Source organism: Haliaeetus leucocephalus, unplaced genomic scaffold (assembly GCF_000737465.1).
Source record: "Haliaeetus leucocephalus isolate CR32 unplaced genomic scaffold, Haliaeetus_leucocephalus-4.0 Scaffold277, whole genome shotgun sequence".
NCBI classification, from domain to species: Eukaryota; Metazoa; Chordata; class Aves; order Accipitriformes; family Accipitridae; genus Haliaeetus; species Haliaeetus leucocephalus.
Window position 1 is genome coordinate 75,117 of NW_010972713.1, and position 72,089 is coordinate 147,205.

The following is a 72,089-nucleotide window of genomic DNA, read 5'->3' on the forward strand; positions in this document are numbered from 1 at the left end:
GTTAGGCTTGGAGCTTTTTTGGTTTTGGGGGGGACAGGCTGAGGCGAGAAGGACGAGATATGAGCATGTGTACCAGTGACTCTTAAGTTGCCATCCTTTTGGTGTCATTCACTCTGTTGTTACAGATATTTAAAGCCTTATTACGTAAATCTATTACTCAGTATTTACTGAGACTTCAGCTAATTTTGGAGTTGAATGTAAGGAGACACAAGCCAGTATACCTGGACCCTTCTTCTACCGGAGCTTGCACTGGCTGCCACGCACCTCCAACCTCCCAGCACAACCCTTGAGTCCATTGCTTAACCTCCAGCCATGAAATATGAGATGTGACCTTTATAGGGCAGAGCCCTTCCAGCACTTGAGGAGGACTTCAGCGCTCAGCTCTGTCGCAGGTGTGTGGGATGATCTGACATCGCAGCACAATTTGTGTCCCAGCTGGTGGGAAACCCTCTCCCTTCAGATACCGCCCTGCATCCCTGTTCACATGTGACTGAATGGTGTATTTTGATAGGAAGCATGCCATTTACCTTCAGTTTCCACTGAGGATGGAGAAATAGGAAGCAAATGTATAAACTGCCGTGTGTGTGGGAAAGGGTAGTGCTTTATTGACTCTTGCTCCTGCGGTCGGTCTGACAACGTGCACGTTGAAGTATGATTTAAGCAACACCGGAGTGAACCGAGTCAGAGGATTGCTCACATGTTGCATGACTTCCTTATAAAAAGTGTTAACCAGCTAAGGTACGACATCAAGCCTGTCATTTCAGGACAGAAATTTCAAGCATGCAAGTAACAGGTGTCCCTGCAAAATGCTGGACGCTTCGGGAAAGACTGCTCTTTAAATATCCAAGTGACCACATTTGTTTTGGTGACAGGTCACTAAGCAACCTGCACTGCACCAGGAAAATACGGTCTCAGCAATGCTTCTCGGTACAGTCGGTCTCTCTGGTGTTGAATCACTGTACCATGAATTAGCACTGACAGGAGCTGTGGGGCTTTATGCACAGCAAAATGCTGGGGGCTGATGCCCAGCTATGGCAATGGTTTCAAGTATTAATTAAAAAGCAGGCATGCAGGCTTAGAGTAAAGTTGTTGTTTTTAAATCATATACAGTATTGTCAGTTTAGCTAGTTAGCGTGAAAATGGATTAATAGTTACAGAAGTCCATATTCAAATGTGGTAATTTGAGCATAAAAATGACTCTTATCTGAACACTGCTAGAAAGCGAATTTTTATTGCAAAAAGTGGAGGCAACCAAACTAGCAAAAAAAGTGTTTGAGGAAGAAAGGGACAGTATCTGTTAGAGGCTGGGTGTATGTGAAATACGATAGTGCACACCTCTATGACTGAAACCCAAATGAACTAGGTGGCCTCACCCAGTTGTTTCTGAGTGAGCTCAGCCTCAGCCTCTGTCATACCTAACCATTGCAGCCAGTCACATGAAATTTAGTTAGTGAAGCAAACAAGTGGGTCATTTGTCAATAAGAATATAAATCTTTTTTTTCAACTTCTTGTAGAGCATTACGGGACATCTACCCTAAAATAAGTATCTCCACAACCACTGCCCAAGACATTAGAGAGGTCTGTCTGTAGGTTGGGGCAGCACATAGAGGATGTAGTTACGGTTTTGCCTGTATCCTACAAATACCTTCATGATCAGTAAAGCTTGTAGCTAGCTAATCAGCAGCGCAGCTCAGTGCCAAATCACGGGAAGAGACACAGAAGCACTCTCCTGCCCTTTGCTCTCCATAGAGGAGCTGCCTCCCTGGGAAACCAGAGGCTGCAGAGTGCTCTGGCATGCTGTAACCCAGACAAGGGCATGCCCTTGCTTTTGTTGATACAAGACTTGTTAATGCATCTAGCAAGCAAACTCGCTGAGAAGTGTAAGGTCTGCACAACACAAATATCTAGCTCTGCTGTGCTGATAGGATTTAGCTACCTCAGGGTATGATCTGGCCTCAGGCTATGTGAATAACAGGAGAGAGGAAACAATAACATTGAAAATTATCCTAGGAAACCAGATGAAAAAGCGTTATGGAGCCACTAAACAGCACTTATGTAGTAAAATGAATTGGCACGAGAGGGAAGGCTGGGTGTTGGGACTGACAGTATGCCCAGTCATGGCCCCATGGTTTTCTTTTGTAACAGGAGGGGCGGCCAGTGTGTAATCCTTCACGCTGAATTTTCTGCTTCACTTCCTCTATGTCACAACCTCAGTGTTGCCATAGCATGTTTTAGCGTGTCTGCATTTGCTAAAATATAAGTTACTTGAGCATGGAGACATTTGAATGGAGACTATTTACTTGATGCTCCCCTCTGCCCCTGATCAGTGGCAAGACATGTGCCCCCAGTGAAGTGTGTGACTGATGTGAAATGAGTGTGATGCTAATCTTGGCCAAAAGCTTGTGAGGAAGCAATGCCTGTTTCGTTTCCAAGGAACACTGGTTTCACAGGAGATATTAATTGGAACTGACATAGCAGTTTATAAGAAAACTCCAGAAGGATTAATTTGTTAGACAGACAACTGTTTATCTTGCATTCACTGCATTTCCATATTGTTTTAAGACCAGTTCCTAAAATGTATTTCTTACAGCTCAGCCCATCTCCCAGCAGCACAGTCACTACTTGGTGAGGGGGACTAACATTCGTGGGACAGTATAAGGGATCAAAGATTAATTTAAACTTCTTCTGACAGTGCAGCTGCTTGGTTATGTCACCTGCCTCTCCCACCTACCACAATGATGGTTTATGGGTCTATACATTTGTTAATACCAAATATCTTCATACTGCCAGCAGCCCACTCAGCTCTAATCTCTGCAGGTCGTGTTGCAGTTCATTTGCCTGGTCACGACTGAACTGATGCTCACAAAATCCTCAGGAGGAAAATAATGCAACCAACTGCAACAAACACAGAACATGTAAATGTTTTTTCTCTGTCCCCTTCTCTTGCCCCTCTCTCTCACCCTTTCAAATTCCATTAGTTTTACAAGCCTTTGGGAACAAGGGTGCAGCATGGCTAGGGAAAGAGCAAATGTCCCTTTTGCTCTGGGACAGGCACATGCTGCTGATGGCACAACAAGCCCCAGAGGACACGTGTGCACCTGTGCATAGTTAATGTTGTCCAGGGAGACCCTAAGAAGCCCTGCTCTGTAATGGGGTGGGAGGTCGGCGTGTCTGTAAAAGGAATTTATTTCCCAAGCCATCTGCTGCTATAGACTGGTGGCCGACCAGCAGCATTGACTGAAATGACTTGGTCTGGATGTCTCCTGCCTGCCACCCGCTCAGCAGACAGGTCTGGTGGACCAGACTGCTCAGCTGGGGCTTTTTTGCGGGGTGGTGTTGTTTGTTTTGGGGAGATGTGGATGGATGAAAGCGCTGACATGCTCCTCTGGCAGCTGACCTGTGGTGGGAGATGCCAAGTGACAGCAGGACCCCCACCTGTGAGTCCCCACCGGTGCCTGCTGACGTGGCTGGTAAGGTGTTGAGGCTTGTCCACTGCCCGGTAATGGAGAGGAACAAAATGCAAACAGAAATGGCACCTTCATAGTGGTGGCAGCTCAGCTGGGAGGATGTGGCCAAGCAATGTGCATATGGGTACTGCAGTATCTGTACAGCACACAGTCTCTTGCCTCTAAAAGTGAAGGTGGGAGCTCGTGGTCCCAGCTGCCCTCCCGGCCATCTCTCACAGGGCTGTGATCTGAAAACTGCTGATTTAGTGCAACACGAAGTGCTGAGGCCATAGGAGGGAACCAGCCACCTTCTGAAAATATCATTTACATTTACAATTATCTTTACTGAAACACCTGAGAGGCGGAGTGGGTTATCTTGCTAGCACCAGGATCCACCAACTTCAGATTTCAGATGCATCTACTTATTTAGTGTGTCTCAGTTTATGCATCCCCAGTTTGGAAGAGTGAAGCCCTCAGTAGGCAGCAGTGGGAACTCAGGTTGTTCAACAGCTGTGCAAATAGAGCCTCAGGCATTGCAAGCTGGGCAGAAGAAAAAAGGAGATCCCTGAGAATGATGCCTTGCAAAAACTTGAAGATATTAGCGGTTAAAAAAATTCTAGGGTTCACTTTGCTTACTCTTGATGTTATTCCTTATTTGATTAATAATCCTTGGGGTCACAGTTCTTCATAAACAGAAATAAAAGTCTTTTAAAATAAATATGGTTCAATGTTTGTTGCAGATGGAATCAAAATAGTGCTGGACTTGTATATTTTAAATTTGACATGATCTTTTCTTGACGATTCCTTGCAAATCTCTTTGCATTTCTTTAGTAGAAGCATTTGTTGGATGTTCTTGCAGGGAATAATGCTGAGCACCGGATGAGAAAACAGGTGATTTCTTCAGCTCGTTAAAGCTTTCTTTGAAAGGAAAAATCCTGCCATTAACGCACTGTCCTGGTTTCAGCTGGGATGTAGTTAACTGTCTTCCTAGTAGCTGGTACAGTGCTATGTTTTGAGTTCAGTATGTGAAGAATGTTGATAACACTGATGTTTTCAGCTGTTGCTCAGTAGTGTTTAGTCTCAAGTCAAGGATTTTTTAGCTTCTCATGCCCAGCCAGGGCACCTGACCCAAACTGGCCAACAGTGTATTCCATACCATGTGACGTCCCATCTAGTTTAGGAACTGCAAAGGGGGGGGGCAGGGATTCGCCGCTGGGGGACTGGCTGGGTGTCAGTCGGCGGGTGGTGAGCAATTGCCCTGCGCATCATTTGTACATTCCAATCCTTAATTACTACTGTTGTCATTTTATTAGTGTTATCATTATCATTATTAGTTTCTTCTTTTCTGTTCTATTAAATCGTTCTTATCTCAACCCAGGAGTTTTACTTCTTTTCCTGATTTTCTCCCCCCTCCCACTGGATGGGGGGGAGTGAGTGAGCGGCTGCGTGGTGCTTAGTTGCTGGCTGGGGGTAAAACACGACATGATGTTCTGCTAAGTGTAGCAAGGGAGCAAAGACTGCTGTGTGAAATGTTACGAAGGCTTGGAAGCACATCTGTATCTGTGTGGCTTTAATAGCTTACGTAGAGGTGCCATCACCTATTTGTAGCAGGTGCTGGACTGTATGGGATAAGACACACCTAGGCAAGACACAACAAAACACTCAACCACTGCAGACCTTGACTGTTTTCCCTAGGTTTGTCCCTCTTCCACTTTCTGCCAAGTGAGCACTGGCATGAGAAAGTTGGTGGCTTTCCCCCGTTCCTTGTTTCCCCACTGCGTGCTCTGTGAGGGGCAGCAGCCGGAGCTCACGTGGGCTGGGGGACCCGGCAGGAAGCATGTGGGCCCTTCGCTGCAGCCGGAGGTTTAGCTTTGAGTGCCCAACTGCAGCCGAGAAGCCAGGCAATTAATTATTCTGCCCTGCTGGGGATGCTTGCTGCTTGCTAGTATGTTGGGTGTCTCGAATCAGCTCTGGACTCCCTCAGCTGCAGCAGCGTCTGCTCCATACCATGTGCCTGTGCCAGGGGAGGCAAGGCTCGGGATGGCAGCGCCTGGGGACTACACTGCAATGCGTTTGCCACCAGCAAGCACCCCTGCAAGGCAGGGCAGGAGCAGCCATGCTCTGCCGTGGGGCAGTCAGGGTGTGGGGGTCTGTGACGGCCTCCCAAAGCAGGCTGAGGTCCCTTTGCACAGTGCCAGATGTGATTGCTCATAGACAGAGGAGGTATTAATATAATTCTATCAGATACCAGTTAAGTGCAGTGTCTCGCTGGGAGGGAAATCTGGTTACTGCTCTTGTGTAACGTGTCTGCAAGGGTGTTACAGAAGGAGAAGCTGAAAGTAAAACAGAAAGGAACTAATGCATATTTGGGGTCAGTCCTTCTGTTTTCGCTGTAACTCTGCGGTGTAGAGGATTTGCCACTTGCGGATTCACTTCTGAGGAATCCAGTTCATTTTCCTAAAGAGTATTCTGGGGAATTACTTGGTTAATTTCTTGTTTAATTGGATAAAACATTGCACCGTAAAACCTTTCCTGAAGCATTTCTTAAACTTTAAGCAAGCTGAGATCTCATAGAAACTAAAGGGTTTGCTTTTCAGGTCAAAATTTTCCACTCTGTCCTCAGGTGGAAATGAGTGGTGTGGACCTGTTTTAACTCGGAGAAAGGTGGCCTTGGTAGCAGCAATCATGGTTTTAGACCAGGCACAGAAACCACCTGATGTATGAAAACAGCTGAAATACCAAGGCATGTTGTTACACTTCTACCAAGAAAGCTTCTGAATACAGCCATTGCAGTGTGAAACAAGAACAGAACACAATACTTGCAAGTATGGCACTTCTTTGTTACCTTTTAGAAATTAATTTAACATCTTGGTTAAAAGAAGACAAAGAAAGAAAGAAAGAAACCAGGAACTCCAAGAGGACTGTTAGCTGGATTTATTTTTTTTTCTATTTAACACCAACTGGCTGTAAACCAGAAGTATTACTTCAAACTAAATTAAGCAATTTCTGTGTTTAGGGGCTTCAAAATGATCAAACTAAATTGAATCTGGGGTCTACATTATTGAAAGATGTTCGTATAAAAATACTGGTTCAGTATGAAAGACTATTATCTATTTCAGAAGAGTTGAGAGTTGGAAACTCTCCAGGAAAACGTATGCTTCTGCTGTATAATGTGTTGAAGAGCAGAATTTCCTTGCTGACACTCAGATCAAGGTGACTGGAGCCCCTGCACAGGCTAGAGACGAGGGGATGCTAAAGGGTGTTGCTGAAGCTACACCATCACTAGGAACTGACCAGTAAGACCCCAGGGTAAGCAGCACTGATGCTGTCAGTGCTGCCTGTGCTACTTCAGCTGCAGTTTGCACTGTTAATTGCTACTTTGCCACAGGATTGACGTGGCTAAAAGTACTCGTAGTTCTAGAAAGGGAGTAGGCATGTTAAACTGACAATTCAAGGAAACGCTGCATGGTCTGCATGCACTTGAGCCCCTAAACTGTTGATTTCCAGAGTGCATGCTAGGGAAAGGATTGCTTTGTACTTGCTTTGTGCTTTATGCTCTTGCCTTAAGCAATTATTGCTGGTTGATGTCTGACTGAAATATGGGACTAGACTGGACTCATGTAGCAAGCTGTTCCTCTGTTTTGCTTCATTTTGTCTTGTACTGCTGAGTGCACACAGTCATCTCTGCAGCTTTGCCTTTTGCATCAAGGATCCTGACACCGCCACCTTTGGGTCCTTCTGCCAGACAGCAGGGGTATGGCAGGGGTCTGGCAGGGTCTGACCCATGTGTCTCTATACAGTGCTTGCTTAAATGCCTAAAACCAGGCTTTTCCCCCCTACATTCCTTTTTGTAAAACCAGGACCAGGAAAATCCCTCTGCTCATCCTCCCTGGGCCTGCACAATTTCTTCCTGCTGCAGCTCTTTGAAAATAGTTTGCAGCTGTCTGGGTTGGCACAGAAATGTGCCGATAACATCTGTGGATAACGAGCCCTGAGAAGAGCAGTTAATGAAGTTCTTGTTTCAGTGGTTGTGCTCAGCAGAAATACAGGCTGGGTGATGACTGGCTTGAGAGCAGCCCTGACGAGAAGGACATGGGGGTGTTGGTTGACGAGAAGCTCAACAGACCCAGCAATGTGCGCTTGCAGCCCAGAAAGCCAACCATATCCTGGGCTGCATCAAAAGAATGATGATTCTTGATCAGCAGGTCGAGGGAGGTGGTTCTCCCCCTCTACTCGGCTCTCATGAGACCCCACCTGGAGTACTGCGTCCAGCTCTGGGGCCCCCAGTATAAGAACGACATGGGCCTGTTGGAGCAAGTCCAGAGGAGGGCCATGAAGATGATCGGGGGGCTGGAACACCTCTCCTATGAAGACAGGCTGAGAGAGTTGGGGTTGTTCAGCCTGGAGAGGCTCCAGGGAGACCTTATAGCAGCCTTTCAGTACTTAAAGGGGGCTTATAAGAAAGATGGGGAGAGACTTTTTGCCAGGGCCTGTAGTGACAGGACAAGGAGTAACGGTTTTAAGCTGAAAGAGCGTGGGTTTAGATTGGACATAAAGAAGAAGCTTTTCACAATAAGGGTGGTGAGACCCTGGAACAGGTTGCCTACAGAAGATGTGGATGCCCCATCCCTGGAAGTGTTCAAGGCCAGGTCGGATGGGGCTTTGAGCAACCTGGGGTAGTGGAAGGTGTCCCTGCCCATGGCAGGGGGGTTGGAACTAGAGGACCTTCAAGGTCCCTTCCAACCCAAAGCACTCTATGATTCCTCTCATCCCTAGAATAGCCAGAGACACGTAGTACATAAGCATGATGTTCATTAACAGTGCTATTTTGGTCCCTTTCCCCTTCTTACCAGCTTTCAACAGCTTGCTGTGTGTATTGCACCTTAGCGTTGGTTTGGTAGCTTACGACAGTGATCTGCAAAGTTGGGGGGCATGCACCCGAGGGGGTGTGCAGGACAACCCACTGGGATGCAGACAGAAAATGGTTTTTGTCCCATTAATAAATAAGATCAAATTAGATTTAAAAAATAGTGCTTATTTCAACTTTACCTCATCCCTTTCTAATTTCTATTTTTGTAAATGTTTTATAATGTGCCTAATATATTAGTACAGTAGTATATGTGTATTATTTATAAATAAATAAATACACCTATATTGGGTGTGCATGCTTAAAAATTTTTTACTGATAGGGGTATGCAATCAAAAAACTGTTGAGGCCACTGGCTTAAGAGACATCTTGGAAAGCTGATGCCTGCAAACTCTTCTGCTCCTTGAAGAGCTGGTCTGGTTTTCCAGTCTGAAGCAGTCTGTCCCACTGGGGCTGTCATCTCCCTGATTGTCATCTACACAGGTACTTCGAGACTGCCTGCTATGTGATGTTTCAGTCCCACCTGAGGTCTACACAAAGGTGGTGTAACCACCGGTTAGGCTAGAATACGTTGGTTGTATGTTGCTGGCGGAGCAGGAAGTCAAACCCGTCAAATTTCTGAGGGGGCCTGCAAAAGCCTGAATGTAAAGATATGTAATCGTTCTGCACAGAAGGACCAAATAAGTTTCAAGTACCAATCTGCTGGCTGGATATTTGCCTGGGAAACCAAAATCTGTGTTAGAAAATGATACTGACAATAAGTGGTAAAACTAATACAGTGCCAGAGCAGGCCTGGTGTACTGTCTTCCGCCACAGGCTTGGGATGGATGCATCCTCTCTTAGTGCTTCCTTTTCATGTTTGTGCAATAAAGATCACCTTTCTTTTACTTGCTGTTCGTGTCGATTTTAAGGCCTTTTTGACAGTAGCTGTAGCATGCTGTGAGGTCAGTGAGATTGACCTCACCCTCCTTACGCTGACGGTGAGCTTGGGTGGAAGGTTTAGATCCTACAGTGGTCCTCCCCTGGCGAGTGCAGCTCAGCACACCTGCAGACATGTAACGAGGTTGGGTTTATACAAAAGGAGGGCAGTAACCAAATTCAGAACGACCTACTTAGATCATGCGTATTGAGTTAGTAGGTACTAACGAAATTCAGTGTAAAGAGCTACAAGGCAGTAAGGAAAGGAAACTGCAGTGACCTGTGGAAGGTCACCTACAGCTGTCCCCTTCTAGACCCAGCGCATTAATGGGGAAAGGTTTGGAAACTGATGTAACTGAAACAGTAAATAAACATTCTGCATGAAATTTCAAATCAATACTGGGGAGGATTATGCCCGCCTTTAAAAATCTGACAGTAAACGTGCTGAATAAAGGGCAAGGGAAAATCATCCTTGCCTGGTTCAATAAAAAAGCTCTCCCCTGCCCCCCATTTCAAGGTGTTCATCTCTGCCAACTGAAGTACCACTGGGAATTGTGAAGGAGGAGTCTGTGAGGAAATGGAGGGGTTTTTAAAATGTTCCCCCTTAGTAACGTGTATATGGGTCTGTATGTGGATTTTTCTGAGTATCATTTGGCCTTATTGAAGGGCCATGTGATTCACTTTGACATGATGGCAGTCACACTAGGACACAGGCAGGTCTTCCTTGGAAGGAAATCCAAAGTTTGGGTTCTGTTCTCAGGACTGTTTCTTCTCCAGCCCTTTCAGAACAGAAACTTGGGTGTCTGTGGGTGTTTCAGGCCTGAACTGTGGCTGGCAAGGGCTGCTGTGAAGAAATGAGCTGAGCTTCAAGTACCAAACTGCATGTTAAGCAGTTTGCAGATGAGGACCTTGATTGATTTTATGACATGAATATGGAGGTGATGGGACCCTGCAGACCAGAGGTGATTTACAGTAATGTGAAACCTGGAATATGCAGGGTCCTGGAGCTGCTAGAAGGTTGGTTGCTGTAAAAACATCCTTACTACAAGACGGAAGTACAAAAACTCAGCAGTAACAGGGTGACATGGATGATCATGAAGGGTTTTTAAGTAGCAGGTAAGATCAACTCACTGTTGATCCAGCTGAATTAGTTTAAAGAGGAAAAAAACCCTACTACTAATATCTTTGTTTCCCAGCTTGAAATCAACAGCTCCTGGGGTGGGAGCTGTTGGGGTAAAGGAGGCTCTTGGCCTTGCACACACCCTTGCACCCTTGGACCAGCAGTACATGCTGCACAGGGTACTGCAGAGTCTGTGGCCTGCTCTAACTATTTAGGACTTCCCAAAGAAAGCCAAAAGCCTCATCAAAATAAATTAAACAATCATTAATAGGTAGGGATTGATTTATAATCAGAAGTTTGCATGTGGCCTCACAGTCTACTCCCAGCCTCTTTGTTATTATCTGTAACATCTAAGCTAACTAGAAAGACCTCTCAAAGTGAAACATGGCTGTCTCCTGGCTACATGCCTTTGCTTCTCTTCAAAGACATTTTTTGCTGAGAAAACAACCAACTGTTCTTTTTATGTAAGCCAGTACTCTGTAGGGCTGTCTTTGAAGGGAGGTCACTATGGGGACTTTTGGTCATTCCTCCCTAATCTCAGGCATCATCATTATTTCTAAAGAGGAGAGGCACAGATAGCAGCAGGCAGCCAGCACATGGCAGCTGTTGTTAGCAATGCAGGCTGCGTAACCTGTTTGCGGGGACTGGGGGTGCAACTTCTGATCTTGACCCTGTTTTGTTTATTTTTCAGCTGTGCATCAACAAGTAGAATGATGAACCTGATAAATGTCAGATGAGTCATTGTGCCCATGGATTTACCATGACCCAAAAGCAGCTCCTTGCCCCCTCATTAGTACCAGGCAGTGCGGCGTGTATATTGTACATCACTGGATGTGGGGGCACAGCTTTGCCCTGCACTGCAACCAGCGCTGCGCCTTACCACGATCTTCTGAGTTATAATTCCATAGCAACTCAAACAGAACAACAGATTTAGGAGAACAGATATGACACTGACTGCAGAGCTATTCAGGATATTTATTTTAATCCTTCCAACTTGGATGGGCTAGATTCTCCCTCCTGTCCCTGTGATGCACACTCTTCTCCATGACTGGACTGCATTTTAAAGGAGGGGGTGTAAATGCTTCTTCCCATGTGATTTGTGCTGAATAACATGTTAATGGTGATGTCTATTCCAGAGTAAACATCAATAGATATTTTTGTTTGTTTGCGTCAATATCTATTGTATAAAGCCATGGGTCTGTAGAAAATGATTCACACAGCTGGTAAATAAGTACTGCTGGTCTGGATTTCTTTCCAACAGGGGATGCAAGAAGAGACTGAAAGCTGAAGAAAACTTCCCAGGAGCACAAAATCCCGCTAAGTTATTGATAGGGAAGCTTCAAAAGGAGTGCAAAGAACATCTGGCAGTTTCTGGTTTACATTTCCTCTTTCCCTAAATAATTGGAGCACTTTAATTAAATTGCAATCTTGGCTGTATTTATCACTGGACTTTTACGGAGCCTTTCATCCTAGGGCCTTAAAGCAAATGATTTAAGTCACAAAACATTCCCGAGAGACGCCCTGTCATTTTACTGATAGGCAAAGAAACAGAACACAAAAATAGTCCACTGGCAAGATGACACAGGAAACTTTTAGCAGAGGGAGGAAGGAAGCCTGGGGTCTCTTGGGGTCTCAGGCAGTGTGCTGTCAGCTGCAGCTTCTTTATGGAAACCAAGTTTGACTCTAAGATACCATATCTGCTTGCTATTACTTCAAAGCACTTTTACAGGAAAAGACGATTTCTAATATTGGAAATAACGACTAAAATATGCATGCACCTTTCCAAGGGGAAAAATACCTTCCTAAGCTTCTGCAAATGCAGTGCTTGTGTGAGGCAAGGTCACTGCACAGTTCTTTCTGCTCTGTTTAAAAATATCTCACAGTATTGCCAGCTCCCAGGATGGGCCTTTTCAGTCCTCAACTTGACATCGCAAATAAACTTGCCTCTAAATGAATAAATAAGTAAATAAAGTCATGTTGACCCTTCTGAATGCCAAAATCTTGCATTTTCCCTGTCTCTCTCATGGAAATTACCGTAATTTTATTTCAGCGGTTTTCAGAGAGCTGTGATCTGTGCAAGACCTGCTCTGACATGGCCCCCAATGAAGCTACCTGCATGAGAAACTGCAAAAATCATCCTAAGCTTCTTCTGATCCTCCCCAAAATGCTGTCTGCACTACCCTTCTCAGGTCCACTGAACTTTCTAATTGCTTCCTTTTATGACTAGCATTTTCCTGCCCCAGGCTTACTTCATGCAGATATACTGCTGCACTTCAAATGTTATGACTGTGCTAGTATTTTGCAAACAGCACATCTATGTTTGATTAAGTTTGGGGTAGAGTTTAATGGAGATGGCACTTAAAGCAGGCTAGTTCTTACCCAAACAGAAACTTTCTCAGAATGGGAGGTCAAGGTCTTCATCAGATCTATCTCCAAAATGCTTTTTTTAATGGAAGGGAAAAAATATGCCCCCTTCCTATCTAGAACTCGATTATAATTTAGATTTTATAAAAAAGCCATTCCTCACCTGCATGCACACTGAAGCATGCTAAGATTAATAATCTATCTAGCATGCAAAATACTGCTGAGCATAGATTTACATCTGCTATTGAGCCTCATGTATCATTTCCTTACTAGCATGAATATACTTGCAGAGACGTGGTCAAGTATAGTTAATACACCCACATGGAAGGGCTATTCCAGCAGGTACTGCAGGGACTTGCTATGCACTTCTGACTAACTTAGCTCTCCCCTATCCACTGCTCCCTCCCTTATGAGCCTGTCGAAACTCATAAAAACATGGATTTAAACTAACCAGAAATAAAAAAAACAGCTGGAAAAATGTCATGCCTTTCTCCTTCAAAGTGCTGTACTTTTGCATACTTGTTGTGGTACCTCAGCTACTTACAAGAGACCTCCCAAGGGATACTACCACTGAGCTACAGCTGGAGAGGTGGTGTGGTCACTGTGACAGTGCTGTCACCTGTAGAGCACTGGTGATGGTGGCAGTTGTACTCCCCCAGCAGAGGGAAGTCTGGGCCCTCGGTGAGGATCAAAGCTTTCTCCAGCCACAGTTAATGATGTTGCCGTGGCATCCTGTACCCAAGAAAGACCTTTAAAAGTCCTCTTTTCACTTCTAAACTCCAACTTTAAAATCAAGGGATGCAAGTCTGAAAGTATGTTTTCTTTCCTCCCCACCTTCCCCCCAAGAACTCGAGTACATTTCTGTACCTGTTATTGCTTTATGGTTGACTTTTCCCTCTGGTTTCTCATCATCTGAAGCCAATTTAGGTTGTACATGTTTCAGTAGTTTTTCCTGGGAGATGGCCAGAGGACAACTGATGTGTTCAAGCAGTAAGAAGGCTTTTGTCTGTGTGACTAACAGGATGCAGAGTGATGGGTGCATGTAGACTTCTTTTCTGTTCATGGTCTGAACAAAGCGATCATCTCAAACGTATGAAATGGGAAAGCTGAGTTGTAGTACACTTGTATTGAGTGTGTATGTGGGTATAATACAGAACATATCTAGACACATGCAGCACATCATTATCTATATGAAAGAAAAAACTTTAGCTTTAGGGAAGTCACTGAACATACAAAAGGTGAACTTAGTCTCGTGTGTGACACCAGTTGTGCTAGGAACTGCAGCTCAGAAAGGTTGTTTACACTGTTGTGAAACTGCCACAGAGAGCATTTTACCTCAGGGAAGAGACTTTTTTCCTACAAAGGGGTTTGTAGGCAATGAGATAAAAAAGAAAAAGCACTAGAAAGGTACATAGTTTGGTCTGTAGTTTCACATAATAGTAAGGCAAGAGGTTTTTCATGGCAAGCAACCGTAAAGGACTTCTATAAAAAAGCCTCACAGCGTGACTGATGAAATGTAGCATTTCTGTTCACAAATTAATGACTATTTGTATGCGTTAGAGAGGGAAAAGCAATGGAATAATAGGATGGAGAAAAGACACTGGTGTTGTTAAGCTGACATCAAACATCCTTCTTTTCTGTTCTCTTTAATTGGCTGAGCCAGTGTCAAAAACCTAAATAATCAAAACTGAGAACAATTTCAGCAATAGGCTTCATATCTGAATCAGTGTAAGTTGCACAGTGCCTGCCCCAGGATTACTTAATGTATCTTGACAAACAGATATTAAAGAGCAGTAAGGACCATGAGTGTGAAATGGCTCTGTCGCCTGTGGGGGACATGGGGGCACTGGCAGTGCCAGCCCATGACTTCCACCTCTGTGCCACTACCTGCTATGGTTAACACTTATCAGTGCTTTATCCCTTTCAAAGTATAGCCAGGGACTTCTGTGAAATCACTTAATTGCTAATGAGGGATAATTTAATGATGGTTCAATTTAAGCCTCAACAGAGCACTTGCATTTCATGTCACAAGCTGCCACCACTGGCTGGTGGCCTCAGCAGAAAGGCTCTTCGCTGAGCAGAGGAGAGCTGACCCAGGCTCGAAGCCTGTCTCCATCAATGCTGCTCAGCACAGAGCTAGGGGGAGCGGGGGTTGACCCTCCTGCATTATTGCTGCTGTCTGACCCTCCTGCGATGGAGCAGGATGTCGCAGTCCCCTCCGGCAAGCTCCCAGCATTGCTCCTCCAAGCGTCTTCTGAGCAGTCACCTCTCCCACAGTGCCCAGCCAGGCAGCCCAGCTCCTCCAGGTATGGATGTGGCAGGGCAGCAGTGGTCAGTCCCGTGGGGCTGGCATCCGCCAGACCCTACCAGTAATGGGCGAGGAGACAAAGCTGCTCTGTTCCCCTCCTGGGAGCCTGCCACGTGCTGCGCGGAGCTGTCGCTGTCAGCTGGGCGCCACAGAGTGTCTGTGAAGCCGGAGAGGGGACGACATGTCCCGGAACGGCATGGGGTGCCCAGCTTGCAGAGTTGGCTCTGAGGACTGACTCTTCTCTCACGCAAGCTGCTAGGTTTAAAACCTCACCGGTGCAGAAGCAAATGCAGAATCAGCTCTCTATTCACACTCACCTTAACAAGGAAGTATCATCCAGAGGGACCCTGACAGGCTTGAGGAGTGGGCCCATGCGAACTTCATGAAGTTCAACAAGGCCAAGTGCAAGGTCCTGCACCTGGGTCGGGGCAATCCCTCATATCAATACAGGCTGGGGGATGAAGCCCAGAAAGCCAACTGCATCTGGGCTGCATCAAAAGAAGCGCAACCAGCAGGTCAGGGGAGGTGGTTCTCCCCCTCTACTCGGCTCTCATGAGACCCCACCTGGAGTACTGTGTCCAGCTCTGGGGGCCCCAGCATAAGAAGGACATGGACCAGTTCGAGCAAGTCCAGAGGAGGGCCACGAAGATGATCAGAGGGCTGGAGCACCTCTCCTATCAGGAAAGGCTGAGAGAGTTGGGGTTGTTCAGCCTGGAGAAGAGGAGGCTCTGGGGAGACCTTATAGCAGCCTTTCAGTACTTAAAGGGGGCTTATAAGAAAGATGGGGAGAGACTTTTTGCCAGGGCCTGTAGTGACAGGACGAGGAGTAACGGTTTTAAGCTGAAAGAGCGTGGGTTTAGATTGGACATAAAGAAGAAGCTTTTCACAATAAGGGTGGTGAGACCCTGGAACAGGTTGCCCACAGAAGATGTGGATGCCCCATCCCTGGAAGTGTTCAAAGTCACGGACAAATCAGCAGGAAGTGTTCAAAGTTGGATGGGGCTTTAAGCAACCTCATCTAGTGGAAGATGTCCCTGCCTATGGCAGGGGGGTTGGACTAGATGGTCTTTAAAAGTCTCTTCCAACCTGAACCATTCTGTGATTCTGTGATTCAGGATGGAGACAGCTGTATGCACTAGTGCCTCCTTGGCTGTATGCAATGCATGGTTTTGAGTTGTATAGGTTGGCTTGTTCTTTTCTCCCACCAGTGCCTAGCACAGCAGCTTCCTTCTGCTGATGCATGTAGCACCCTGTGAACACTACAGATGTCCCCTGTCCAGGTCGCACAAGCCACCCCAGCAGCTCACACCGGCTTTGCTTCAGGTTAATGCTGACTTGTTCATGGCCAGCAGCAGATCTGCACCGATGTCTCACGAGCAAAGTGCACTGACAGGACAGTCTGGGGAAGCCTGGTCTGACACAGCTTGTGCAAAAGCCCAGCCAGCAGCAGAACTCTGCCTGAGCTGCTGATAATCCCATTCCTCTGGTGCTCCTTAATGCAATTTAAAGGATTAAAAACAAATTTACCTTTCAAAAAACAGCAAAAAAGGCACCTTCTCTTAAGATACTCAGTTGCTATGCTAAGACAGCAAAACCAGGTTTTGATGGTTATTTCAGAAAGCAATGAAAGCATCTGTGAGAGCATGTTGACCATTAAGAGCTCAGCTGAACTCCTGGTCAGATTCCGGACAGTGTGTTCTGCTCCCTGGGACATTGGCTGATTGATTGCTGTGGATGATTTCAGCTTTCCCAAGTTGCTAGCTGCCGGTATAGACCATATGCTGCTACAATACTTTTCACTAAAGGTGATAGCCAAGGTCATGTTCTGCATGGAAACACAGCAAGCATGCAGCAAAGACATGACAGCAGCGCACAGTGCTCTTGTTTGCAGCAGCAACCCAGCACTTGCTCGCTTTCCTCCCCTCGGGTCAGCATTTATGAACCTGGGTTTACTGAGAATAAACCAGTTCTCCCTGGGGCAGCTGAGTGCCTAGGGCCCATGTGGGTGGATGTCAGGAGCCTGAGATGCCCCTTCTGCTGGGTAGGTAGTGCTGACATGTAGAGGGAGGGCAGCTAATGCTGCGCTTGTTTACTGCATCCGCACTGCTATTTCCAACTGCATGACTCTGGCTGTGTTCCTGAGGGAGATTAAGGCTGCCCTTCTTTCTGCGAATCCTTAGGTGAGATCATCCACAGCTTTAGTATCTGAGCTTCAGCAGGGCCAAATCCCATCTTGAAAATAGGGTTATGATCAGTGCTGTCATGATGGCTGCCATCTACAGCAAGTGTGCCCACAGATGCGCTGGGGACCCCGGCAGCCAAAACCAGGCTTCTTCCCCAACCGCATTGCAAAGCAGAAGCCTGCACTGGACAGTTGCTTCCTCTCCAGGTGGTCACCAACAGGACCTCTGCCCATGGTCCCTGGAGAGTAAGTCCCAGGAGGACTCATGCAGGTGTGGTAGCTGTGCTCTCTGCCAGCAGCCCCAGCTAAATCACGGATGGCCAAGGCTCCCCAGCGTGGTGGGATCATGCATGCAAAAGGCTTGGTGGGCTCCTTGGTGGTGCTGTCACTGGGATGACACATGACATGGAAGTAGCTGGTGCTGATCCAGCTGGGAAGTTAAATACAAATATAAAAAATTCTAGATACGTTTGTAATCATAGAGGATGACCTTCAGGATGCTTCAGTAAATGGGACTGCAATGCCTAAGGTTGTGTGTGAGTGGCTGTTCAACACATGATGGCCATGTCAGCCCACAGAGCTGCCTGGGTCCGGCTTGGTGCCTTCCAGGGCGCTCAGAGCAGAGCGTCTGCCTGCAGTGCTGGAGGCCTCTCAGCTGAGCACCTGTGGAAAAGGATGCTGTGGAAAGTGCTGCAGCTCTTCTTTGGTTTATATGCCTGTGGAGCAAAAGCATAAAGGCAGCACATGTCTATGCTGTTTCCACCGGGCTTTAATAAGGTGTTTTGTTTGTACTGTCAAAACCATGCTATGCAATGCTCTAAGAAAAGTACCATCCTCCCCTGCTTTCTAATATATGCATTTCTAGAAGTTATAAAGAAGTGGTTATATTATATGTATTTTTGTCTTATTGTATTACACCTTTTTTGTTGTTGTTGTTAGTGAAAAACTCTCAAAACTTGTATTTAGGTCTCTCTTTAGGAATTGAGTAATCAAGATTAAAAGCAGGTACTGTGTCAGCCTAATCCAGCACAATGGCTCTCGAGCCGCTCAGTCATGCATTATGGTGGGAAGAGAGGCTGAAACCAAACTGAAACACACGTCCGTGTTTTCATGTCTTTCCCTAAGTGAAACTTTCCCCTCACAGAATCAAAAATTTAAGAGTATACTTTTGACTGGAAATGCCAGCTTTGGCAGACAGTTTTAGTACCCCACTGTAGCAGACCTCCTGTGCCTTTTGCAAAGGAGCAAAACCAGCATCATTTTGTGTGATTTGAGAAGTACACTTGCTAACCCAGATTGGTTTTGACCTGGATGGCAAGCTCCTGCCTACCTGTCTGGCTTGGTTGCTACCAAGTCAGCTCCTGCGGTTTGGGCAGCTGTGCTAACCCCTTTTCTCTGGGAGGACCTCAGGCACTTAGGTGGAAGCTGGGTCAGCCAAATCTGGGAAAAAAGGATCAAAACTTCTGTCTGAGTAAAAAATGTGGAAACACTGCATTTAAAAATGAAATTTCTCTGTTTAAGAAGTGACTGTCCTGACAATTCTGTTAAAGCAGGGCTGACATGACTTCCCAAATTTGCAGGTTGTTTGAATTTCCCAATCTCTGTTTGCTGAGAATTGACTATGCGGTTTGCCAAGCCGTAGTCACCAGATCCAAATGCAATGCCATCCAGAGCTGGTAAGAGTTGCTTGTGCATATAAAATTTTTATTTTCCTGATGCTTTGCTTTCACATTTCCAGTGGTTCACAGTTTGAGATGTCAAGAAGAGAAGTAGTTTGTGGAGAGTCCTTGAAAGAGGAAATGTACAAGGTGCTCTTTCACAAACATGACTCCTGGGATTTTTTTTTTTAATTGCTTTACATAGACCACACAAAAATAATTTACCATTAATGTTTTATCTATTTGCCTTAGTATAGATAGAAAAACAGTAACATAAACTCTTCACACAGTCTGTATTTGCTTGTTGCTCTGAGTGTTGTTAATAATAATGCTGCTTTTATAAAACTGCAGGACAAGTCTTCTGTCCACCAGGTACGTTCCAGTAATGCTAAAACAGAAAACAATGAAGATTTCAGTGGACTCGCTGCCCCAGCATCTTAACATAATTTAACCAACAGGATATGGCAGGAAGATGCAGCTGGCTTCTTCCAGTGTGTAACATCTTTAAGCCTGCAGCTGATTTTTGTAAACAGTTATTTTCTCAATAATCTCTTACATGAGGAGACTTCCTGTGAATTGTGTAATTTGAGGCAGGAAAAACAGAGTGAGCAAAAATATCACTGGGAGAGCCTAGAGCATGAAAGGAAAACAATAGGTGCTTTTCTTTCCTCTGATTGCTAGCAGTGGTGTGTGTTGAGAACATCCATCATGCAGGTCTGGTCTTCAAAGGCAATAGCTGCAAATTCAATTGCTTCCCCACTGCTGCCTCTGAGCTTAGCGTCTCCCCTCACCACTAGTTCAGCGTAAGGTGTACACAGGAGCTGGGACGGTGATTGGGAAAAGCAACAGTGACAAGTGGCAGGGATGGAGCTGTTAAATTCACACATTTCTAAGCAGTGGAGAAAGAGATGAAAGTGAAAGGTGGGGAAGGTGGAAGAGGAAACAAGGAACAGAAGTGGCAAAGAAAATTGGTTGAGGACTCAATAGCACAGATTGACAAGGTAGGGAGTATGGCACCCCAGTAAGGGGTAAAGTTACAGGGAAATGAGGTGTGTTATGTCCTTAATCTAGAAGATGGTGGGTTTTTTCTGCAAGTACAAATATTCATTTGATACTAGGTGTTAGTGGATAAAGAGGCTTCTCTCTCTTATTCTGACCCAAATCCTGTCATTTCTATAGTGATACATTCTATAATGATGCAGAATATGTATAATGATGATTTGTAGCATCATTACTATATTTCCCAGACCATGAGCATTAGATTTCACAGTACCCTAGTCATATAGTTAAAAATTACCTTTAATCCAGAGTAGAACTACCAGCTGGGAAGCAAAAAGCCCACAGATAAACCCACCAACAGAAGGGATGCAGGGGATGCTCTCCACCCCTCTGCTGGGATGTCCCTGTCAGAAGGGACGAGGATGGGGATAGGCCCCCCCAGCCCCTACCCCACCACAGCACTGTGAGCAGGTATGTTCCCAGGCAATAGAGCAAGTCTCATGTCCCTTAGAAAGACAGGGCAATCGCTTTAAAAGTATATTGGTGCAGAATGGCTGCAGGTTTAGCATCAATCTGTAAATCAGATTTACCAGCTTGCTAAGGGGATGCTGTCTGCCTCCACTCTGAAGCCTCACAGCACTGTGTGGAGCGATGTGCTCTGGAGATGCCTAGCACACCTGTACATGGGACATACTGCAGACAGCCCAGCGTAACAGCATCCAAGGCGGCTTTCTCGGTTCCCGACCCTGTGTCACGTACAGCTGAGGCAGTGATTTTTCTCTTAGGACTTGTATGCCTGCTTCCAGTGAGCAGGTGTCTCCTCTCTGCCTGCAGTCCTCCTCCTACAGGTGTGTGCTGTACAGAATGCAGTGGTTTTGCCCCATATACAACATGGTGGGAGAAGTGACCTGACTGGTTTCATCCTATTTCTACTATTTTGGGGGTTTTTTTGGTTTTCTACTCCTACCCACTTCCTGTATGCTTGCTCCCAGCTTGCTAAACCTTCATACTAGGTGCAAAGAACTTCATATGCTGAGAGGATCCATGTTTCTTCACACTCCTCCTACACAACTTCAAAGATGAACTTGTTATGGGGCATTCCAAATAATAAGAAATCCCCACACTGACTATATGGACAGACTTCTATTTCTGAGCTGTGCTATCAAAATCATTCTAGCTACAGGTCAGCACAAGCAGAGTTGTGCATTTTATTTGACTGGTAAGTTATCCTGTGGCTAAGAGGAAGGCATGCTGCATGTTTTGCCAATAGCATGTTCTAGTTTCCTACTGAGACCTTCATTCAGTAGACAAGCACTAAGACACAAACACTTAAAGACGTGTCCATATCCCCACTTAAAGACATGTCCATATCCCACTTTGGCTTCTCTTACACGCCATTACAGGAAATTCTTTATGTACATAGACAACTTGCACTGCAGTCCAGCTTATAACCACCTCTGAAATGAAGAGATTTAATTGAATCAAAGATAAGCTGGTATAGAAAGGTGTGGGTGAAACAGAAAGAGAAGACACCATACAGATGTTCATGGAACAAGTACATACAGTCAGCAAATGTCTTCTTATGAATGTCACAGTGAGGAACTAAAAAAAGGTTTCATCTCGTTAATGCTGTGGGAAACTCTGCGTGTAGCTCAAGCACTTCAGAAAAGAGTAAGAGGAAGCTATTAGTGCATTGGTCACTTCTAAGAACTGCCTGGGGTTTTTGTCAGTATTAAGCCCCTGCCCATCTCATTTATTTTATACACCCAAGTTTCAGAATGGTGATCTTCTGGTAAGAGTTGTAGATAAGCAACTAGCAGATGCCCTGCACAGAACAAGCTACTTGTTCTGCAGTAGTGCTCAGAGACAGAGAGTGTATCGTCATTTTTCCAGAGAGTCAGTGTGCTTAATTAATATCCCCTAAAGTTGACAGACTCTTGTGGTTGTCTTTTCCTTCCTGCTCAGCCTTTTCTGCCATTCTTTTACATTTCCATAAAGCACAATAATCCCCCAGAACTGCTAAAAAGGAGTCAGCATCCTCTGTCCACAGCTTGCCTCTCTCTGTAGTAAGTCTCTTGGATTTAATCAAATGTGTGATGAGGGGTGATACTGCAGTTCTCATAAATGGATACCGTCTTATGTCACAAGTGTCCTAAGTGACAAAAAGGTAATTTTTATGGAGACTGTCATCAACTTTTATTTTTCTTCCTGAAGAATAGTCTGAATTCCACCTTTCAACCCTGCCCCGCATCAGGAGAGATGCTTGTGCAGTTTGCCCTGACAGTCCAGTCCAGGTGTGCAGCCACATGTAGGTGAGGCAATGAAGGTGGATTCATTGCATTGCAGGGGGTCAAATATTAGCAGCGTGTTTCCCTGATCAGATTCTGTTTCACTGCAGTTTTGGGAACTGTTTTGTGCTGCTCAACATCTCTCTAACTCTACCTGATAATTGCTGGGGGAGCAAGAATGGTTCCCATGCTGCAGCAATGCACAACACAAGCTCAATTAGGCAACCTACTTCCAGCTACAAACCTCTGTTTTGGGGCAAGTTATTTCTGTCATGGTGCCTTTGGCCTGCTTCTGACAGGGGCAGCTGGATTGCCAGCCACATTTTGGAGACAACTGCAGAGAGGACAGAGTCCTGCTTTGGACTTGGAAATCTCTTTTTTGCACCATAGGGAGTGCAGAGAGTTGCCAGGTTCCCTACAAAGGGAAAATTGGTGAGTGAGAAGAAAAATAATTTCTGGTCATTGTTCTGTCTCAGCCATCCCCGTTTTACAAAATCTTCTGATTTAAAATGAGATGCCTCACAATCCAAGCTCTATTTCTTTGTCTCCCAATACAAGGTTCAGGCGAGATGGACCAAGTGTCACAGACTACTTTGATTTTTGTGGAAGCTCATGTCAAACACCAAATACCTGTGGCCCAATTACCCCGCCTCATTCTAGTTTGGGGCTGGGATGTGTGAGTTACCTCTTGTGCTTTTCAGCAGCTGCGTACAGGGTCCTGCATTTTGTTTGAATGGGCCTTGAAAAAAATCCTAACTCTTACAAATAATTTGACCTGCTGCTGGGCTATAGAAATCTATTCTTAGCAGCAAATGGTGCTATGGCAACTGTCCCTGCAATATGACACAGTAGCAAAAATTCTGTCTTCTTTTAATCCGTAACTCCCAAAATACCTTCTGCACATCCCAAGCCACCTGGCTTTCCCCACCCTCTTCAGAGCCAGGGAAGCAGCTCCTTCCCAATTTATTTTTCTAGTTCAGTCTGAGGCAAAGCTATCTTGAGCCAATTTAAGTAGATCTGAAATAATCTATTCAGTCCCAGCTGTCATAACCTATATTGCAGGATATTTCCCTTGCTTTCCTATGACACTTTCCCAGTTGCTCATATGATCTCTTTTCCCCTCAGGACTTGCTAAATAATTCTTTTACATGGGCTCTATCATACACTATATTCCTCTTTGTATATCCTACGAAAGGTGAGTTGTCAACTTGAAATCTTCTGCTTAGACATTTTTTAGTCAATATAACATACTATTTATTCAGAGGTTAACATTTCTATACAAAGCCTCCTCTGACAAGACAAGCTTGTGTTTTATGAATTAATTTATGTCCATTACAATACATACAATACAAAACATTACAAAGACTTTTGGGAGCCCATATGTGTCAGGAGCTTGCTTTGGTTGGGACATATCTATGCCCATGCTAAGGGATGGGCTTTGCCTTAAAGAGCTGAAGACCTGGTATTATACACATGCTCAGAACTAGCTGTTACATGTTCAGATCTGTTAGCAATAGACCTATTAAAAAATCTGAAATGTTTCAACTCTCCTGATCTGCGCTAATTATCTACTAATTTCTCAAGTACACTGTGGGCTCATACATGGCATCCTGCTAGTAACTGGGAGCTGCAAATGCTGTTTGCCTGAGTACTGAGCCACCTACAAGTTTCACAGTCTTTGGTGAGTAATTGAAGGATTTGTGTGTTCAGTACATCCCATATGCCATGAGTGTCTTCAAGTGGCAATACAGTGATAGCAACAACACGGCTATTGAAAAGTTCTGCAGATAACAGCTGAATTCATGATGTAACCTCAATAACTTTAGCATGCTGACAACTACCCTGCAGGTGGAAAAGCAATGCACAAGGCTGTAGGATGTAAAGTGGCTCTTCCTGCTATCCTGCTCGGGCTCTCTTTGTGCTGCTGCCCTGCCAGCATGCCATTTGTGCATGTGTGTGGTACCTATTTGCTGAGGCATGGCTGATAATATCATTTACAGCTCTTCAGCGGGGTCCCACAGGCATTAGAAAAGTAAATTGTCTTTGCTAGAATGTGGGCATGAATAAAAATACTTGCCCTGATTTCTCTGCCATAATATTCATAATTTCTAATATAAGTTACGTTAACCTTCTTCCTCTCATAAAAGGTGTTTTAACCCTTCAGTGAGAAAGAATGGGGTGACAGACTAAGTATAATGTATTGTGTTTTAAAATTAAGCACTGCTCCTTGAATTCTGTCTTACTTAATTTTACTGATCCTGAAAGCATTTTAAGGTGACTATCTTCCTTTTATGAAATGCAGTTTACTGAGACTTTTGTATCCAATGCAAATTTCCCCTATTGGAATGTTAATCCTCTAAAATACATGCTGTTCACATTCTGCGGATTTCTTTCAGCTTTCCGGTCATCATCGCACTATGCAGGAGGATGGACCACTGAACATTAAAGCTTAGCAGGGAAAAGGGAGGGAAGGGCGAGTGGATCACAGTGTAGAGCCCTCCTCTGTCCCAGCTGTGGGGTGAGGGACCTGAGCTTCACCCTCAGCCTCCGGAGTGGAGCAGTTTCACTCTGAGTCAGCACCTGTTAACGGAGGCACAGGTTTCAACTCGATGCTTAAGCCTCGGGTGAACACCCCCAGCCATCCATCTACCCAACCTGCCATGCTGCCATCTGGCAGGGATTGAATCATCCGTGCAGCGAGAAGCATCTCCAGGAGGAAAGAAAGCGACAGCCTAATGCACTCAGAGCAAGAATTTGGACCTTCAGCCCCTAAGGCCAGCAGCCTGTCTGCTAGGGTCTGGGCCAAGGCTCTTCACCCAGACAGCTTTGGGGTTAATCAAGCTATACATTCACTTATCTTTTTTAAAAAAAAAAAAAAGAAAAAGTTACTTCCTGGCAGCAAACGCCCTGCTGCTTTAGCATGTCCCAGGCCCGTGTTTTTGGCAAAGACTCCATGGGCAGGCTGCAGCTCCCATGGATGCAACATGGCCATGCCCTGTGGCTCTCGCTCTGACACCAGCGCTTGTGTCATTGCACAAACTCCCTCGTGCTTCACCTGTATAAATAACTCCTTATCATGCGTGTGCATTTGTGTGGTCAGTCCGAGTTTTCTGAAGTTTCTGGGGGAGAAGCGTAAACCCTGCTGGGATTAACCCTGTCTGGCTGTGCACAGCCCTGCCTTTGTGTGTTTTCCCAGTCCACTCCTCCCCTGCCTCCTCTCAAGCTCTCATCTCTTGTCCCTCTCACACCCACTGGCAGAGATGAGCTGTCACGAAAGTGACTAATTGTGTTAGCTCAGCGGCAGGATGGCGGCTCCCTCCCCTCCTCTCTCCTCTCCTCCCCAGGTGCTTTCTGAAGGAGGGACTCAAGGCTGGAGGCTTTTTGAGGTTTTTTTGGCTGGGCTCGTGCATGCCTACCAGAGACACCGGGAGCCGTCTACCTCTGCACCAGGTGCTGGTGGCTGGCAGCATCCGAGCAACCTGCAGCACCTGGGTGTTGGTAAAGGAGGTGAAAGCCTCGGAGGCAGTCCACATCACTGGCTCCCCGGGATTTATGTTCAGTCCATCCCTTACGCTTTGCATCATGCCTTTTTGTTGTTACCGTCTATTGTGCATTTAGCACGCACTTTTAACTGGGTAATTATTTTATCCTTATGCTAAGCATGCACTCCAGCACCCATCATTAGCAGCACCGTGTGTTCAGTTCATGCTGTACATCTTCGAGTACTATATCTGGATGTCTTTGTCATAAAATACCACAGGTGTCTTGTGGAGGCCTCAGTCCTTTGATGGACTCCAGACATCCTCCTCATTGATCCATTATCTAGTTGTTTACCTGTTGCCCTCTTAATCACCTTATTACATTAATTGCAACATTCCAATAATTAGGTTTCCTGTTTTTCAGGCCTGTATGCTATTATTTCAGCCTGTAACTACACACAGATCAGGAATGAGCACTGCCAGTTTGCATCACATACCAACCAAAGGCAAACAGAGCAAACTTCCTGAGAGAGCAGGGGAGGACATCAATGTCTGCAAGAACATCAGGCACTGTGGGGCAGCGCAGACTTGTAACTTCACCTTCCCTGCACAGACTTCCCCACTGAAGAGAAAATTTGACCCCCAGTTCCACTTTAACCTGCAAGAATTGAGATTTCCCAAGCCATCAGCCATCTGCATCATGAGTACCAGCAGTAGTGGTTTCGTCTCATCTTTAGCATCTTTAGAATTTATTTTCCAAATGCACAAGGATACTCAGTCTTTCTAACACAAGATCTCCCGGAAACATCTTCATCCTTTTTTTTTCCTTCAGTAAATCATGCCATTCATAGTCAGTAGCTCTATACGTGTCTTCCCATAGGAATTATTTGCAATATAATTTTATTCCTATAGAAATGCATTTATTTCCTATAGGAATCATTTGCAATAAACATTTTATTCCGCTGCATTTGCCACATTGAAAAGACTGTCTCAAGCTTAGGCATTTTACTGTCCTTGTGCGAAAATACATGATCTTGTTCAGGTTCTGAAAATATTGAAGGGTCTGCTTGACACTAAATTAAGACTATTTACTTCCAGACCGCCCCCTGCAACCCCACCCTGCCGCCCTGCCATCCTCACTCTCTCCATTACAAGGCTTCCTACACCTTGAGTGTTTATGCCAATGAGGTCAGTGGAGGAATCCTTTCTGACAAATGAAGTCTTACTCATTAAGCAGCAATTTGTTGTTATATTTAGCACTGGTTTCCTCACTGAGCAGACTCAGCAATGTATCCCAGAAAGTACCTGTGGTTTCTGTGGGAGCTTCACATCGGTTGCTTATGAAATTCTACCTGTTGTGCATGTTCTCCACTGGGGACCAAGCTGGAGCAGAGATGTTTCCAGTGAAGCTTTTGCGTCAGCTGGGACTGAAATTATTCCAGCTCTGGCAAATACATAGCAGCATGGTAAGCAGTCTGGGAACTCCAACATAGTTGACACAAGAAAACACCAGCCCCTAAAACTGGCAAAGACACTGCAATGGGGGCAGGAGCCAGGGGATGGGCTCTGCTCAGCAGTAATGAAAACTGCACACACTGCAGGTAATAGTGTGCAATGGTCTGCACAGGACTGCGAGAGCCAAAGACATGGCCAGGACCCTCCAAAGCTAGGCAGTTTAGCTGGGGCTAATCATCAGCCTCTACAGAAAAAAAAATTTTCTGGCCCAGTGTGTGCTAACATCTCAGTGGGATGCTGTGTTTTGCCATAAGAAGGAAGGTATGCACAGCACATTTTGGGGGGTCACAGGGCTGGGGTTAGCATGGAGCAGCAGTGGGTGAAGGAGAGGTAGAAGAGACTGTGCCTGGACATTGAAGTCATTCCTCACAGGAGATGCCAGTTTTGTAGTTACTTCACAGTCTTTAGAAATACTTATTTATTCAGTGCTAACAAGAGTTCAAAAAAATGATTAAAATAATATACCTGCTTTAGTTCTTATTCAGGGAAAATAAAAGATTGGATGGGTTTTTAGGTTGAGTACACTCCCCGTTCTTATCAAATATGCAGCACATTTCCTACTCCCCATGTCTTCTACAGCATTTAGTTCCTTTTAAAATACTCCTCCTGCTGAAGTGCAGAGAGGTGCATCTGATTAATTGTATCATGGTAACATTCCTCAATGGCTACACAAATAGCTACTTCTGCTCCTCCTTCTCATTCTCATTCTCCTCCTTCTCCTTCTCTTACTTCCCCAGCTTAAGTGACATTTATTTTTATGTATTACTGGACTTGAGGCCCAAGTTCCACTGAGGGCTCAGCTGAGAACTAATGCCACATTTGCACTGTTCTGAGAAACTGGGAGTGACAGTTTCGTGTTTGTCCTTTGTTCCACAATGGAAAACACTGTAAATGGTGGGGAGCTACTGGCCATAAACCATGCCTTGCCTGCAATACAAGTCATGTTCCTAAGGCATTTTTTTTTGCCTGGAAAAAGATGATAAAGCAAATCTTCTATGTCAGTAGAAAATTCCATGCATTTCCATTCTTATTAACCAGAGCAACTACTTATCTTTTTCCTGCAGTGCAGCTTGGACACAATATAGTCCCACTGTTGAGAGAAGACTCAATTGGTGGAATGATAGAAAGGTCACAGCAGAAAACAGAAAATTATCACAGCTCCTTGGGAACCAGTTACTAAGTCCTTTTCTAAAAAAAATTTTATACATCAGCACTGAGCACAGAGCAATTCCTTTTTTTCAAAAAGGCATTAATGTACAGAGTACCAGAATAAGCATTTTATTACTGCATTGCTTTTTAGTATAACAATTTTACAGCCTAGATGCACTTCAGAAGCAATTATTAGCTCTTGTAATACGAGCTCTGGATATAATAGAGATAGAAAAAATGTCTCTGTAATTAATGCCAACTTAAAATCTTCTGTATCAAAAGCCTTTTGCCTGCAAGTCTTCTCACATGCAGCTATGTCTGTGAGGCTAATGTGTTTTTCATGGTTTCACATGCCACAGTGCAGGTTTGGCAAACGGGGTGCGTGGCTGCTAGCTTACAGGGCTGAATTCCAGGACCACCGCAGCAGGGGCCAGTGGCTGTTGCATCTCACGTTCCTGCAGCTTGGGTGCTTTGCAAGTCCCAGCAATACTACATGCTTTTCCATCAGGCTCTGGATGCTGCCAAAAAGCCACTGATACCTTTATCCCCAGTAATGCTCTTGACCAGGAAAGCTCTGATTTCAAGTCCTACTCCTGCCCTTCCAGGACAGGAAGGCAGCAAAATTATGTTTTCATCAACATGACATTGTTATCGAACCCTTGTCCAACAGAGCTCTAAAACTGCAATATAATTGCACTTTATATTTTAATCACCATGTAACTACATCCTTTATGTACTTTTACCTTTAGGGAAGAGGCCCTGCCGATGGTGGGATAGAGGGCTGGTGGATGTAAGTTTCTGTGCTTGTCTGGAGACTCTGATGTGTATAGGCACTCTGATTTAAGATATGCTTAGCAAGCCAAGGTAAAGCATATAGGGAAACCTAGGCCCTTTATGGCCAGCTAACCTGGTGTCAAGCAACCTATCTTTATAACAAGCTTGTTAATAAGGATTAGGACTGCTTCTGCAGTAACTAACTTCACAGAGCTAACATGGCTGGAAAAACATGCCCCTTTTGGCCATCGTGGAAAGATGTCTAGGGAAGCTCCCACACACTGCTAAGTTGGACAGCCACACGTATATATACCTGTCACACAAGGTGTGCAAAGAGTCATCAGCTAATTTTGAGGAATTTTACATAGGCATATACAAATTTTCTTTTCAGAAGGGTATAAGTGGCACCGATAACTACAGTTTTTTTCTTACTAAAGCTGTTGATTGGGAAGTTTTTTACACAAAACAGTGCATCAAGTCTCTACTTTTGCAAAAGCACAATGTTATTCTTCAGGCTATTTTATGGCTGAGCATTTCTTGTTAACCAAATTAGTGGTTGCAAGCACAAGGGAGGAATGCAATGGGCCTCTGATGTAACAGAAATCCACTGGAGTTGGACCAATCTGTTTTGATCTATAAAATTCCTACGAGGAAGTTGTAGAAATCACGAAGGTCTCAGAGCTACTTACTGAGGTAAATACTGGGTCACCATATATTTAGCAGTGATAACACAAACTGTAGAAAAATACAGAGTAGGAAAAAAACTTCCTCCAAGTTAGTATAGATGGGGAAATAAGAAAGGGTTTGCCTGAATGTATTCTCAGTTGCTTCTCTTCATACAGATACATCAGTGAATGCTGTGTTGTATTTTCTGTGCTCTAGGAGGTCAGACTGCTCACAGGTCTGTAATTATTTCACTCAGAGTCTTCCCTCTATGGAGGGAGCTGAAAACAACTGCAAGAATCACTTTAAAAAGTTGGACTTTGGGGAGAGAAAAAAAATCTGTCTTCTGCCACCTGGTTGGTGGAATAATCTGGTGTGGCTTACAGGCATCTGCAAGATAACAAGGGGGTACCCTAAAATTAAGTCAACTGGGCATTTACCTCCTATAGCAGTGGGTCATACTGTAGTGATGAGGTAAAATAGGAACAGATGCCTCTTGGAGATTTTCTTGGGGCTTCTTTGATTATTGTACAGTCTTGCTTTTGCCACAGAGCAAAGGTCGAGGCCAGGCACATCCTGAAGGCAAACGAACAGCTCTGACTACCAGAGAATGCTACCCTGCCTGTTTTGTACCAAACAGGTGCAAACCCGAGTTCCATGCATGGAGCAATTCACAGCTGATGTCTCTGTAGATATTTTCTCATAGTGAACAGGGCTCTGAGTTCTTGGGTAGCCCAAGGGTCAAAAGCTTCAGGCACTTCCATTACATGCTCTCATAACTGGGGATGATTTTTAGCTGCTTGCCAGGTTGCCTCCTGGGTGCTTTAGAAAGGCTTTTTTGTTATAAAAAGGTGCCTGCCACACACAGTGTCTAGGCTATGGAGTTTTCTAGTATGATTACCATAGTGCAGCACCATAGCAGAGCTCATCTGACAGGTGGGGGGCTTTTTTTTCAGTGAAGCCTTGTCCTGCTGGCATGCAAGACCTCATGAACCCAGTTGGTGCTAGTACTGCAGCCAGTAATGACAAGGACATAAGAGGTAAATAATAAATGAGCAGAAACATACAGATTTTGCTGAGGGTCATGGTATGAGCAGGCACACCAGGCAGAGCTCACCTAAAATCTCCAGTCAGGAGGTGGCTCACCAAAACCGGGCGACAACCAGTAAGTTCACGCAAAATGTGCAGATCTGGTGTGTCATGGTTCACCTCTTGACACCTGAAGCATTGGTGTGTCTCTGTGTCCTGAATGGGTCACTGCTGGACAGAGAGGAGGTGGTCTGAGCCGAGGGAGGTGTTTCCATACTGTGCTAGTTTTAGCTGAGATAGAGTTGATTTTCTTCATAGTAGCTGGTATGGGGCTACGTTTTGGATTTGTGCTGAGAACAGTGTTGATAACCCAGGGCTGTTGTCGTTACTGCTGAGCAGTGCTCACACAGAGTCCAGGCCTTTTCTGCTTCTCAGCCCACCCCACCAGCGAGCAGGCTGGGGGTGCACAAGAAGTTGGGAGGGGACACGGCCGGGACAGCTGACCCCAACTGACCAAAGGGATATTCCACACCATATGACGTCATGCTCAGCAAATAGAGCTGGGGGAAGAAGAAGGAAGGGAGGAACACTCGGAGCGATGGTGTTTGTCTTCCCAAGTAACTGTTACGCATGATGGAGCCCTGCTTTCCTGGAGATGGCTGAACACCTGCCTGCCAGTGGGAAGTGGTGAATGAATTCCTTGTTTTTCTTTGCTTGCATGTGTGGCTTTTGCTTTTCCTACTAAACTGTCTTTATGTCAACCCATGAGTTTTCTCACTTTTACCCTTCCGATTCTCTCTGCCATCCTACTGGGGGGCAGGATGAGCAAGCGGCTGTGTGGTGCTTGGTTGCCAGCTGGGGTTAAACCATGGTACATACTTGTGGATGGTGTATTTCCATTTCCCTTTTAAATATTTGGCCTTTCTTAACTATATCATGTTGTTAGAATTGCAATGCTCGAACATTTCTTAATTTCTTTCAGATACTTACCAGCTTTTCTGATCTGTACGTAGTGTAGATTTATTCTTCTCTGACTCTCCTTAGTTCCTCTAATTATTGTATAATTTAATTTTTTTGTGACATGGCACTATGCTCTGGTAGAGAGTCCTCCACAGAGCATCCCCATGTGGTTTCTTCCCTCAGAAGCTCTAGCACCTTTTTCTCACTGTTTTGGTACTTCAGCTCTGTTCTTGTTCAATCTCTGTGGTTGGTTGGTTGGTTGTTAATGTTGCCAAGAATGGCAGTGCAGCAATGAAAGCTCTTCCAGCTCTCACATTCTTCTCAGTTGTGACACTTACTCTTTGAGTTTTAAATTTTGTTTTCTTTATCGCATTTCACTGAGCTTATTAAATTCATCCTCTATCACTCTTGTGTCAAAATATGTCCAAAAGCTCATACAATGGAAATGTCTTAATTCTTTCCTTTTGAAGTAGTCATTTCTTTTAAAAAATTAATTCATTAGAGTAATATTTCTGCTTACTGTATCTATGTTAACTACAGCATTCCTCCCTCTTTTTCTGACCGGTGATTTCACTACTTTCTGCACGACCGAAGGCATAGCCTGCAGAAGGCAGTCGGTAATGCTTCCTGTCCCACCATCCACTCTCATGCTCAAAACTGCATCTGAAGACTTACTGTGACAGCAGTCTAACTTTTTGTGCTATTCCCTTAATTTAGTTCTGTAATGAAACTACAGTGAGTAAACATCTCCTATAAATGTCCCTTTGTATCCTGGGCAAAATATTGCAGTCCCTACTGACTTTGCACAGTTTGCACCAGTGTGCAAAGTTTCATCCAAACAGCACTAATGTAAAAGCATCCATTAAGATCTGGAAGATGCCTATTACACAGATTGTCCCCTGAGCACGATGATGACTTGCAAGAAATGGGATGAAATGAGGGTGAAGAGCCCTTCCACCTGGAAAGACTCCTTCTCCAGCTGTTGTGTTCTGATTCAGCCTGGCTGTGATGCTCTTGCTAGATACTTCTCAAGTGTCCCTTAATGCAGATGTTCTGCTTCGTGCAGTTTTGTTTCCTTTTGTCTGCTGACACATTTCTTTCACAAGGTGGGCTGATTTCTAGATGCACCATAGATTAGGGAGCTGCTGAATTTAAACACTGACCTTTAGCTTTCCTACCGCCTCCACTGATGCACAATTTAGTTTCACTCATAGTGAAATTTGCAGAATTACTCTGGATAAGAACAGAAAATATTTCCATCAGTCACGAATCTAGCAAACAGCCTGATTTGTCAGTTTCACTTGATGTATTTTAATAGGAATAAACCTCACTGCAGCCAGTTTGGGAAAAATTTGTCAGCTACGCTTGTTTGTTAAAAGTTACTCCCCAGGAAGTTCTATGAGTTTGAGTTATTAGATACGTTTGCTGAGGTTCACATTATTTCTCATTATGTTAAGGAAAATATAAATGTTAACAATATTAACATAAACTGAATGTTTTTATCTAAATTTCTGTGATTCAGAGCAAAAGACACATTTAGGCTTTAACTAAGTAAGCTTAATGCATGTTACATGGTATAGCCAAAAGAGAGTAAATTAGAGGTGAGGTTAACATTTGACTAAATAGAATAAAGCTCCAGAGATTAGGCAGTACTTTAGTGCTGTGATATTTCTTCTCTGAGAATTTGGGTATGAATGATAACTAGAGGTTCAGCTTTGACTCCAATAATCCTTATTAACAGCTGGCTGCACAAATCTCTAGGATGTGACAGCACAGTAAGTCACTAATGCTTTGTGAATAAGTGTGATGAGTTTATCAGCTTCACTAACTTATTTATTACTAACAATATCTGTGCATCAGAGAAAGTTTGGGAACTCTGTGCAGTTGTTCATCTGCAGTGATGCTTGACTGGTGCTGAAAGCTCACTGCCATTCATTCCTCCCCCACTGTATGGGTTTCAAGCTGGCAGTCCCTGAGCACAAGCCACAGTGAGCCTTAGCCTCTAACTTAACAGCAACCCATGGGTTAAATCAGCTTTAATGAGTGCACCCAGCAAAGAATACAATTAATTCCTACATCTTGAATCTGGAAAACATGTCAATTCATTAGACAAGGCATAAACAAGTTGCTTAAATAGGATCTGTCTGTTAGTGGGGAGAAATCTCCAGCATTATTTCTGTGGCAGAGCAGTCCAGGAAGGATTGCTGAAATTCATTCTGCAGATCTCCTGAGCTGCTCTGATCTCTGTAATTTTTGTATTTATTAACATTTTGGCACCTTCCTCAATGCAAGATTAACCCTAACATTATTCATCCTCTGAATTCTTTATAGTATTGAATCGTTGTTCATCAACTGCTTAAAAATAAGGGTGAGCTATTATATTTAAGTAAATATCTTAATTATATCCAGGAATCACCTGTTGAACTTGTCATGGCTCTGCAGCGCTTTTCATCTTGTAGATCAAATCCTTATGACTGGATCTGACTTCTACCGCACCTTTCTCTGGGCAAATTGCTAACTAACATCACACATTGTCCCCTCAATTCCTTACACATACTGGATATATAAATCTCAAAGTTGCAGAAGCCCTTCTTTTCATGTTGTTTTCATGTTCTTTTCAGCAAATTAAAAGCTGGTTCCCTTCCCACTAGATACATGGCTATGCCACAAAGGCCCACGCTTTTTTGTCCCATGGACTTGATGCTTGCAATGTCTTGCACTTGGAAATGAGCCCACAGTCACTGGATGGTGCACTGTGCATCACACTCCAATTTCAGCTGTTGGGAGCAACATGGGAATATCAGCCTACTGCTTTGATTCCTCATGCTGTTTAAAACTAAAGGCCAAGTCTAGATTTCCAGGGCCTACATGGTTTGGCTTGAGGTGTTGGAGGGGTTGAAATTGGCAATTACAATATCCAGCCTCCTGTGTTTGGATAACAACCTTCTCCTGGTGCCTGGTCTGGAGGCAGGCTTTATTCTTTCATGGAAGAGTATTCCCATAAAACAGCTTCTGAATCCCACTTGCACAGGAGAGCCAAAGTAACTGAGCAGTCTGATGATAACTTGGCTGGTTGTGAGATCGCGTTGCTGTCTTGGGATTTGCCATGTGTATGACCTGGCTGTGGCTGCAGGTCCCCGTGCACTGGGAGAGGACGGAAGAGTGAGTGCATCCAAATCTCCTCAGTGTTGCTTCCCATGTGGCTTCTGTGAAACACATCCCTTCTCTTTGACATGTCTGCCGTGCTTTAGCAGAGCTAGTTAGTTTTTTCTGGCTACCTATTAGCAGGCTAACTGTGCATTAAACTTCAAAAACAACTGGCAGCCTATAAATGCAGTTTATAAATAAATAAATAAATCAAACATATCTTTGTTGCTACTTTAGAATAGTGCTGGGACCACATTAGCCTGCGTGAAGCACAAAAGAGCAAACAATAAAGGGGAAAAGCAAGCCAATGTATGTAGGTGGCTAAATGGAATTAAACATGTGATTATGTGACAGGGGGGTATGGGTGTGATTCACAAATTATGCTGCCATTTTCAAAATGAATGCTGCGGTGAAAGAGACCACGCTATCATTTTAAATGACATAAATGGGGCTTAACCTTGTTTCTATCAATCTTGATTGATTATAACTTTTTAAAGAGTATTTAATTGTTAGGAATGCATTTTGCTCTGTTTTTGAGAGCGCATTGCTGATGAAGCGTGTGATGAGTCACCTAATTGAACAGGGATGTGTGTCATTATATAAGGAGAAAAACAGATTAAAAGTACCACCCAAATGCCAGTGTGTATTCTGATTTTGATTACAGTAAATAGACTTGGGCATATTTTATTTTATTTTATTAATTTAAAAAAATGTAGAAAATTGGTTTAGACTGGAAGATTAGGGACATAAGTTTAAAAATAAACAAACAAAAAAACAGAAAAAATATTCTTGCATCTACTGATCCACTGAAAATTTCAATGTCTTCTGATATTTCTGCTATGAGAAAGAAGAAAATTGTCTTCTTTTCTCAGCCACTAAAGAATCTGTTATTTCCATAACACCCACTAAGAAGAAGATGCTGGAGAGCAAGTAATGTTTCCAGTACAAGTTCCAGACACTAAAGCAGTGGGTGGTTTAAAAAATGTGGACTGTAGCCCTAAGGTGAAGTTGGAGGCTGTGCAATCACTTGTGTTCTTTGACTGGGTGTGCACACACCACAGGCTTAGCGCTAAAGGCAGTGGCAAACAACAGCCCATTATCCTTTCGGTAAATCCCTGCCTGATAATGATGTCAGAGCCATTAAAAATAATGAGCTGCTCATATCTTACGAAGCTCTTTGGGTAGACGTAAAACCCCTTATGCAGCATTTGCCGGCGAGGTGGGAAGGGCTAGAAAAGCTCTTTCCCCACACGGGGACTGTAAGCATGCTAGCACAGGCACCTGGCACAGGGACTTAGCCTTGCCTGCATCTCTTTTCCAGGCACAGCCTTATAGCTGCACCATTAGCTGGTAGGAAGACCACTGGAACCACCATGGTTAATGATTTCCTCCTATGAAGCTGTCTCTGCAGAAAGCTCAGCCTGGTGTTACTGAAGTCTGACCATTCTGTGCTGGGCCACAGTGTGCTGGCATTGCCCAGCATGCTGCCTGTCTGATGCAGATGGAAAGAATCCAGAGGTTTAGGACAGACTGTCTGTATGGCTCAACTTGGAGCTAGGTCCACATATGTTGGCCTCAAACCACTGCTCATGGTGAGCTTCCTAACCAGACCATGCTCAGGGTGACCCCTGGCCCTCCAGCTGCAACTCCTTAGGACAAAAAACTCTGTAAACCCCACAGGTTTTAGCCCACAATTAATTACCCCTGCTTCCCACTCGTCAAGACAGCACTAGCTGCTTTTGTAGGTTTTTGAGGCTGCTTTGCACCCTGGTGACAGTGGGAAGCCCCACACCCTTTCAGGACCCAGTTGGGACCCAACTGACTAAGTGGTGGCACACTGCCTGGCCAGCAGACTAGGGTCTCTGGGTCAGATGGGGCAAGCAGGCGGGGGGATGCATAAGGGTGGCCAGGCAGGCAGAGGTTAGCAGGAAAGGAGATGTCTCCATTTGTCACCTGCTGTCCCTCTCCTCTGTCTGGTCTCAGGGCTCTGGAGAAGACCCTCTGGTCTCCCGGCCCTGCTGGGTGCCCTGCAGTGACGGGTCCTTCCCTCCTGCAGTGGTACGGACTGAGTCCCTCCAGCCTCAGGACACATCTGCACTGCAAAAGGCCAGAGGAAACAAAAGCAGACAGTGGACAGGGCTGGTGTGTGGGTCTAGTTTTCCATCTCCTATGGTTTTTTCTCAAGAATTTATTTTCCTTCTGATAAGGCACACAGTCCTGCCCCTCCTCCCAGTGCCCTTTCCCATGTAGGAATAAATCTCCCAGAGATTTTCCACTTGCCAGGCTTTAGGTGGACACAGGCCTGGTCTAATATAGCTTGGGCTGCTGTAAACCACTTTTCTATTAATATCTCTTCAGTTGCTCCAGGACTCAGTAAGTTATATTTGTACGTTACATACATGAGGCAGCAAGTTTGTAAAAAGCCACAGCTGCATAAACAGAGTCTGTTGGGATCAACTGATTGAATTCAACCAAGTTCCGCAGTCTGCTTTCAAATCAGACCCTACTTGTTTACACTGACTATTGTTCACCTGCCACAAAGCAAAACCTACCTTAGAGTGTTTTATATTTAATAAATAGATAAGGAGAACATACGGGCATTCCTGGGCAAAACTACACCCCATAGCTTGATTTATACCTACACGTGAACCACCTGCAAGCTGAAAGACATACTGAAAAAAGCACATAGGAGTCAGGGGGTGTGCAGGTCAGGGTTATATCAGTATGAAGGCATTTGCACACAAACACTTGCATGCTAACATAGGTGGTCAGTCGTGCACAGGCTTTGTACAGCTCTTGTAGGGCTCGCCTTTTATATTAGCTGGGCTTAATGTGTAAATATCAGCATCTAACTTTTATATTAATGAGAAACAGTTGCTTGTTTTAGAATGAGCCTAGGTGGATCAGTTAATTAAAAATAATAATAGATTGCCAGCTGCTAATTAGGAAATTAATTAGTCACACACTAAAGTGTCACTTCTGCATGTGAAGGAGCTGACTTCAAGTTGTCTTGGAGGAGACTGGCTTTCTGCCAACACCAGTAAGTATATTAACAGAAAAAATAAACTCTGATTATTGCTGAGTACTTTTCCTTTGAATAACAGGAGGTCTGTACCCTCAGCAAAATGATGAACTGCAGCCTCTTCATAAAAGAGATCTATCCTCCCTCTTTGGGCAGAAAAAAGCTTCTGTGAGCTTCTCATGATCAGTACTAAAAAGGAAATGCATGCGAATAAAATTCTTCAGGGTAAGGAAAGCTAGTTCTTTGTTGATGTAAGGCGTTGATTTAATCTACTTGATTCTCTGGTGTAGTAAATAGTTGCATGAAACCACTGCTCTTTGGATGATAGGTGAAACACTAAAATGGAAGACTCTGTCAGTAACTCCTCACCTGTATCATCCCAACAGCAAGCTGCATTTAACAAAAATGCCAACACCCTTAGAACCTCCTCCTTGCAGTCTTTGCCATTCTCCAGCTCCCAAAACCCCCGTGTTCCTCACGGCATAATGGGGAAACCAACCACTGCATTTACAAGTAAGTTAAAAAGTGTGTCTGAAGATGTTCAAAGTCAGGAACGGACTGTCTCAATATCAGTACAAATTTAGGCAGCCCCATGTTAATTTCCTAGCTAAGAACCAACATAACCTCATAAAAAGCCATGCTACCATAAAGGAAATAGCTCTTAGCAGCTGTGAGGTGCAAGATGCCACGTACAGCATATGTGTGACTATAGGTGTGTTAATTATAATATTGGGAATGCAAATACAAAGTCCATCATGTTGAAGGCCCAGGAAAATAGACACCCATGTGATGCCAGCACTGAAATTATGTTAAAATTACGAGATCTGACTAGGATAAAAGACAGCCTCCAGAATTCAGCTAGGCATATATATTACTCACCTGTACCAGAAGCTCACCACCAGTATGGAGGTGAAGCTCTGCCTCTATAAGCACGTGAGCATACCATGATGCTGTACACTTAAGTGGGCAGCAAGCATACACGCATGTGGAAGTCCGTACCTTGGAGGAGCTGCTGTGCCTGCCGCAGTACCTGTGATCACCTCTGGTGTGAAATGCTGCAATTGCATCTCTGTGGACAGTGAACCTAGCTTAACTACTGGGACAGGAAGATGAATATAACATCTAATTAAAACTGTGGAGGACAGGATTTAGGCAGGCAGAATGTAATCCTTCAGTCTGGGGTTACAGATAAAAGTGATGATTTATTCTCCATCTTCATGGAAAGTCTCAAGGGATAGTGATATCTCCTGTACCACCTCTCACGTGAAAGCCCATGCTACAGAGTTATATGGTGGGTGCAGAGCCAGGACTGGATGGAAGGGAAATACACAATCTGGCACACCTCCAGAACTGTGTAAGCACAGGTGCTTAACAATGCAAACACAGTCCTGACTTTGGATGGCACATGCCAAGTGAGATTGTCAATCCAGACAGGCATCAAGACAGGTCTCTCTTAGAGAGTTTTCCACAAATCTATTTAAAAGTCATGTTTAACAAATCTGAAGGGCCTTCAGAAGAGTACAATTACTACAATGACTCCAGCCCTTACTATAAGAGTGTTGTGTTTTTAATCACATTTAAGAGCATAATCTGTGAACAAGTTTCAAAGAACCTCCATATCCTACTGATGCTACAGGGACTCAAAACCTTTGGCAGTTAGGGAACAAAATTATAATCTTACCAGCATTTTGATTACCTGGCATCAGTGTATTCCTGTGCTTTGAAACTGTGGTGGGTTGACCCTGGCTGGACACCAGGTGCCCACCAAAGCCATTCTATCACTCCCCCCAACTCAGCTGGACAGGGGAGAGAAAATATAACAAAAAAGGCTCATGGGTCGAGATAAGGACAGGGAGAGATCATTCACCAATTACCATCATGGGCAAAACAGACTCAACTTGGGGAAAATGAACTTAATTTATTGCCAATCAGCCAGAGTAGGGTAATGAGAAATAAAACCAAATCTCAGAACACCTTCTCTCCACCCCTCCCTTCTTCCCAGGCACAGCTTCACTCCCGGATTCTCCACCTGCCCCCCCCAGCAGCTCAGGGGGACGGGGAACAGGGGCTGGGGTCAGTTCATTACACCTTGTCTCTGCCGCTCCTTCCTCCTCAGGGGGAGGACTCCTCCTCACTCTTCCCCTGCTCCAGCGTGGGGTCCCTCCCACTGGAGACAGTCCTCCACGGACTTCTCCAGTGTAGGTCCTTTCCACGGGCTGCAGTTGTCACAAACTGCTCCAGCGTGGGTCCCGTCCACGGGCTGCAGTCCTTCAGGAGCACACTGCTCCAGCGTGGGTCCCCTGCGGGGTCACAAGTCCTGCCAGAAAACCTGCTCCAGCGTGGGCTCCTTTCTTCACAGGGCCACAGGTCCTACTGGCAGCCTGCTCCAGCGCGGGCTTCCCACGGGGTCACAGCCTCTTTTGGGCACCCACCTGCTCTAGCGTGGGGTCCTCCACAGGCTACAGGTGGAGATCTGCTCCACCGTGGACCTCCATGGGCTGCAGGGGGACAGCCTGCCTCACCATGGTCTTCACCATGGGCTGCAGGGGAATCTCCACTCTGGTGCGTGGAGCACCTCCTCCCCCTCCTTCTTCACCAACCTGGGGGTCTGCAGGGTTCTTTCTCTCACATGTTCTCACTCCTCTCTCTGGCTGATGTTTCTGCGCCCACCGCAACTTTTTTCCCCTTCTTAAATCTGTTATGCCAGAGGTGCTACCACTGTCACTGACGGGCTCAGCCTTGGCCAGCGGCGGGTTCATCTTATAGCCGGCTGGTATTGGCTCTGTCGGACATGGGGGGAGCTTCTGGCAGCTTCTCACAGAAGCCACCCCTGTAACCCCCTGCTACCAAAACCTTGCCACACAGACCCAAAACACCCAGCCAATACCAGCACACTCCAGCATACTCTTCTGAGCAGTGGCAAGGGATTACCAAGTATTTTAGTCACTAGGATGATAATAAAAAATGTTGCATTGTGGCATTTGAAGTGGAGGAGGAGCAGAGGATATATCCTGTAATTTTAACAAAATAAGAGAGGTACTGTTGAGCAAAATAAAAAGAACCCACTCAGTGAATTGTGCTTCACGTAGTATCTTCTGTAAGGTAATCATTGTGGACAAAAACACACCCTCACACATTATTGCAGCTGAAAGGAAATGTCTCATTTCCAAGTTGTTACCCAATGCTGGCGCCAGTTTATTAGGGTGATCCCATGCCCTTTATTTGAGATGTTCTCTCTTTGATTCTCTAGTTGTGCTGGCTTTGGCTGGTATAGAGTTGATTTTCTTCATAGTAGCTAGTAGGGGCTACGTTTTGGGTTTGTGCCGAGAACAGTGTTGATAACCCAGGGCTGTTGTCGTTACTGCTGAGCAGTGCTCACACAGAGTCCAGGCCTTTTCTGCTTCTCAGCCCACCCCACCAGCGAGCAGGCTGGGGGTGCACAAGAAGTTGGGAGGGGACACGGCCGGGACAGCTGACCCCAACTGACCAAAGGGATATTCCACACCATACGGCATCATGCTCAGCAAATAGAGCTGGGGGAAGAAGGAGGAAGGGGAGGATGTTCAGAGTGATGGCGTTTGTCTTCCCAAGTAACTGTTACGCGTGATGGAGCCCTGCTTTCCTGGAGATGGCTGAACACCTGCCTGCCGGTGGGAAGTGGTGAATGAATTCCTTGTTTTTCTTTGCTTGCATGTGTGACTTTTGCTTTTCCTACTAAACTGTCTTTATGTCAACCCATGAGTTTTCTCACTTTTACTCTTCCAATTCTCTCCCCCATCCTACTGGGAGGAAGGTGACTGAAAGGCTGTGTGGTGTTTAGTTGCCAGCTGGGCTTAAACCACAATACTAGTAAAAGAGCAAGAGAACCTGTCTTAAAAATAACAGATCAAATTTCCAGCTATTGCAAGCCAGAAGTGACTGTAAAAGATCGATGAAGAGGAACAGAGATAACACCATGACAGGTGTGGATTCGCACGGTTCCTGCCCTCTGAGGCACATCGCTCCTCACAGTGGCAGGCAGAACAGCTTGCTGCAGATTGATTGTTTTAAGATGAGCAGTTCTCTGTCCCTGGAGTGATAAAAGCTCAGGTCATCATAACTATCAGTGGGATGGCAGCGGGTGCTTGCTGTGCTGGTCAGGCAAAATGGCAAACTTAGATGTCAGGGTGGCTGGGTAGCAATCTTGAACCCTTTGTGCCAGCTTTGCAAAGCAGGTACTGCCCGTACAGATGTAGTAAGAAGGTGATAGGTGGCAGCATGTTTGAAAGTTGGTGAGGGAAGACCAAAATGAGGAAACATAAAGTAATAGCAGTCTCAAGGGTGAGAGGATTACAAAATTACTTTTTGTAATTGGTTATTTTTTCATTCTCAGTTGTCACTGTGTCCTGGGAGGCTGTGGAATGGAGCTCAGCAGTTTCTTCCTTGAACAGACCTCCTCCTTCTTATGGACACATTGTGTCTTCACAAGGATGTGTGATTTTTGGATGATGTGCCAACTTTGGATGGACAAAATTGGTGGTAAGGATCTTCTAAAATCCTTGCCAAGGTAGAGAGGGAAGTCATGTGGGCCTCACTAATTCTGTCAAGCTCCCTTGGCACCTTATGCAGGTAAAGTCTCTGAAATACTTCTTTTATAGTCTATCCTCATGTGAATTCCAGGTAAAGTTGTCACCGAAGGATCTTGACTCTGCAGCATTTTATGCACCTGTGATCTCTCTGCCTAGAACCAAGAGGAAAAGGAAAGGGCCTGTGTAGTCTGCAGTGAAGCCTTGGGATTAGGCTGTGGAGGACAAAGACAGTGTCTTTCTGTTGACAGCCCTTTGTGATCACTTGGGGGTTACAGACTCTTAACAAATATTCCTTTAACCATGTAGCTCTCCAGTTCTGTCCCCAAAACAAGGGAGCTCCAACTCAAACCACTGCCCAAAGCCTGTGTTCCACATGCAAGGCATCCCAAGGCAGAGGCGTGGGGTCTGTTGTGAGACTCCAGAAGTGCCGTGGGGAAAATACATGCCACGGTTTGATCCCTTGCTGCTCCAGACTAGTCCCTCACACTGGCAGGACCAGGACTATTGCTGTGCAAGACTAGTAAGGAGGTGGTGTCACAGAGGAGTGGAATGCACCTCAAAAGAGAGAAGCAGCAATATGTTTTATTGAGGTAAAATAATAATTTGACAGACTTCAATAAATTTGATGGAATTCAACAAAGTTTAACACTGGTTTACCAAGGTTCAATAAGCTTGATGGCAAGGTTCACCTTTTTAATTACTGTATGGAAGAAACATACACAGGAAAATTGAGCTAGCATCGAGTTAGAAAGATTCATATAGAGACCAGAGACGCAAAGGGTAAAGAAGACCCTCCCATTGAGTCACAAGATTCAGAGTGGACCCCCTTGCTTTCTAAACTCTTTATGGACCCTAAGTGTGGCTAGGTCCAGTTTTGGTCTCAGACTTGGGCAACAGTTTATGTCTCATGGAATTATCTATACAAAGCTTATAATAATTAATATTGAGTAGCTACATGTATTAGTAATATTTCATTAGTATTAATTCAGCATGCTATCAGTCACTTACTGAGGTTCTGTTGAGAGTAAGGGATCTCTCCACCTTGGGCAAGGAAGGATCTCTTAGTCTCAGGTAAGAAATCTCAAACCTTGAGAGGCGTCCCTGCTCAAGGGGAGAGTCACCTGGCCTGCAGTCCAGCCGCAATTTTAGGAGAGCTCAGATTGGGCCCATACTGATGGTAATATCTATAGAATGAAGTAGCTGGCTGCTAGCCAGTAGTACAGACAACATAGATGTCTTCGTTTTAGCTCTGGTATCTTGTTCTGTGCTTTGGTTATCTTGCATTTTGGGGCTTTGAAACCACCTTTTGAAATATTTTTCTGAAGCACCTTCACTCCCTTGTACATGACCCAAGAGCTTTCCAGCTCGCAGGTTCACCACAGGGCATGAGGCCTCTTGCTCTCTTAGATAGCTGGAACCAAAGTACTGCAAGGGTTCAAGTGTATCCATCACAGGTGGTGAACCTTTACATGCATACTACTGGCTGGACTTGCTGGCAAATTAAGTCTGGACATGATGAAAGGAAACATTTTAGATGTTGAAAGTGTTGTACGCCTTGCATCAATGTTCAGGTACGATGGTCCATTCCCAGCATCCAGCAGAAACAGAGGAAAACTGCACGTATTGCAGGAGTACCACAAGGTGTCTTTTCTCACCTGGTGGATCAGACTCATACATAACTGCCAGCTACACCCTCATAGGCCAGTCATAGTGCATATAATACTGCTGGTCACACAAACATCAAATGGCACAAAAATAACTCTGAATGAAGCCAGAGACATACTGCCAGCAAGGCAGCAAAGGCATGAATGTCCCATTCCCTGGTTGCAGGGCACCGGGGATGCGACCACACTGGAGCCCTGCACGTTCGCAGCCACAGGATGTGCAGAACTTCATTAGCCGCCTGGGCAAAACCTGAGACAACAAGGACCCTACAGACCTCTAAGCTGGGTTGAGCTCTCCTCCAACCATAGGCTTGCATGGCCTGCAGGCTTATCTGAGGCTACCCAGCTATTTTGCTTGCCAAGCAGATAGCTTGTGATGTATTTCTGAATAGGCAGTGCCTAAGATAATAGCCAAGTGAGTCCAGATACTTTTCTCCCTTTGCTATAAAGCATTTGCATGCTTTCCAGTTAATCTGATTTTGTTCAGTTAAATCTTAGGCAAAACTGGTTGAACAGACCCACAGAGTTAAGTATGTCAGCTCTTGCAATCATCCCTTGTCTTTTGAAAAGGAGCAAAGCTATGACCTTGTGCAACTAACAAACTTACCCAACATACTTCATCCACTCAGACCAGCACAGATACAAGGTCTGACAACTCTGCTCCTAACTTGTGTCCTTGTGTCTCTTTCACCCTACCCAAACTGTAATTTCAATCAGTTCACAAATTTGTTTTAGGTCCTGTTTTCAAAGAGCCAAAAATCTGTTGGGGTCCCTATGCTGTCACATAAAGAAAATAATACAACCATGCTGTGCTTCCATGTTCCCTGTGACCCATGTTGAGGCACAGGTTATCAAGATCAGTCTTTCAGCCGTGGTAAGAGAGCCAGGGATAGTCTCCTGTGCATGTTTGGGGTACGCTTTCTGCCGACAGCACAGGGTTGGGTATTAATGCTGGTCAGAAAATATTTGGCTTCAACAGTCATGCAAATAACATTTTTTTGGCAGAAAGTTGAACATCTCATATTAGGAGTACTCCCAAATACTTCACAGAAAATATGTTTTGTGTCCTTCATCCTCCCATCCTGACATAGTTTACAAAGTCCTAGTAAAACTGTATGTCCTATCATGTACCACCTCTCCTCTCCCTTTCCTCTGCTTCACATCAAAAGGACACTTAGGCCAAATGGAAGAATTTGGTTTGTCTAATGAAGCTTTCTTCAAGCTTTCTTCAGGTACATTTTTTTTGCATTGAAACTTCCAGCCCTATCTTGAGCTTAAACATGGTTTCAACCAGTTTTAAATGGTATGTTGACCTTTTGTTTTCCCTGTAGGGAAATAAATTTTCCCTAAAACCACATGCTAGCTAGACAAAGACAACTTTATTCAATATGCTTCCAGTGCTTTTTGCTCAGGTTGATAGAAGATTATGCTGAATAAGGGATTTCTGCTTATGCAAGCTCTCCTACTGTGCAGGAACCAAAGGTAATTGCCTCGTCACTCTCTTTGTAATAAAGAAATCACAGCAGAAGACAGGAACATCTCCCACATATTAAAAAAAAAAAAATCTAAAGAAAATTAATATGTAGTAGAACTAAGAGAGATAGAAAGGATCTTCTCAGACATGCAACAGCTTCAAGATCCCCAGACCCCAGCTGCAGTGAAGATGCAAGCAGAGTCTGTCCCCAGCAGAATGGCAAATGCAACCTCTGGGGAAAACAAAGGATGGAAGCTGGTGACTTCTGGCACCAAGGGGAAGGCTCCTGCTCTATCTGAAGGCCTGTAACTACGACATAGATTCACTGCCCTCAAGGCTGAGATGGAGCTGAGTATGCTTTCAAAAGAAGTATCTGGGCCAACAGACCTTGAACCATGCAAGACCACCATGAGGAAGTGAAGCAGTGAGTGACAGTAGTGGGTGACTCCCTGCTGCGGGGGACAGAAGCACCCACCTGCCAACCTGACCCATTTGCTGCTAGCTGGGGGCCTGGATCTGGGATGTTGTGGGGAGACTGCCAAGGCTTGTCTGACCCTCTGACTAGTACCCCCTGATGTTCTTACATGTGGGCACCAGTGATACTGCTGGGGAAACCTGGAGAGTATCAAAGGTGACTACAGAGCTCTGGGGGTGACAGCCAGGGGCATAGGGACCCAGGTGATGTTCTTCTCAACCCTGCCAGCATGGAGAGAGGAGGAGGTCACTGATAATGCATGTCAGGAATTGGTTGTGGAGCTGGTGTCAGCAACAGGATTTTGGTTTTTGGACCACGGGACCCCTCTCTGTTTGGAGATCAGCATCAGCTTGGGAGAGATGGGATCCACCCCACTAAGTGAGGCAAAGGCATCTTTGCCAGGAGGATGGCTGCCTTAGTAAGGAGAAGAAAATACAACTAAAATCTTTGGTCAAAGGCATAAATATCTGTTTAAACTAGCAAATATTATTTCTGAGAAAGAAGAGAGATTTTTTTTGCAGAACAGAGGGCTGAATGGTAAACTAAACACCATGAAAACCAAAGTCCACTGTTATTAAATCTGGTGGAAGGTCCGCAGACAGCACTGGCCCATTTTTGCTCTCTACAACTACCTGAAAGCGGGTTGTAGTGAGGTGGGTGCTGGTCTCTTCTGTCAGGTGGCTGGAGATAGGATGAGAGGAAATGGCTTCAGGTTGCAGGAGAGGAGGTTTAGGTTGGATATTAGGAAAAGGCCTGGGGACTTGGGTGGCTGGAAAGCTGCCCGGTGGAAAAAGACCTGGGGGTGCTGGTTGGGACCCTCACTACAGGAAAGACATTGAGGTGCTGGAGTGTGTCCAGAGAAGGGCAACCAAGTTGGTGAGGGGCCTGGAGCACAAGTCTTATGAGGAGCAGCTGAGGGAACTGGGGCTGTTTAGTTTGGAGAAAAGGAGGCTGAGGGGAGACCTTATCACTCTCTACAACTACCTGAAGGGGGGTTGTAGTGAGGTGGGTGCTGGTCTCTTCTGTCAGGTGGCTGGAGATAGGACAAGAGGAAACGGCCTCAAGTTGTGGCAAGGGAGGTTTTGGTTGCGTATTAGGAAAAATTTCTTTACTGGGAGGGTTGTCAGACATTGGAAGAGGCTGCCCAGGGAAGTGGTTGAGTCACCATCCCTGGAGGTATTCAAAAAGCGCGTAGACAAGGCACTCCAGAACATGGTTTAGTGGGCATGGATGATGGTTGGACTTGATGATCTTGAAGGTCTTTTCCAACCTAAATGATTCTATGTTTCTATATATGCTGTGGTGTGTCATGGAGGATCAACGTGATCTGATGTTTCAAAGGCTGGAGCCTAAGGATCAAAGGAAATGTCCCTGGCTCCCATTCAGATGTTTGTACATGCAGCCCCTGGCACCGCCTCTGGTGGGTGCCCGCAGGATGGGGGGACTCTTGCCTGGGGCAGGCAGCTTCTCCCCAGACATAGAACATCTCACCACCTGAGAAACAGGTGCCAAACCAGAGTTTGTCTCTGTGTCCTTCTCCTCCATTGCTTAGATCTTGCACCGAGGGCTTCCAACTTGCCCCCAAAAGACAGGAGCAGATAGATGAATGTACCCACTGTGAGGTACGTTTGCAGGGTGGCACCTGGTCCAACAGCCTCAGCCCTTAGCCTAAGGCATCTCGACAGGCAAGGAATAAAACCTCTCCTTGTGTGACAGCTCCAAACAGCCACTTTGCCTTTCGACAAGGGGCACTGGCACCCAGCCCACCCAAGGACATGCTGTCATCTGTGTCATGTCCAGCACACTGCAGCAGCGCGGTGGCTTGTGCACGCCAAGCAAGCCAGCGTGCCTCAGGAGCCGCCTGCTGTGTCGGCTGACACCCTTCTCCCAGTGCAGCAAGTTTCCACAACCACCCTCTACAGCTAAGCTGGTTGAATCCTTGACAATGAAAGTGATGGCTAGTGCATGCACTGCCCTTTTTGGAGGGTCACTGCTGAGCAATGGTACTTGCAAGTTAACATCTTTGAGAAAACATCAGCCACCATGCTCAGTGTTCTCCAGCCAGCGTGGGGTCCTCACCTGGCACCTTGATTCCTGCCAGGATTTCTGCTCCTTCCTGCTCGTCTAATATGGGTACACTTACGCCTTTACATAAGAGAGGTAAAATTAAAAAAAAAAGAAAATTGAAAAAAAAAGAGTTTACATGACAAATTATTGTTTGGTGACATTCTGGTCTAGTGATAAAAAAGAAAAGATAATGTCACAACTGATATCTAGTATTTTGCATAATATTAATAACATAGCATAATCCAAGTAATGCTATTATTACTATCAAGTGTGACTAATTAGATATGTAAAAATAGCTTTTCTCATCTCTGGAATACATTTAGCTTCCTAAAATACCCCTTTTATTTAAGATTTTTAATTTTGAGTGCTGAACATGTGAGGCAGAGTTTGACAGCTAAGAGGATTGCTTGTCAGTGCAGACTGGATAATTTTTGCAGAGCTGTGGGTATGACGGAGAAGGTGTTTTGCAACTTGAGTCTCCAGACCGTGTTTGTGCAGTGCCTAGGGGACTGAGCCCTCCTGGGTTAAGGTTTGTTACTGCCACCAAAATGCAAATATGAAGTCATTAAGCTGCATGAGCCCCCCAGGAGCAACAGCATTGGACAAGGGCACTGTATAAGCAGGCAGCGACACCAACACCAAAAGTGATGCATTCGGCAGTTAATTGTTAACAGTGGGAGCTATCTCTTTTATTGTGCCTCTGCTTGCAGGGTGTCCCATGACGGGCCAGAAAACCCCTGCTCACTTTCACTAGCTTTGGGAGGTACAAAATGAGAGGGTCAATTCTAGAGGAAAGAAAGGCTCAGCAGGTGTGAATTGAAACGGGTCCATTGATTTCAACAGAACTGCGCCAGTTTGTACCAGTAGACCGATTCTCCCACTGTCTCATCCAGTTTAGCCCTGCAGGGCTGACATTGTTAGCAGTGTTGTTGAAATATCTGATAACAGACAGAAAAAAGTGTGTGTATTTTTAAATATGTGTATATATTTAGGGGAAGGGGTGAAAAAGAAAGAAGACTTAACAAAACCTCCCAGGCTTCAAATTCTTTTGCCTTTTTCACAGACTTTTACTGACAACCTTTTAAAGTACCTTTTTTTTAAAAGTAACAGTAAATTTATTATGGCTGTCACCATAACAGGTAATTGGTATGCTGTACGTGCTGGGTAATGGGAAAGTGGTGGGTGACAAACTTGCACTACTGTGCATAATCGTGGACTGGAGCAGAGCACATTGCCGGAGAGCTGCAGTGGGTCTGAAAACACTCCGCTCCTTCCCCTCTCCTCCAGCCTTCTAGTCCTCCTGTTATTTTGGGGGTGCTTCAGTATTCTGCCAAGCCCTCATCAAAGTTCTGACTAAAAAATAATTTTCACATTGGTATAAAAATGAAAAGCCTCCTAAACCGTATGCTAACGGGGACAATTATTTCCTTGGTGCATCGTGGTAATTATTAATGATTTAAACTCACTCAGCACTCTGGATAAGCTGAGCACTGGGTATCAACTTCTGTTTGTTTCTGCAGCAGGTATGAACTCTTTCCCACGGCATCTATTAGTTTTATTCACGAGAGTTATTCACATGCTGTGGTAGAGTGAAAAATCAATAAGGGCTTTTTTTCCCCTCCATTCTGGAGATTTGTTTTTCTGTGCAGGTTAAACTTATCTTCCCCCAAAAGCACCACACACTGCTATTGGCTGACTCAGCCATTACTCATAGCAGCAGCTATCAGAAAGTTTTAAATCCTTTAGATTTCAAAGTTTTGTCAAAGGCATTCGGTGTAATAAGTTACTGCAATTCAGTATAAGAAATAGGAGCCTGTTTTGTATATTTCATGAGCATGCAATACCACATCTCATCTCCCACTCCCTTCAGTGTACAAAAATTGTTTTATTAAATGGGAGATAGCAAAAGACTATCTAAATTTTAACTTACCTGCCAGTATCTTCCTGTATGAGGGTAAAGTTTATTCTTGCAAGGTGTCATGCTGACTCCAGCAACATTTATTTGCCTGGGCAAAAAGCACCCAGTTCAGTAAGGGTGATCAGGGCTGTGTCCCTGGGTTGCTGCCTCTTTGGCTACTTGTTTTTCCACTGAGGATGAAGCTTCCAGATGTTTGATGGATATGTGGCAGGATCAGGAGCTAGCCATTTAATTGTTACCCTTTATTTTCCCACAGTCCTGTGCAGAGTAGTGGGACTTATTTTCACTTGGCATATGGAAAAAATGAAGGACCACCCATGGCTTGCCAGTACAGACCTTTTTGCATCTGCTGTACTAAGAGGAATGGATTTCAGCTTTATGCAGTACTTTTCTTTCACACTCTTTACAAAATGATAATGAGTAAGTTCACTGCAATGGCTCTAAAGGCAAAAAGCAGGCAGCCACTGTGTACTCAATATTTTTTACGCTCAGTAAGGTAATGCAGGCTGTTTCACTGAATGAGGGAAAGTTGGCTGACAAGCAGCATCCTCTTGTAGCAAAATCAAGAATTGTTGCTCTTCATGATGGCTTTTGTTGCTTCCCACTGTATACTTCTTTCCCCAGTGCCACTGAGCTCACGTACTCAGGACTACCTGCTCCCTGACCATGCTGTGTGCCCACAGGAGAGAGCCTAAGTGAGATCCCAGCCCCAGTCTCCTTTCACATGGGCAGCCTGCTCTCCAGAGCCAAAGAAAAAGTGAAGCTTTTTCTGTTTCCCAAAATCGTGCTACAATGGAGAAGTTGCACTGCCTTCTTTACAGCGCTTAGCCAGGGCTGGACTGCTCTCTGGGTTTAGACCTGGACCTGGAGATTAAGACAGCGCATTGTCCACCCCATAGAGGGTCTCTGGCATTGGCCCCAGGCACATCCCCTGAAGCTCTACCCTGCTCTGCAGGCTACAAGCTGAGCCAGCACCCAGTGTTGCTCAGCTGGCACGCCTGCCTGGGACAAAACAAGCACGTGTAAGCAACGGCCTGTTCCTTTTTGTTTCCGTCATGCTGAATACATCCTCCTCCTGCCCTTGGTGCAGGTACAGCCTGGTCCTCAGGACTGCCAAGACCTCCCCCATCCTGTAAATCCTCTGTTGCTGAAGCTGCCTTAACAAGTTTTCTTGTCATCGGAAAATAGCTGTTCCTGTACCCACAATGCCAGATGTTACCGCAGCTTTGGGAGCCCCTCTCACTGAGCTAGCTCCCATCTGCACCAAACGCTGCCTCCGGCTGAGCATCTTTGTAAGCCCCCATTCTGTGACACTTTCAGTTGCAACCATCCCTGTCCTGAAACTTTCAGCACAGCGTGCTGTCAAGCAGAAAGAGAACACATACATTTTTCTTGGGTCCAGGAACATCTCTGGCAGATTCAGTAATGCCAGGTTACAATGCCGGTAATGCCAGTAAAGCCAGCATTTCCCTCCCTGGGGCAGCTGCAGTATGTCACATCAGTGCCATCTCCAATGCCCTGTTCTGCAGAGGAGGGTCCCTACTAAATATTACAGAGTGGTTCGAAAGCCTACAAAAGCATGGATTTCAGTGAAATCCTGTAGGACTTCCCTATACATATAATGTCTGGTGTGCTTGAAATGTCTAAGTATGGCCCCCAGACTTGAGGAAAGGTAACATCATAGAGTGCAATGTGTGGTAGCTTTATTTTTGGTGGCTTTAATCACCACTGCTTTAAATATATTATGCAGCATATAAGGATGATGCTCATAAGCAAGCACAGTCCTCTGAGTCTGAGACTACATTTGCCTCACTACAGATGCTAACTGGGTGTCCTTTAATGACAGTGAAGCTTTGGTGGAAAAGGTCAGCCAATAACTGCACAGCTCAGAAAATTCACACATCATAATCCCAGTTCTTCAGCTTCCCTCTTCTCCATGCTGTGCACTGTTTGTTCCCAGACAGGAGCAGATCACAGCTCTCCACCTCCTGTTCTCTTCCTGCTGTTCTCAAATAAGAGCAAAACAGTCTCCCTCTTGCTTAATTGAGCTTGGCTCCTGTGATGTTGAGTATGTCACATTTTGTCAGGGAGTTTATAGATATTGACATTCATTTTATTAGAAAGAAACCTTTGAACAAAACCAATGCATTGCTTGTGCAAGAAGCAGTAAAGTCATTTTGGACAGCATGGTGCTTTTGTCTGCAGCCCACACCCCTTTCCAGCTGTGAAAGCCCAGCTGGATGCTGCAGACTCTCAAAGGAGTGGTCAGTGAGGAGGTGGGAGAGAGGAAGGAATAAACCTCTGCATCATAAAACACGAGATGGGGAAGGTTTCTCTTGAGTTATGTGGGGTTGCCCATCATCTCAGTTCATGAGACCACAGTGCAGGTGCTTGGCTTTTTACTTGGAAAGGTGAGAAATTCTAAGAAGAGTGTGAGAGCAGAGGTGACAGTGCTGTGCTGCAAGGGTGGCCTGCAGGCATGACAAGTGAGAAGGGCATTTCCTACCTCTCTCAGAATTTGATCCTGAATCTCACCTTATTCACAATGAGGCAGGGGATTAAATAATGACAGTGTAGTCATCTTTATTTTTTTTTAAAAAAGAGAAAATAAGAGTATATTTCTACTTGTCACAGATGTGAAGAAAAGCTAGAAAATACAACTTGAATGTTGCTTTAAAGGTCAAAAAATGAGACAGCAACTAAAAAGAGCCCAAGCTTTCTTTTAATCTCCTGATACTTTTTCTAGCTAATTATATTATTCTGCTGGGTCCTGCAATTTTTAAACATCTGGGATCAGCAGTGCTCATTTGCACCAGTCACAAGGCTATGCTACTGTTCATCCCTCTCCTTTGAGCTTTGCTCAGGGGTCAGCTCCTGCGAAGATGCTCACGTCAGAGTAGAAAGCGAGGCAACCCAGTTCACATGCAGCCTCTGGCTCTGCTTACACCTCTTGGGGCATATACTGTCAGATGTGGTGGACTCTAGAAATGGATAAATGATGACATAGTTGAGACCACCCTTAACTCAGGACCATTTGTCCTTTCTCCTGGCTGCAGAAGTGAGAGAAAGGGCTGAACGATGACAAGAAATGGTTGGAAACAGCCTGAAAATGAGGGAAATAATCTTCAGTAGAGGTAAGGCCTCCTGCCATATTTATTAAAAGTGTTCTGGGACACAGAAAGGCATCCCCCAGGTCTTGAAACCACTCACCTGGAGACGAGTGCCAGAATGATCTGGTCTCACGTGAACTCTTGTCGGCCACCTCCGGTTGAACCTCGTGTTCTTCTCAGAAACAAATGATCTCTTCTCTGCAACACAGTAAACATTAACAGGAGTTTCTCTGTCATACCATTGCTTAGGTATTATTGTTTTAAAAGTAGAGCTTGCCAACTTCTGTTACTGAGCACTACGCACCCAGGAGCAGATTTGGTCCCAGCACAGGCTGTCAGAATGGATCTTCACAACAGGTCATTTTTTTGACTCTTAAGTCATGCAGTGGCCAAGCCAAGCAAATTCCCTGGGGTAACTATCAATTATTTTTGTTTGACTTTACTGCTTCTTGCATAAGCAATGCATTAGTTTAATTTGGTGCAGCTCTTAGGTGTCAGTGTCCACCGCAGCTGCTGGAGCTAGTTGCTGGACTGAGTACTGACCAAGAAGTCCTGGCTGCGCAGCGTGGACCTCTGTTTTATTTTTTTGCAAATAAAGTAGAACCTAGCCCTGATCAGCAAAAATCATTGATTAGACATGTCCACCTCCCAGAATAATGGGATTCATTTTAAAGTCATTACAATTAGAAAGGTTTTTTCTATCTCCTTGTAAGGTGCCTCAATACATGCCCAGGTTTCCCTCATACTGGGGAGGTCTCGCAATTAAAGGCCTTAGCTTGCAAGCGGAGAATCAGGATGACACCTTGTCAGCGGGTATGATTTGTCTGTAAGGCTGCAGCCTTCCTAGGGGTCTGCATGACCCCTCACAGTCTGGATGGACTGTGCACAGAGGTACGCTGCTCCAGTGCCAGTGTTAAGGGGTACTGACCCTCCTCCCACTGAAGCCAGTCCAATTTTTGTGCCTATACAGGTACTACATTTATATTCAGATCTGTTTAGCCTTGTCTTCTGCTCTCTGCATGAGAGCAGTGTATGTGTATATGTGCATATGCGAAGTATATGTATGCATTTAAACTTGCTGGGACTGTCTAGACCCAAAGCTGGGCAGCTCTAGCCCTGTCCACTTCTCACCCAATAGGTGACAGCACAAAAAGCTGTGATGTACTTGGGCAACCTGGACTCTCAGTAGACCCCTGGACCTCAAAAATCTATCCATGGCATATTTGAACCGTCTAGGCCAACCTCAGGCACCCCACAGAGCTCATGAGTGTGTGTATGCAGTCCTGCATGTACAGCGAGTGCATGCTGTGGGGCAATACCAAACCACCACACTTTAAAACAAGGAATACACCTCTCTCTTACGCTGGTTATCACTAAGATTTTACATTTGTTCTTGTTTCCTTTTTTCCCTAACTTCAGAAATAAGCCATGGAAACTAACACACAGCTTCTTGGCCCCATTTTGGCCCCTTTCCACTATGCTTAAGGGTTTGTCTGCACCTGATTATTCATTGAAATAGCAACTCTGGATAATGATACTGGCTTTATATATTATGTATATACATACATATGTATATTTAAAAAAAGCAAGGAACAGAACAAAAAGCATTACACGGGCTTTGCTTGGCTATACCAAACAGATAAAAAGGAGCCACTTATCCATACCGTTTGTCTGCAGGTTTCTTCCCATTTTTACTCATAACATGAGCGCCCTGCTGCAATGGAAAGCTCTGACAGAAACATTTTTCCTAGCACTGCAGCAGTTCTCACTTCTGCGTGGCAGCAGGTAAACTGTAGTGAAAGCATAAGGGGACATTTTCCTTTTGTGGTTCTTTTGAGATTACTGGATAGTATTTCAATATTTTCACTCCAGTACATCTCATTTTTTTGCCTAACCAACTAATTACAATTTCCTTCTTATTACTAGCAGGCATGAACTAGCAACCTGCAAGAAAATATCTCATCTTGAGAGGTGATCCATGTTTTTGAGACAAATAATGGGTCTGTGATTCATCCTTGTGATTTTAATAGGCCAAAATTACACCTGCAAATGAAAACCCTGTTAAGAACTAGGGTGCTTGAGGCTAGGATCTATATTTTGCAGTGTGGGTTCCATTTTGACATTTTAAATATTCTTACAGTGGTTTATCTGAGTGAGAAAATAAGTCCCTTGGACAAGTAAAACAATACGGGTAATTTGGTTTAGCTTTTTACAGGATGAGTTGCCTATGTGTTCTCTGTTTCCTTGGATACTAGAGAGTTCAGCCACACATACATTTTCTATTCCATTACAGCACCTGGAATATCAATGAAAATTCCTCAGAAATTGTTAAAACATGAACAAGACTGCAGGTGTAACCTCAAGCAGGAACCTCCTAGACAGGATCAGATAGAATTGGACAGGGGAAGCGGCGAGTCCATCATCTGCATAGGCTTCTCAGTGGTGCTCTCTCTTGCTTTTCTAAGCAGGTAAGACTTGCATGGGAATATTCTCTTTCCTTCACTATTTTGAAGCTGCAGTTGTTTTTGCTTTTGGCATCCACCTGACTGACAGCTCAAAATATAACAAATTAGACCATGGGCTTAGTTTGGACAAAAGGCCAGTCCAGTGCATTTTCAAACAAGTTTTCAAAAGCCACTGCATAATCATATTGTGTGATAAAAATCAGAAGCTCCATCCTCAAAGTTACACTTAGGTGTGCAGATTGATTCACTAATCTTACCAACCAGTACAGAGACAAATTCAGTCTTTCCATTCACCCGCACAATTATTCAATCTCTGAATATTTGCCTTGTGTTTTCTAAGTCTTTTGCAAGTCATGAATATTTTCCCCAAAATGGAAAGATTACTGACTAGTTCCAAGTTAGTTGATAATAATAACAACAAAGCTGGTTTAAAAGTCTTACAAGATTTCACCAGATAAATTTTCATGAGACTTGTTTAGTCTGGATGAAAGGGCAGGGAAGACCTAGAAAAACCCAGTGAGTACTTTCCAAAGAGTACTTCCATCTTTAGGTGGTGGTTTCTTTCTGTTTAGTAAACCTAGATCAACTTTTCCCATGAATTTGTTGAGTTATGCTGAAAACCCAGGCAACTTTTATCATTTACAATGTCTTGCAGCAAAGCGTAATACAAGTTAATTGCGTGTTTTGTGAAGAGCCACCCTCGCGCTCGTCTGGAACCTCCCTATGTATATTTCAGTCAATGTCCCCAAGGTTTTGTGTCAGAAGAGCCCGTGAAAAATGGTCAACTCCTTCAAGTCACTCAAGATTTGAGAGACCCTTGAGTCCTGCTCCTTTCCAGACTGAAGTGTCTTAAAATGTTTGAATTTTTATCTTAGGAAAGCTGTCCTCTAGCTTCATAAATCTTGCCATTCTTCTCTGTAACTTCTTAATTCTTTGACTTATCTGAGCTGTTTCAAACCAAATGCAGTATCCAAGATGCAGATATATCATAGATATACATACAGTGGCATAATGGAATTCCCTGTTTAGTGCTTTACTGTTTTCTGAACAACTCAGATCTTCCTTCACTTTTCTGACCATTGCTGAGAACTAAGTTGTTGTTTTCTCTGGATGGACCTCAAGTTCTGTAAGTCCATTCCTTTTCCTATTGCCAAAAGAGAGGAGATACAGTTCCTAATTTAACTGCCTCACTTCAGTCTCTAAATTAATGTCATGAATTAGATGTTTAAACCTTGTCTGAGAGAAACTGTAAAGAGAATTTTAGGCAGAATATAGCAGAATGTCATTACTTACTTTCAAATCCTGGGAAGGCACTGACTATTTTGTGCTGTTCTCTGAACACTTTTGTTTTCTCTTCCAACTGCTAGTTCAGATACACAAACATTTCTCTCCACCTCTTTCCATTTCCAGCTTCCTTCAGAAGGGTGGGAACGAGTGTGAGCTGCGGGGTGCCAAGGCTCTGCACTGGTCACCGAATGGGGAAAGCGATATGCCCTTACAGGTGACACAGGATTTCACTAAAATGCTGAGGTATATCTCATCTCCTTTTTCACATCAGTGATGGTTGATGCTTGGTGTCAACATTTTTACTGAGAGTCCACCACTGACACCTGCATGTCCCTTAAGCCACATGATGATTTCACTGACATTGGGAGATACTCACTGGGAAGCGATCTCGCAGATTTGGAGCCCCTCTGCAATGGCAACATCTGCCTAATGGTGGCAAAGGTCAGTCTGAATTAAGCCATCATAGCAAAAGGCCCTAGCAAAGCTTCCTAGCTGGATTCCCAGACATGTTCTTGCCCATGATGTAGGAAGGTGGGCTGGGAGGGACCTACCACTCATTAGGGCAGGTCTCCTGTTTCCAAAAGGCATCAAGGGATATCACTACCCCAACACTCATGGGGTAGTAATATCCTAGAATATACATTAGAAATCACATTGTAACTAGGCTTGCAAACTTTATTTTTATCCTTTATACCACAGAAGAAGACCGAATAAGGATGATGGCCCCTGCTGCAATAGAAGACTGCAGGCTTGTGGTTGGAGAGGGTTCCTGCATTGGGAAGCCTGTTTAAAGGCAGGATCATTAACTCCAATTCCCTCCCAGGAGGGTGTCTTGTTTCATGACTAATGCTCAGCACAGTTAAGTGGCACAGCTAGAGCTCTTGGCAAAGCAACATATGGTGTTTTTAAGCATTATAGATGTTTCATTGCATATGTTTCCCACTCTTTTACTTCGCGACACTTCAGGGCACCTCTTTGCTCTGTTTATCATTGCTGCACTAGTCCTTTTTACCTTTGTCTTCAAATGTTAGTTATTTACAGTAATGATACTAGAAATTCATAATACAAAGATAGATATACCTGTGTATACACTATTTTGAGGGTTTCTTGCAATTGAGACCCCAAACTATGCAAAAGGTTTTTGATGCCAGGCTCTGCCACTATTTTCCATCATATTGTGCATACTACTCATGCGTTGGGGACACTTTGTGCAAAGCACTGAGGCCTTGGTTTTATGCCAGATAGAAACTCAATACACTTTTTGACTGCTTGGCATGTGTCCTTTGGAACAACAGCATTTTCATTTGCACAAGTAGCCTTTACATAAATAAGCTTGGTTCAGAGACAGGCAGAAAGATACATATCCACACAGAGCAATAAAGCCCAGCCACGCCGGGGGGCTTACCAGTTAGTACAGTGTGTTTATTCAGGGAACCACATTTGCCCTCTCTGGAAAAGCCATTGTAATATTTTCTCCTGAGTCTAATGAGCCAGTGCCAGAACAATCCTTGTGAGTCATCAGTTTCCATTCGCACAAACCTCGTGTTAAACGAAATGAGAGGCAGATAATCTGTTTATATTCACAGGACTGATGCTGGAGTGAAATGCAGTGCTTCAGAGGGGGTGTATAGGGGGGCAAACTGCACTAACCTGGACTGCTGAGTATGGAGGTGGACACACCAAAGAAGCCAGGTGGCTGTAATGTTAGTTCTCTTACCAAATCTGTGTCCCATTTATTTCTTGAGTATACACTGAGGAACAAGGAAGGAAGTTTTTTTGCTGGGGTCTTCTTGAATCTACTAAAATTTCCATCCTCTGAACATTTAAGAGAACAGCTTGTCATATAAATCAAACAGGAGTCTATGATAGCAGTATTAATGCTAACAGGCATCCTGCCCTGTGGAGAACGAGGACCTTTGTTTTTTCAACAATACATGGCCAGATCATTGAAAAGTGATTCATGCACAATAAGAAATCTGGTATGAAAAATGTAAATACATGTAGGGGATTACTCTCCGCTGTAAGCTGTCTGCTCCATCCTGGTTCAGCAGTGTCACCCAGCTCACAGCAGCAGTGTGCAGAGAGCCCCGCCATCACCTTTGCCTCATCGTTGTTGCTCCTGCAGAGACCATTTCACAGAGACAGGCCAGAACTGAGGCACCCTTTTCCCAGAAATCTTCAAGCTGCTGAAATTGTCCCAGGATGGCCCTGTTACCAGTCATAACACACAGAGACCCTGAGTCTGATCTACATTTCAGTGGGGTGAGACCTACCCCATAGTGAGCAGAAAGCAAAATTGGCCCAGCATAACTTTGATCCCTGAGTTTTGCAGCATGTATCCTGGATATCAAACCTTACGGCTTTCTTGGGAGAGCACAGAAAACCCAGGAGCCTCATAACCTTGGGAAAGTCAAGATATTGACTGTCTAAGTTCTGACTGACATGGCATATAAGGAGCTGGGGTTCCTTTCTAACCTCTGTAGCAGTCTGGCTGGACATCACCCCAACCCTGGAGAAGTCCAGGTGGTTTTCATCTCCTCTTCTGATGACTTTTAAATCTCTAAATCTTTAAATATAAAGCAAGCAATCACTCAACTGAGCTAAATTTAAAAAAATTACATGTTGTAATGGGTCATCCAAGTCATATATTGACTTCTATGAATGGGAGAACAGCTGAAGAGTAAATCATAGCCAACTAAATCAAATGGAATCAAATGCAGTGAGATAGTGCTATTGCCGGTTCAAAGTCAAACTCACCTGTAACTTTTGACTGCTCAAAAAAACCCATACATGCCTATTTCATTCACACTGCCACCCTTCTTTTCAATATCCACTTTCATTGAATTTTCAGATAGAGAAAAGGCATAATCTAGATTGCTTAGTCACTGCAGTATGTGTTTCTGAAGTTTGTTTTTTTCTTGATTTATGTCAATGTTTTCAATGACTGGTGGGTTTAAAAAAGAATCCTACCTCTTAATTTGAGTTTGATGTGGACTGTGTCAGGTCCCCACAGAAGAAATAAAAGCTAGATAATTTATTTTTCTTCAAGCTGATATGAACAAGTCCTGTAACTTGCTTGGGTTCTCTGATACTTGACCAAAGTTCATTTTCTGCTCAGGCAACACTTTATGTCAACCTCTTGCTTCATGCACTAGATAAGCTTGGCAAATGATGTGATATGATCAAAGTAAGGTAAATAATTGGGCAATGGTGCTTTATTGATTCACATTCTATCTGATAAACATGTGTTTGTATTTGTGCAATGCTCATCTTCTGCAAAGCTGAGCTTTGTAGCCTAATGGTACTTCATTCTCCCATCTCACAGGCACAGGACTTTCTTCTGTCCTGCCTTTTATATGTGTAAATAAGGAATGCATATGTGATGTAAACAAAATCAGGAATCAAGTCAAGAGCATCTTCATTTGGACCAAATGGTCACCCCCGTTTTGGCTTTTGAATAGGAAACTTAGAGTAGCAGGTCTGCAGGGAGCACACCAGCAGCCCAGCTTACTCTGGAGCCAATTTCTGGGAAGGATTAGCTGCATGTGTGCCCATCTTAAACCATACATGCATCTATGGTTTACTAAATACCAGATGTTGGAATAATAATAATAATAATAATAATAATAATAATAACTCTACCACATTAATAATAATGATACTACGTTAATAACAGTGATAGCACATTAATAATAATAATAATACCACATAATGATAGTAATGTCACATAAATAACAAATGCTGGAAAAACTCAATACAAAACTGGCTCCCCATGAAGAAGGAACTGACATTGACGGAATGTGTAATGCATATTTGCACACACAATTCACTCCATGCAGGCTTTGCCTGGCTGGCCTGCTTTAGCACATAGAACATATGTTTTTTTACTGTCAAAGTCAACAGCTCTGTGGTGTACAGGTTACTGCAAGACCCTTTCTGTGAGTCTCCTAAATCACACTTTTTTTTTTTTTTGCCAGCTAAGACCATCAGCTTTCCAGTGTGGCCCAAGACATACTCAGCAACTTCTACACTGTTTTAGAAAAAGTCCTTTTCTGGATGGAAATGTAGGAAAACACATACTTAAAACTAAGCATTAAATACATGCTTAAGATTTTCTCTTGTGGCAAGTCTTCATGGTTTCTCCATTATCTGAGGATGTTTCTCTTTATTTGTTGGAAAATTAGTTTTTAATTCCTTTGTCTATACAAAATAAACACATCTAGTGATAAGTAAACAAGTAGCCAACTAGGGTAGGCCCATGAAATGTTCTTTATGGAGCTGTAAGCCTCTTCAGAACATCTACAGGCTAGACTGCAGGGCAGTACCTATCAACTTGCTCTCATGGTGACCATCCGTGGGACTCTCAGCAGTAAGATGTGCACTGCTAGACCTCTGCCGGCTGCACAGTCCAAACTGCTGCGCACAGCAAACAGGCAGCAAGCATTTGCAGCTTTACTGCTATGAAATTTCAGAACTGATGACTTCTTTCTACATCTGTGACTTTTTCCCCAGGTGGACAGTAATTTTCCAGTATTTACACTGCGAAGGGTATTAAAGATATATGGGAAACACAACCTGTATGTCTTCTTTTTTAGTCATAAGCTGATCACTCTTCTGTTATCAAAAAGACATTTCACCAAAGCCTGGAGCTGTACAGGCAGCTGTAACAGGTGAGGTTGCATCTGTAGCACTGTAGGCTTGGCTGTGTGTTGTTTCAAAGGTACATCATGAAAATGCCTTTCTAAAGAGATGTTAACATTCAGCCCTTAGAAATGTTGCCAGACTAAAGTCCCCAAGCAGTTATGCTCTTAGCAATTACAAATTAATTGGCAAGTATTTTCAGATTCACTTTAAAGTGTCTTCCCATTGGAACAGGACAGAACAGTATGTTGCTTTGCATTTAGGTCCAGGTATCTGAAGGAAAACTTCATTTATTTTTATGTTGTCTTCTCTTCTTCTAAGAAATGGGGTATCTACAGACTTTTTGTGAAGAAGAAAGTGAAATTTTCTAATGAGAAAAAGTAATATGTAAAATGAGGAAAGAAATTACCATAACGATATACATTTGCACTTGCAAATATCTTTCATTTCAAATTGCTTTACAAATCCTAGCTTTTGCTCAGGCTTAGTCTTTGTATAAGCACGTCTAAAGCGCATGCACATATTTCCAATAAGGTCCCATGAATTTATTTGCACAGGGGATACAAAATCCCAGGTATCTTTAGTAAGCACTGAAATCACAACTGTGTAAGGGGAATCCTGCTATGAAAAGGTAGGGAGGAGGAGAAGGAGGAGGAGGAGGAGGAGGAGTGGTAGTAGTGGTAGTAGTATTAAGGTTTCTCAAACACTTCCCAGCTATTACTTGTGTCTAAGGATCTGTTGCAGTAAAGTCATGAAATGACCATCACTGAGTCCAGAGGGTGTTGGATCAGGCCTTCCTGATATGTCCTCCTGTGCCACAACATTTGAGGCAGCACTTGAATAGCCCTGGTGCATTTTTTTGTTTGTTTCATTGACACTGCATCCACCTACAAAATCGTCAGCTCTCTTTGTGGCTGCAGTCTATCCATTCCTTAGCTAACATTAAACTAGCTCTAGACTAATCAGACAGAAATTAGTTAGTGTAACACCTCAGGCTTCAGCAGCTGAGTCTTTAAATAGGATTTCTGGCAGATCTGTGCTTGCCTGAGACGCATCCTGCCGCAGCTGCACAGCTGTAGGTAGCAGAGCACTTGATTGTATGGTTACTAGCTGGTTGCTACCAGACCAACTGTGCAGAAGTTGACAGGAGAACACCAGCCAGAAAAGGTGTTGATTAAATCAGAGTTAGACCACTGCATGCAGGAAATGCTGGCAGACCAGAGAAGTGGAATATATACCCAAAAGTTAAAACTCTCATATTGGCTGTTCAAACTGGAGGAGGATACTCGGCCCTTTTGCAGCTTCCTAGGCCAGTAGAAAAATTGAACTGAAGGAAATCATTATATGTCTGCTGTGAACTGCACTCAATCCAAGGAAATAAAAATAATTCATACCAAACTAATGCCCTCTTTTATTTGCCATAAGTGTTTTATATTTTACTTAGGAATGTTAGGTTTGGCCTCTAACTTCTTGCTCTGCTAGCACTCAGGCTCTGAGCTTAAAGAGACGGCCTGGGCTGTTCCCTGCAGCAGTGGACAGACACTCTGTGTCGAAGTTCCCGTTGATACAGAAATCCATTTTTTCCTGCCATTTCTTTTCATAAATTGAATTGGTTTTTTGATTTAACTTCTTATCTTGTTCTTTCTGAGAAATAAGGCAGGAAACCTGCCCACTCTTTTCCTTTTATTCCAGATGTTCGAAAAAGCTTAGTAGTTTCTACAAATTCAGGCTTTCATAGTTCCTTTGGAAATGCTGAAAGTTGCACAGGAACAAGAGAAACAAGAATTCTCATTGTTCCATTACAACTGAAATACATCAGACCTTTTGTTACTGTGGTGGTGCAACAAGTCACTTGTTAGGTGGTTAGCCAAGCCCTTGCAGAAAGTAAGAGTAAAAAATTCTTTGCTGTTTGGAATGGAGTAAAAAAGAGAAATATTTTTTTTCAAAATCTTTTCCCACAGAAGCACTGGTGAAAGAAACATTCTTCAAAGTGCAAAGGGTTTGTTCTGGGAAGATGTGCTCTTTTTCAAATTTCAGAGCTCCAGTTTCCCTTGGGAAAATTGTCAGTTTTGCAGATAAAATAACCCTTTGGTAAAGTACCTGCACACTTTATCTACAAATTCAGCCCAACTCTTGTTGAAGTTATGGGCTTTACTACTAACATTAGAAGACATACAGGATCCAGGCACCTGGGCTGGAGTCGGGTGAGAACAGCCTGAATGTTTCCCTGGGTTTCCCATGGACAGCCCTTGGACAGGCCTTCATGGCTTTTCAGTTCTAATTTTTAGGTTATTTCATGTTTGATCTAAGTTCCGAAGGCTGAAAATGGGCTTTCACTTGACCAATACTTGTGCCTTGTCTCTCTCAGGAAGTTTTACCCTGCAAATGTTTGCTGGACTACAAGCCCCAGCCAGAAAAAGCCCAAGCCAGAAAAAGCATCCTCTTCCTGGCAAGACTTGCCATGTAGACCAGCTCTAACAAACAGAGACCCCATCTTTGCTAGTGTCTCTGCTCAGTCTGCAGTGCAGACAAAAGAAAGAGGAAGAGCATGGAGCTAAAACTGCTGGCATTTGTCTTCCTCGTTTGCCCAGCTGAAGAGATCTGACAAAGTCTCATCAGCAAAAATCCTCTGAACAATCAAGGATAATTTGAACAGGGTCTAAGAATTCCTACTATAACTACACATTTGACTATTTTTATTATTTTGTGCCCACAAAACGAAGTATTGGAAGTATATGAGGGCTTTGACAAGTTTACCCATTTGGAGAACAGTATTTCCCAGAATAACAAAGCTTAAAAAGCACCAGATGGTAAAATAAAAGCTAAATCTTTTTCTGTTAAAGAGATCAACAAGCTAAATTAAAAAGATGCCATTCATAGCAGAAGTTACACGATGCAGAGGACAACAATGGAGTCCTTTTCTGCAACATCTGTTAGGTGCATTGGCCTGTAAGGGGATACCTGGTAAGCACATGTACTTAGAGTAACTGCAGTCCATTCATCAGCTTTGGCAGCTATTTTGGGCCTTGCAGGGGAGCAGCCGTGTGTCTCCAGGTGGTCACCATCCCAAGAACAGATTCCCACCACAACCCCAACATTGCAGCCTTTCAGCAGCCTCTGAGGGCGACTTCTCCATTTGTCCCAGTGTGAGCTTCTAGGCGACAGTGGGCACTCTGCTGCATGGTGGTCATTCCCCTGTGAACTTTGGCTTTTACCAGCAGCCTTTCTTATTTCCCTCCTAGCTAGCCCCTCAGAAGCTCATTCATTACCACTGCAGGATTTGCCACATGCAAGAGCAGAAGGCAAGTCTTGTCTTTTCCTATGAACTGCCTCATGTGACCCTAATATCATCATTCTGCTGGGACAAGAACTTCTGTTGTTGACTCATGTAATGCATTTAACATTTTAGTGTATATTTAAATTTATTTTCGTGTATTTTTAAACTGCAACAGTAAAAGCAAATAGAAACTAGGAAACAGAGGTCTGTGTATTTATTTAGATAATTTGAGCTGCTGCTCAAGCACTGTGATATTTGATGTATTTTAGAGCAGAGATTATAGCGCCACATCGATTTTTTCTAGATACCATGGAAGAACTACTAAGCGTGCTAATATTCTTCTTTAAGAAAAGTTTCTGGAAGACATTTAATATATTGACAAAAGCCAAGAAAATTATAATGGCCCCAAGACTAACGAAGCAGACAGCGGAATTTAATGTTCTTTCTGATTCACATCATACTAGTCCAAGTGTTATATTCTTAATTTTATGCAGACAGAACTTTAAAATGTATTTAGAAATCAAACTTTTGCTGATATCAGCAAGAGTTAGAGACCTGTACATTTCTGGATTTTGCATAAAACTTTTGTAAGGTGAAAATGCAATCTATTGGTCCTATTCCACATTAGATTATTTGATTAATTTCTCTATCAATATTAGATTGCTTCTCAGTTTTATTTTCAAAAAAAGAGCCAAGATTTTTTTCAGCTTTATTTTTTTATATTAATTATTATGTTGGATTGTATTTTATTCAAAACATAAACACCACTATGCTCTAGTCTGCTAATAATTTAGCCAACTATGGATATAACAACAGTTAAGCCCTCTAATTCCATATACACCAGAAGTGTTTACTGTCTGGTTTATGGCTATGTATTTCATTAATATTTTTTGAGTGCACAGTGTTCTGGAGCAGTTCTGCAAGCAATGCATAAAATCTGTTGTACTGATCCATCTCTGACTTTTAGACAACTGGCTTTTGCCCAGCCATTTCAAATGAAAATGTAACATTAACCACTTTAAACCAGCTTTTCAATTATATCCTCTACAAGTGCTGGTGCAAATGTAGGGAAATTCATCAGTCCTGCTATTACTAGTCTTTATAATCAGGGCAACAAATATTTTAGTTTAAATAGGGAGCATTTGGCTTTGGAACAAAAAGGCCTAAGCTGGTTGTACCTTCCACAGTGCAGGTTTGGGTAGAGATGTCATCTATGATTTAGCCCCAGATTAACATAACCTTTCAAAAGACTTGTGCATGACAGTGTGCCCAAACCCACTTAAAAGCTGTATTTCTGTACTTGATATGGATATTAATTGTTTAAGAAAAAGAATTTTGATCCTCATACATTCTTACCATGGCACAGCATATCTGAGACTCAGTGGGCGTTGTGTCTATTTTGCAAGTAAACAGTGAATAATTCTTTTTCAAGTAAAGTCCAAAATTTTAGTTCCCAATAGCTCTTAATCACTATAACAAAAGGTATTTGAATTTAATTAAGTCTTACTTCCAGTAGCAGGCCAGTTCTATAAAATGATGTAACACACTGAAATGTATATAAGTATAATGCACATACAGGTTTGTAAAGACAGACATTACTTCCATTATATAGGCGCATGCACAGATACTGTGGGGAAGGGCACATTCTAAAACTCTAGATAAATACTGAGAGTTTGGTGCAAACACTTGACAAAAAGGGCTGTTTACAGTCTGTCCATTTTTCAGTGCTTTGTGCCTACTCTTACAATCTGGTACAGGAAGTATGTCTGAATATTCAGGGCATCCATCCTTGGGCACCCAGATGTCACATCACCACATCAGCTGTGTGCAGGGTTTCCCCAAGCCAGGACAGCAGGAGGGGAATAGCATAGATCGTGTTCATGCCTCCCAGTCAATACTCATGTGCAAATGGTTGTGGGATATTTGCTGGAGGTGACTTATTGATATCACCCCCCTCATCAAGGGAAGGTGAACCTCCAGGGTGGAATACAATGGACACATAAAGAATCAGTTCCATGGTAGTTCCCTAAGCAACATAGCCTGCAACTTTAGATGGTAGCAACACCAGGGGAGCTTGGTGTGCTGACTCTGAAAAGTAACACGGAGGGTGGAGCGGAGCGGAGGTGCCACAGCCAGGCTCTGTGATCACAGGGATAGGGAACTGGAACGATAGGAACAAGAACGGTTGGTCCCTGCATTGAATCCACTGAAGCAAGGAGGTAAAATAATGGGGGTTCTGTTGACCTAATGCCCTACTTCTGATTTATATCACACGTGCCCAGTTCTGGGGTACTGACATGTAACACCTTGTCCTTTGGGTGAACCTTGCTCATTATAACATCATTATAATACCAAAACACACCTCCATCCCAAAAGCTACCCACCTCCAAGGTGCAACCACCTGCCCCCAGAGCATGCACTCTGAATTTTTTCTAGCATATACCTTTAAAAGCAAAGCGAGACAACTTTATACCAATCAAAGTAAAGGTATGTATGACTAGAGTCACTCAAGCTCCACCTAAAAGAAAAATAGCATAAAAAGACCCCAAAAGAGGAAGACTATTAGGGAAGATACCATCATAGACACGTCAGGAGGACATCACTGACTTCTGGGATGAGTCGATGGGATGAACCTTTCTTGCCCCTCGTAGGGACAACTATTGGGTGAGATTCAAACACTCGGCTGTACCGAGTGCTTCCCCGAGAAACTTAGAATCTTTTAGAGCTCTTTTCTTTCCTAATTTTATGCGCTTGTATTTGACTGTATTATCATTTGCGTGTGCTTTGCAGACAGTGTACTTACCACCGGCAATCCAAAAGAACCTGTACTGTTGCTTTAATAAACTGCGCTGCTCATTAATCTAGTCATGATAGTTTGTTAAAGCAACCAAACTCCATAAGTCTGGTAATTCTCGTGTGTTGAATGTGGCTAAGCCGAGAGTGCAGTGTACTATAAGTGCATCCGTCATCGTGATAGTTACGCGGCCAGACTTACAGCGCTGAACTGGACATTACTCAGAAACTAAACCTAGCCGCCCCCAGCCCCTCTGACATCTGAGGATAAGCTGGAACGCAAGGGGCTTTATTTTCTGCCAAATTCCTTTACCCTTTAGTGCAACAATGGTCAGAATGAAAATGTCCTCAGGACTGGAGCATGACAGAAAATGGCATTTACTAACAGGTAGGTTTGATGCTTTTCGGTGAACTCTGACAGCAGCTGCTATCTCAGGTGTTTCCCACAGAAAGCTTTCCACACATGAGGAGGAAAGCTTAAACCACTCTGTGCTGCGAATATCATGTAAGGTAGCTACAACATAGATCTGGGGTTTAGCCATTCAGTACAATTTTGTTATCGCATTTACTTGCAGCCACTGTCTTTTATGCAGTATCTTTCTGGTCAGCTGGGGGCTAACTCAGAAGTGCATATTGAGAAGTATGGCCTGATTCACTAAAACAAGCACACTAAAGCACACTAAGATTGAAACCTTTGAAATATTGGTGTTATGAATAAAAAGCATTTGGAAGAACTTGATATTTGTGGTTTAGATTAATATTAATTCCTGTGCATTAAGTCTCAGGAGTTACACTGGAAGTACACAAGCATCTGTAGATTCCCTTGCTGCTGTTCTTTCCTCTAATTGCTGATCATGACCCAAGCAATTACCTTTCTTTTTCTCCCCTTGCTGCTCCAGGATCTTTACAGAGAGAATTTCAATCTTTCTGGCACTCCAGACATAGCAATACAGAGAAAGCACCTTGATATTGTACAATAAAGAAAGACAAGATAGAGCCGTTAGATAAGGAATGACAGCTAAGCTTATTTTCAAGAGTGTTTAAAACCAGAACATACATATGTATCAGTAGGCTCCCACAAGAATGTGTCTTGAGGCTAGCAATCAGCGCTGGGTGGGGATTGTGTAATATATTCCTCAGTACCTTGGAATCTACACCCACAAGTATTTGGTTTATGGGGGACCTACTCAACCATGTCAAGTTATCGATGTATGTACCTGGTTATGGAATTTGGCACTTGGACTAGGATTTAATACTGCTGGACCTGCATGTGGCATGACACAGCAGACAGGCACAGGCCCAGTCTGAATGGGTGTCTCCATGGCCATCAAGAAGCTCCTATTTCCCACAGGTAGTCCGTCAGCAGTGGTATGGCACTGGCAGCATCTGCTGCTTCATCCACCCAAGTAAAATCTCATCTGACAAAAGCAAAGCTATGTAAAAGCTCTATGAAATGAAAGGATTAAAATACATTTTGATCACTTCTCATATTTCTGAGACTAAGTTGTGACATTACACTTGGAGCCAGATTTGAAAGGCCCAGCATTTCCTTTTGATTTCATGGCTGTGGACACACTACTGTGCCTGCTCCTTTACCCTTGCAGGAAACTGTATTAGTGCAAACATGACAGGAGCAATTGTGATGTGAAAAATAACCTGGCAGTCAAACGCTTACATCACATTGATTGCACCCAGAAGGAGACTGAGGGCAGGATGGAAGGAGAACTGGAGATGCTGGTATGTAGGTAAACCATGCGCCGCATGGGGGTAACTCAGCAAGCCAGTTCCCCATCAGACTCAGCTGTTTCCAGGTTATGTGGCTTCCTACACTTCCAAACAAGCTTCTCCCTCACCCACGTGCCCTGAGCCCACAGCTGGGGAATGGAAGAGACACGATGTCAGCTCTTTGCCATCTGGGACATGGGTGCATTGGGAAAATCCTTCTGGGTCATTTTAGCTGGCTCCAGGAAAAGACACAAAGTGACCTTAATGCATGGAAGGATCTAATGCCATTGGCACAGAAATAGAGTATTAGAAGGATTCCTTTTGTTTTGAAGAGGTACTGAAATGCTAATATGTACACACTGAGTGTTACTAGATGCTTCCAACACAAAGATCATGTTAAAGCAAGCCATGCATCTTTCTGCAGCAGAGTTCTCCAACTGGGGGAACTTTTCAAATCACTTTATATCAGCACTGTCAGAGAGTCAGTGTGCCTAATCGCATGCTCATTTGCCACATGAGTATTCCTGGGTCCTAGCAAACGGTGCACTCATTTGAGTGCTCAGTGTATTGCTATGACAGAAAAACACCAGTTAACAAACAAACAAAAACCCAAAAAGGTCAGCAGAGGTCTAGTCCAAAAAAAAGGACAGTTCCTCTTACGCAGAGCAGGGATCAAACAACTCATAGTACCCTGTCACAAACATTAATTATCCTCAGCGCTGCAGGATACAGTTGGGATACTAAAGGTTCTCAACAGGGTGGTATGCCCTGATAGCATAATCTGACTTGCAGGAATGGTCAGGATCCAGATTCGCTCTCCCTAAAAGAAAACATAATTACTGGGAGTAGCTTTTGACAGGTGTCAGAAGGGGAAGGATGGAAGAGAAAGAGCACACCAGTCCTGCTGGAGTTCTCCAATAAAACAAAAAAAAAATGACACCGGGGGGGACTGGGGGGGGGGAGAACTTAGCTTGGAAATAGAGAAAACTGCCTGAGGAGTTCTGTTAGAGCATATAACAGTTTGCTTAATAGCGTGGTTGTGCAGTGAAATTGTTTCCAAGGAGAATGTTGAGCTTGAGGGATGTTTTCCAGCTTTATCATGTACCAATCTAGAATATGCTACCAAATGGACTATTGTATACTTAGAGGTTTAATACCTCTCTCAACACAGATTCAGCTAAATATCTGTAAAGGGTGCCAACAAAAGGGTATTTTGTTTTGCTTGGGTAGTAACTACCATTTGTTTATTTATAGGGCACTGACTGTGTGTTCATCACTTTAGACATGTGCCTTTTGACAAGAGAAAAGCCCTGGCGTCCTACAGTTTATTGTGGGTTCCCTCTCCTGTGGGTACTGAACTGCCACTCAGCCAGAAGGCAAGGAGGAGAGTGGTAGGGGCAAAAGTGGCTTTATGCAATCTCTTGTGCTGCCTCAGCTCTGGGTACTACCCATCTGAGTGGAGTTCGGAAGGGTGCTGTGAATATTTATGTGGAAAGTGGACGGTGCCTGTGATTAGTACCCATGGAAAACACAGGAAAAAGTGGAAACCTGTGGATGTTATTATCAGGAGTGCTACAGAGCAGCCTACACCATCACACACCTGTTTGGCAGCTGGCTTTGTGAGCATACTACTGTCACCAGCATTTGAACCACTTGCAATCTCACCTTGGCCTTTAGATTTTGGTCCATGCTCATACACAGCTAAACCCATGTAATTATACTGGACTGTCTGCTGATGAATTATCCTTGCAAATTCCCCCACTAACAGTCCCGCCTGTTAGTATTATTCTGGAACTATGCAATATACTGCGCTACATGTTTTTCCCTGACCTGTCAGAAAGCTCTGTAACATATAGCCAGGCCTCTCACCTTCCTCACACCTCTCATCCTCCAAAAGTATGTACGGCAGGCTATTTTGTCTCACAGGTGTAATTAGCAGCATTACCCTTACTTACACGCTTCACTAAGGGACAAAGCTTGTTTTATGATATCCTGCATTTCCTTATCAACTGCCTGAAGCATGGATCAGCCCGGTACAAGAGCTTGTTTGTGAGGGGAAAGCAAGAATACCTCCCTTCTCTGTTGTGCCCCACAATGTTGTTTTTCATAGCCAAACATATTTCTGTGGATTATCTAAGAGCTGCTGTGACCTGCAGGCTTGCAGTCCACGTTACCTACCAAGGACAGGATACTATACACACACTCTACATATGTTTGCATGGGTTTTTTAGAGGTGTGGCTAACAGCAGCACAAGTACAAATGCAGATGTGACTATTAATTTGATCTTGTGTGCTGCAAAGTGAATGGTTAACCGAATGCTGATGTGCAATTCTCAACACTGTCATTCGTTCCTATGGTGCATGGCTGTCCTGGTTTCAGCTGGGATAGAGTTAACTGTCTTCCTAGTAGCTGGTACAGTGCTATGTTTTGAGTTCAGTATGCGAAGAATGTTGATAACACTGATGTTTTCAGTTGTTGCTCAGTAGTGTTTAGACTAGAGTCAAGGATTTTTCAGCTTCTCATGCCCAGCCAGGGCACAAGAAGTTGGCACAGGACACAACCAGGGCACCTGACCCAAACTGGCCAACGGTGTATTCCATACCATGGCACGTCCCATCTAGTATAGGAACTGGGAAGTGGGGACTGGCTGGGTGTCGGTTGGTGGGTGGTAAGCAATTGCCCTGCGCATCATTTGTACATTTCAATCCTTTTATTACTACCGTTGTCATTTTATTA